A 71,307-nucleotide genomic window follows, 5' to 3' on the forward strand; every position below is an offset into this window, starting at 1 on the left:
ATGGAGACCCAGAAATGTGTGCTTCCATTTTATATGTAGTGTCCAGACTCAATACTGACTGAAAAATATTTTAAGTATGATATTTGAAGTGTGAAATACAGTGTAGTAATTTTGTTTGATGCTGCTTTCACAGAGTACTGTAATTCACACATAAATGGAATTATTTTTCAGGCCTACTCAGTTACTGAGTAAAACAATGTTCAGTCACTTCTGTGTTTTGGTGTAGGCTTTCTGTTTTGCCCTTACTGCTGCTTGTATTGCTGTATTATAATAAATAACTTGAACCACGATCTCAAAGAAAACTCAGATTAAACCATTCAAATGTAAATAAGATCCTTTTTAAAACCTGATTTATCCTTCCTTTTCATTTGTTTGTAAGCTTTGCATGTTTGTTACTACTACTACTTACTTGGCATAACAAGGAAAACCAATGATCTCCATACTTATGGGCACAATAAGCCTGTTTCAGGATGCATCTGGAACATGTCCTCTTGTTCTCTGTTATCCTGATCTCATTCTTATATGTAAAAATTCTACAGCACCCAGGAAAAGTTCATGTTTTGTGCAAAACAGAAATACATACACACTAAATTTTATGCATATAAGTTGCTTTTATTACTGGAACACCTTGTCTGATTTAATTTATCATGTTTCAGATTTTATACTGTAACTTCAAGTTTAGGACGCTGTGTTACATAATTGTGTACCTTACTAAATGGAGTTTAAAAAAATTAGAACAACAACCTTCAAGTAGGAGCACTCTATTCAGTTTTGGCACTTTAAATTCCATTTGGTCTTGGTGACATTATGGTTTCTAAACTAATGGGCCAAGGAGACTGAATAAAGTGTCACCAAAAATGCATATCCTCATATCCTTCAGTTATCTATTAAAGAAACTTCTAAGTGATCAAAAGAGAAATTTTGTCAATTTTTCATATGTGTAAAATTCAACTGGTCATGTATAATCATCCCTTTTTTTCCATTGTTGATAATGCATTTCTTCTATGGTGTTTCCACTTTGAGGCTTTCAAGTGTCTTATGCCACAGAGTAATTGCAGCAATACTGAATGGAACATTTTCTCAATGAGTGTTGTTTATGGCCACTACAGGGAGGAACAAGAAGCTGGACTTCCCTTTCATGTCACAAGAGGAAATTGAGGATGTTTTAAAGACCCGTATGCAGGATTGCCCTGAGGAACTTATAACAGACATTGCTGAACATCTAAGAAGGTAATTTCAATAATTCAGCTGGAGTTAGAAAATTTGTGATTCACTTCAGATTAATCTACACTTCAGTGTGTTTTCTTGCTTAGAAAAGAGTGCTTTGTTGATAGACATGAACCACAATATTCTTTTTCTGTACAGCTCCATGTTACACATCTTATGTGTACATACTATACATACTTACATACCATACATACTATAACCTTAGAGCATCTGCCATTAAGTATATTTTAATTTTCTTGTGGGGTTTTTTTCCTGATTTTTATGATTTGCTTTTTGTTTATCTCACCATTCTGTTCATATCCCCATCATTTACTACATAATGAGGTCATTTTCTCTACTACTGACATATTTGGGAAAACCTTGTACAGTTTCACACTTTACTCAATGTTTTCTCCTTTCTTCTTTCCTGTTCTAAGACCTTTGACAAAAACCTACCAGGAGGTTGTGCGTTCTGTTTTTACATCTTCAACTTCTTCCTCTGGAGCCAACAGAAGACAGGCTATGAAGGACTTGCAGGAGGAATTCTCAAATTTGTACAACAACATTCGGTTATTTGAAAAGGGAGCAAAGCATTTCACAGGTACAAAATGTATACTTTGAAAAATTAATATGCTCCTTCAAGGATGTTAAATTTATTCCAGAATTTAAATTACAGTTTAGACAGGAGCAAGAGTTTAAAAAAGGGAGTCTTAAAAGAGAAAACTAGAGATGTGTTTAGTATGCCTAATACTGCTTTTATGCTGGAGTGCATTGCTTTGCACAGGAATTGAAATACATTCTCTTTATTTCATATCCATGTTCTGTTATATCTTATATCAAGGTAACTGTGTTCTTGTCTTTCCTTCCCAAATGTTTGCATTCCTTCCAATTTTTCAGTGTCTAGGTGAAAAAAACATAAAAAGGAAAAGATTAGTAAGCTCACTTCATTCTGTCAGCTGTGCCACTAGTGAAAAAATTGAATACCATCTGATTCTAAGAAGTTGCTGTTTAAGCCTTATAGGTTTGATACTGAAACTAGCTGCTGCTTGAGGATAGTCTGTCAGATTCATTTTGCAGGGGGTTATTCTGTAAGGTGTGACAGAAAAGTTAGCATTAGGAGAATACTATAGACATATCTAAGATTCTCTGCTGTATTCATCTTTCTCCTGGAATTTTCCCTGTGAAAATCTTCTAGCAGAAGGGAACATCAGTGAAACAACCTGTTTTGGAATAGCCTTTTTTCTTGGACATGTATTCTGTTGCCTCTTTTTTTTTTTTTCCAAATTCCGGTATTTCAGTCTTAAATTCACGTGGCTGTTCTTTTATTTAATTGCTTGTCCTGCAGAATTTTCCTTTGCACGCTCTTGACTTGATCAATAGCAGTGGTTCAGAGGATTGTATAGGGACTAGTTTACTGCTTTTACAGATACATCTTTGAAATACTAGCAGTGCATTAAAATGTTCTTACAGACATGAAAGCTCACATTTTTCACGAATGATGTTCCTTAAGAATCTTGTCAGAGCAAGTGAGGGATGTTGTCTTCATGTATCCTGATAATTTCCTCATACTATTCATGCTTGATAGAGTCCACAGTTAGGAAGGTATGTGATAACATCATTACTTTAATCACTTATTTCTTTTCACAGATGATACTCTTGCCAAACACCTGTTGAAGACTCTGTGTACAGACATTACAAATCTGGTTTTTAACTTCTTGGCATCTGAGTCAATGATGACAACAGAAAATTACTCTACAATCACAAGTGAGGTACAGAAATAAAAGTTTCTTTCTAAAAGTTTCAAGTAGATCAATGATGTTTGTTCAATAAGTAATTGCTTCTCTTGACATATGCCTAAATCTAAAAAGATGATTCATATTACAGATTATATCCATTTGTGTCCCAAACAGGGCAGAATCAAGATTTTAGGTAAACTGCCAGAAGATACCAAAGGTCCTTTAACTAAACTACATACTTCTCTGAATGGCAAGGTAAAGTTCATCAAGTTCAGATACTCTGTTTTGCTGATACAGTGCTAATAAGTAGCTGATACACATAGTGTAGACCATTACCACTGCTGCTGTGAAGGATGAAGGCAAAATAATCTCTGCATTAAGACAGTGAGAGAAAGTGTGTTTTCCTATCTGTGAATTTTCAGAGATGAAAAGGTGATCTTAAATTTTGGTTCTGATAATCACCTTTGGCTCCTTGCTGCTATTGAAATCCTGTGTGCCTTTCATGGGCAGGTGAGAAGAGTGAAACTGAGCGAGAATCTCCAATGTGAAGTGTTTGATGTTTCTTGTGTTTTGTTCCCAGAGTTCTTGCCTGTTTTCCCGTGTATTTCTTAACTGGTAAAATTACGGATATTTAAAAAAAAACAAATATTCAGATTAAGGTAGTATAGGCACAAGGAGAGATATTTATGATGCAAAAGGCTGTATTGAGGTGTTTCATAGTAAAAAATATGTCTGTAAGTAATTGTAGAATATGTATTCATTTTTAATTTTATTTCCAAGAGTAATGAATTACAGTTTGGATTAGTATTTAAGTATATGAACTGTTGCAAGATGAACAAAGGCAATTTCTACTAAATACGTGTTACTTTCTCTGTTTTTCTATAGTTTATTTCAAGTGTATTCACAGTCATCTTTTGTGTGATTAATTGTGAACAGTAGTTTAAATTTTTTACAATCTGCAGACACAGATTAAGTATTTATATTATTTTTAATAGAGTATAGAAGATTTTCTTTCGTGCCTTGATTCTGCTGTGGATATTTGTGGTATTATGGTGAAAAAAGGAGACAAAAAGAAGGAAAGGTACCTTAATTTTATTATTCTATGAAATGTGGCTATATTGCTGCACAAATGCTGGATGGTTAGTATGGGAGCAGTCATACTCCATGTGTAAGAGTTCCAAACTGCTTAACTGAAAAATAGAAAGTCAAGCAGTTCTAAATCCATGGGAGAAGGAGAAGAGGAGAATTCACATTTAGCTCATTTTGTTGGCTCACTACTTTCTGCGGTATAGTGGATAAATTCCCTGGAGTTCTTTCAAAATCTGAGCTATGCCAGTGATTGTTTGGTTTTTTTATTATTAATGTTTTGGAATTCCACATAAATAAATGGTCAGAGAAGAAAATTTAAATTAATTGATGTCAAATAAGTTTTAGCATCTGTTATCAACTACTATATGATATAATCATAAAATCATGCTTTTGTTTAATATGTTCTTGTTCCTTAGGCAAGTCCTGTTTCAGCATAGACAAGCTCTGATTGAACAGCTCAAAGTCACAGAAGATCCAGCTCTTGTTCTGCACCTGACATCAGTATTGTTATTTCAGTTTGCAACTCACTGCATGCTTCATGCACCAGGAAGATCAGTACCACAGATCATTAATTTCCTAAGTGGCAAGATCCCAGAGGTATTATTTTCCAGCTTTTTAAGGGGAAATTACTTGTTTTCTACAACAGAACATGAAAGTTGTGCCTTACGATATTTTTGCTGCATAAACCCAGGACTGTTGGTTTTCATGTCTAAACATTACTTATGTACAGAAAATACAATTCCTCCTATCTGTACTGAATTGCAAGCCTATCTTTTCAGGGATCTGTCATCAAATTTTTTTTAAAAAATTTAAAAATCTATCTGTTATTAGTCCTTTGAATTAACCATAGTGACAGCTCTGTCTTGAGCAATGTTATGGTTTTTACAACTGAACATTTTTATGTCTTTCTTGTGAGCTAGAGCATGGTTGCTTTTTAATGCAGTTTTAAAGAAAGATGTACCTCTTCAAGAGCAAATACATTGAGATTCTGTATTTTATACTGCCAAAACTGGTGATGTTTACTAATTGCATTAATGCAGTCAGTGGTTAATTGTCCTGTTTTTGCAGCATGGATGCACTTTCAGTTTTCTGCTTCTTTGAATGTTTCTTGGAATTTAGGTTGTCAAATACTTCATTAGAAATGGTTTTTTGTATCACAAACTCTCTTTGCCCAAGAATGGGAGAATGCTTTTTAAAAAAAGTAATCTTTAATTATAGGTCTGTCTACCTTCTCTGTAACATTGACATCCCCTGGGTTTGTTCTCATTTTTTGCCCTCAGGATCAGCATTCACTGATTGTCAAATACCACGGATTAGTGGTGAAACAATTGACCAGCCAGACTAAGAAAACTGAACACGGAGACAGTGACTCAAAAGATAACATGGAAGAGGAGGAAGGAGCAGAAAGCATTCGAAAAGAGCTCCAGGAAATCACTACCTCTATCAAAGATCTTGTTCTCAGACCTAGGAAATGTTCTGTAACAGAGGAATAAAACTGTTACTCAGCACATCCATCTCCATGATAGAGTCAGGCTTCATTTTCTTTTATGCTGGAAAAAAGGGACAACAAAATGCTTGACAGACTTCAAATTCAGCCTATAGTAGTTTGCCAGTCACAGCTGGGGGACACAGTTGCTGGGTGATGGTGGCAAATGGAATTTTGTTACTTCTGCAGTGTACTTTTAACACATTGATGTAGATATGGCAGAACATAGTTGTGGATGCTTTGGGTATGAAACCAATGGGTTTTAATTGGCATCCTCATGTGAGACCTCAAGAAATTACTCTTCAAATAACAATGTATTTTGTTCCGTACACACACAGGCTGATAGTTCTGCTTTTCTAATTTGGAATAGTAGTGAGATAAGGATTGCATATAAATATCTATCTGAATTTCAAATACTGATTTTGAAACATACTCTGGTACCTAACAGCACACCAGCAAAGGCCGTCTTTACCGAGGTGTCATTAGTGAATGTTTTCAGTTTCTGTTCACTGGTCTGCAGCCATTTGTACATTTTGAGTACAAGTGGATATTGATAAACTTAAGGGAAGTGACCCACTACTGGTGTGAGTTTCAAAATGTACTGAATGTTCATGGACATGAGCACACTCATACTACTGATGTATTCTGCTAACATCTGAAATAGCTCTTCATTTAAAACTTGTAATTCAGAGAAGGTGACGCTCTTTGGCATTGGCATTTTGGGAGCAGATAAATCCTGTTATACTTGCCATATTGTACATGCCAGGTGTTAATTCAGCAGACTTGTAGAGTGTTTAGTCCAGTTCCCATGGCAGATAGAAGCATTTGTTTCATTCTGTCAGCCTTTGAGAGAACTGGTGTTCTGTTTATCCTGAGTTTCTTGAAAATAATTTAGTTAATTATCTTTCTACATAAACTTCATAGACAAAAATATTGCTTACCTCAAGTTTTTTTCCAGCATGAACAGTACTTTAAGTCTTCAGGAAAATGCAAAAATGTGAAAAATGGAGTTCTATCACTATTAATGCCATAATTCTTGTATGGCAAATATACTTCTAATTTATTTTTAAGAGAGGATAATTTTCAAACTAGAAATATCTAAGTTCTATTACTTCAGTAATAGCCATTGATTTCACGTATGTAATTTGAAGGGGTTTGATTAACCTCAAGGTTGAGTAACAAGAGATGAAAAGGTCTTTTCACTAAAAATGTCATTCACTGTCCTTGCCAAAATTGATGCTCAAAGAGGGTAAATTCTGTACAAATTCTGCTCCATTCAAATTTTTCTGCTTTCCAACAATTCTCATACTCTGTGAGCTTGATCATAAACATATCCAAGCCGGAAATCACAACAATTGATAGTTAAAGAGGCCAGGTATGGAACCCCAATAACAGAGTAACAAATGCTAAGGTAATTTTGGTGATGTAAACAATAGAATTTTACACATATTTAAAAGGCAGTAATGTTTAACAGTGTTCATGCCCATGCTGATCTTTTAGCAGCCGTAAGGCAAAAACATGTTGGAATTGTAAGGCACAAGCAAAGGTAGTTGCTTCTCTTTCCTTGGTGGGAGGTTAGAACAGCTGACAGTAAGACAGTGAGGAATAAAAGATGGAAAATATTCAGGTTGTTGAAGTTTGTATGCAGGGAATGGGTTTGATTTAGTGTTATTTAACCAGAATAATTAATAAGTTCCTATAATGAATGTAAACAATTTTATATTACATTGAGCTCTTTTGTAAATAATATGCCATATGAAATTCTGTATGCAAATAAGAAATTATTTTAATAACATTAAATGATGAAGTATTTGAAGAGCATTCTGTTGACTTCACCAGTGTTTGATTATCTTGCAGCTTTCAAACAGCAATAGGAAATATGAACTGTTAGACTTAACATAGTGTTCTGAGTGTCCCTGTATTTTTGGTAGATTTTTTGTGCTGGTATAATAATGAACTTACTACAGGATTTACTCTATCATATGTTCAACTTGCTATATTCCAGCCTATGTTATAAATAGGATTTAAAAAATGGATTCTTTGAAGTAGATACAATGGAAGCACTACAGTTCAGTGGTATCTTCTGGCTACTAACAGAATTCAAGGAGATTGAATTTTAAGTTTACCTGGGAAAACTGTCACAGGTATTTTTTCTTGATTTGGAAATTCAGTTTTTAGTTCATGATGCAGAAATATTTCTTCTGTAAGAGAAAGAAAAAGAATTTTGCTAATTCACAGGTTTTTTTCCTTCTCCCTAGGAGGAATATATGTGGGAGGAAGAGTAATCTTGTCTTACAAAATCAGAAGTACAGTTGACAAAACAAAAATGCCCTTTGGAATTCTAGGAAAATGAAAGGCACTACCAAGTACAGAAATTAACACTTTTACTCTGGTTTCAAGCATGTCAGCCCCTCACCTTCACTTGTGCTGTCTAAACACCACCATTGTGTCTTTAGTCTCATAAACTGACATGTATAGATGCAGTATGAGTCTATACACAACCACTTGACTAATGTTCTCACAATCTTGTTTGCTGCTACTCTCAGATTGGAGTGGATGCATTAGCCATAGGTAGAGTAATACCTGCCTCAGCAACAGCCTTTCCTTCTTAAGTGGCAAAAGATTAATTTTGCAGTTGGTTACTTGCAGATCTGCTGGAAATAAGCAAGTTGTTGCTCTGTTAGAACTTTCAACTGTCATTTCATAGCTTCTTAAAAAAAATGTGGCACAGATTTCTGGATAATATCACTGGGTTTTGTTGTCTGCATGAATCCATCTGAGAGCTGGTTCAGATAAAACTACAGTAGTCTGTTCTCTGTAGGCTCATGAGTAAGGCTAGTCAAGCAGTAGTTGCTCCTTGAATGCTTTTGGTAGTAACAGTAGGCCAAGAAAGTGGAAATTTCTACAAATCTGGATAGATGGGGTTTCTTGTTCAGTAGGAAGTTTAGTGCCCTTGCAGATGACAGAAGAGAGACTGTGGTGGATCAGACTGAAGGTCAGTGTAGCCCAGTGTTGTGTCTCCAGCAGAGGCCAAAAGTGGGTTCTTAGAGAGGAATATAAAAATAAGACATGCAGTATTTCTCCCTTGAGTGCTTTCTGAGCCTCCAAATCCATGCTGCCCAAACTTTTTGAACAATTCTACATCATTGTAGATACTCTCTGCTAGCCCAAATAACAAAACATACTCAGTAAATGCTAAAGATATTTTGTCAGGAAAACAAAGTATTTTTTTAGGCATTGTTGAGGAACGCCATCTCTTTGAGGTTTTGTTCTTTAAAAATGAGTATTCTAAATTGGAACAAATAACTTGAGCAGCTTAAGGAGAACCACCATTTGCTTGATGAGTTTCCCAAATCCTCAACATGAAGAGGAAGGTAGGTCAAGACAGGTCATGTTGGGAGACAGATAAAATAAGCTGGTTTGTATTTCAGGAGGTTCAGGAAGTGGTGTGGGAGCTGTAAGAGGCATCCTCTAACCAATAATCTGAAGAAACAGGATTCTTCTGACCTCCTCACTTGTACTTAATTTGTACCTGTTGGGAAAAACCTTGATTCTGTTTAAGGTGTTTCTCTGGGCATGTCTTTTGTTAATACAGTTGTTATCTCTATCTACAACTTAGGCAAATTTGAGGGTAGTCTTTGAAGTATAAGGAAAGTGATGTGCTGTAGGATGCCTGAATTTCTCATCCTTGACGGCAAGAACATACTGTGTTAGTATTTCTAAGTGTCATTAGCCCTCAACAGATCTGCTGAGAAATACTTCTGTCTGGATCTGATTTTTGAACTTGGAAAGGTACTTGGTTAAGAACTATACCATCAGGATTTTTTTTTCCTTCTGGGAGGAAAGACAAGAGAAAACTATTTACAATTCTGTCTTGAGACTCAAATTCGCACCTAACTCGTCCTCAATCTGCTAAAATCACAGGCTTGAAATGAAAGATTCTTGGTATAAACAAAGCTTATGGCACAAATTAAAATAGGAGGAAAGAGATCAATCTTGTTTAAGTAATGACTAGGTGTCTGGAAAGGTTTAACAAGATTCAGATCACTGAATCTTGGCAATAGTAGTCAGAGGATCAGTCTTAACAGTGAGACAATATCTAGACACAGATAAACTCCAGACCATGTCCAGATTTGGCAATTTTACCAAAGTACTCAGATAATGTAATGCATATTTAAACTATTGAAACATTTCCTTTTTTCTTCTATCTCTGGTACTGAACAGTTCCCACCCACTTGACATTATAGACCAAGTGATTCAGATCTATTGGCTCTTGGTTGTGGAAAAATCTGCCTTGAGGTCAGTTGTGGTTCATACCACAAGCAGCCATCCTTTCTTCACTCTGCCTAACTTCAGCCTGCTTTTTTAGATGGACACAGTGTCCTTACTTTCAGCTGCATTTGATTAAGGGTCTGCATAGAGTCATATGCAGAGTATAAGGGCCTCTGAGTGCTCTGTGCATGCAGGAGTCTGTCTGTGAAAGCTGGCCCCAGTTGAGTCCAAGCAGAAAGCAAAGGACGTGGCTGTGACTCAAAGGCCACAATGGGGGAATGCTGAGAGAGAGCCTAGAGGAGTCCATTGTTGCCACATGGATGGTAATCCTGTGTGAACACCTTCCCACCTGCTGGAAAGCAGCAAATTGTAACAGCCCAGAAAATGCTTATGACGTGTCAGAACTTCTGAGTTCTGCTATGTCCCTGAACATCTTCCCTGAAACAGGGAGATTTTTCCTGCCCCCCGCCCCCCCCATTTCCTGTACATAGCAATGAGACTTTAGTAATTGCAACTTTTCGTTTTCTTTTCTGATTTACAAGCCCACACGAGGCCTTTTGGATTCATTATACGTGAACCACTGTGTATCTGGCGATGAATAATGTTCTATCTTTCTTTTTTCCCTTGCTCTGAACATTTTTTTTTTTTTAACAGAAATTCCTTTTTCCTTTTGAGAACTCTCAGAAATATGTTCCTTTAAGAACCTCCTACATTATATGTATTTGCAATTTGTAAACACAGCATGTCAAAGAATGATTTGATTCAGTGGTGAGGCAGCCAGATATTTGCATGTCATGAGGTCTAAGGGAAACAAACTGACCCTCAGCCTTCCCCCACCCAGGCAAATTCTGATGGGACCCTCAAATAGCTCTGGCAAAGTGTTCTGTTTCTTTTGGACTTGATGAATGCTTGTTTCTGTGAAGACGTGTAATTATTTCTTCCTTTATTTTGCTACACAAGTTACCAAGAGAAGCAGCTTAAAACTAAATGTGAGTATTGAGGCTTTTTTTCCGTTATTCCTTTATGTGATAATCTTTAAACATGTTAGTATACAAAGTACTTAGTTTAATATTCTGAGCAAGTATGCAGGAAGTTTTTCCTCACAAAACTACTGAATAAATAAGATGCAGACTTCCACATATATATATATTATGGTTTTAATTTTGTGTACCTAAAGAGATACCACACTTAATAAATAATTAAAAATATTTTTTATTAATTCTTTTCATTGTACTAATTGGCTCATCCACTGATTTGTGAAAAGATTTTTTAGGATTTCCTTTGTAAAGAGATGAGGATAAGTTTTGTTTACTCCAAAGAAACATCCATCAAAAAATAACTATGCTGTTTCCCATTACATTTTTATCTCCTAGCAAGCTTTCATAGCTATTTGCTTTTGCAAGAAAAAATTCTAAATAGTGTCTTTTCTGTTAAGTCACTTGTTTCTAGCATAAGTAATTTTAACACCTAATGTGGATTATTCTTGATTTTGGAAGAAAAACAGTTTCCAAGCTGATTTTTATAAGAAGTCAAAATATTGCTGTAAACAACAAGTATCATCTCCACATTCTCCCTTCATAAGGCGTTTTGTGTTATTTTTATTTTTAGAATTATAATTTTATTTGGAATTTGCATTTAGAAATGAAGTTTCAGATGCCTTTCTTTTATGTTAATGTTTTTCTTCTCTTTGTGCAACAAGTAGTTGTTTGTACAGTTGCAGAAACAACTGTAGTGGATTTGATATATTAACATTATAACAGATTGCTGATGGTCATCCCATGTAATTTTACTGCAGGATCAGGAAAGTTACTTTTACTCAAGGGTGTTTAATTGATAGAATATTGAGATGGTACTAACTAACTTGGGTTTGAGAAAAATTAATTTAAAAGCTGCTTAAAAGATATTCTGCTGTATGGTGTCTCCAAATTATTTGACAGCAGTTGTAATTTAAAAAGCATTTATTTTTGGTTCACATGGTAGGACACATGTTCTGTCAGCTCTGTACCAATAATCCCAGTTTTTTCATTTATTTTCCCTAGCAGATTTTTATTTCTCAAAGTAACAGTTAAAAACTTTTAGTATTGCCTAACCATGGAGAGACAGAAATATTTTAACCAGTCCCAAAATCAGAGGGTGAAATTCTAAACCTGTTGGTTTAGCAGCCCTCTTGCCAAATCAATCTCTAGGTGCCATCAAGGCTTTTAGATCACCTGGAGAGTAAATGTGAGCTGAGTTTTACTCCACACTTCCCTGCCAATTTAGGGTAAATGATGCTTATAAATCAATGATTTCTAGTTCAACTGTTCTATTGAAATCCCTAGAGCCCCAAGTTTGGAAGCTGGCGTGGTGAAATGCTGCTGATGCTCCACTTGGGCTGCTGCAGCTGAATTCACTCTTCTGGGAAAGGGGCATGCAGCTGTTATGAGAAAGAAGGCTGTGAGCTCCTTGCTTCATACATTTGTGTTTTCCTGTAAAATGACAGAGGGATCAAGTAAGGACATTTTTGTGGAAATATGCAAACATGACTCCAAGAAAACAAGTTAATAAAACCCCATTACATAAATTCTGTAGCAGAGATAAAGTGAAGGACAAGACTCCAAAGAGAAGCTACATTGCCTTAGTTCCTTCATAATGATGGCTACCTTTAATTTCTGCTTGAAATCACCCTGGAGAGGAATTTATATCTTTCCCTTAGCTAAAAAACGTGCCTTGCTCATTAGCTGCAGCAGGTTTAAGCTATTTTCGTGAATATCCCCATTCTCTGTTGCCATGTAGTACATGCCAGCTATAATCTCTACCTGCTCCCCTTTCTTATACTTAAGAGTTTACTTTGATTCTACTTCATTCATGCTAGTATGCTACTTTTCTTCCCAGCTATGGTTGCTTTTGAATTTGTTCAAGGTCCATGTAAAAGGACTGGTTAATTCTTGCACATCTCAGCTTAGTGTGGGTGATGGGTCTGAAAAGGCTCTCCTAGCTGGCCTCTGGCCTCAGACTTAAGAGATTTTATCAGTCAGAAAAATATTAATCTTCCTGTGTCTTAGTGCATAGATAGCAGAATTAATAGCAAGAATGGCCAAGTGCCAGAGGACGGTGTAGTTATTGACAGAACATTTTGCTTAAGATTATTCACCATAACCTCAGAGTCATAAAGGACAATTGCAAAGGGCACAACTGGAACATTTTATTACTTCAGCTAAATTTGGGAGTGTTTTCTACCTCTAGCACTGGGAGCTGACCAGTTGGCAGGCTTTGTACCCTGCTTTAAACTGTCCCAGGGCAGTGCCATGGTCTGCCTGATGGACAGACCCATCTCATGGCAAAGGTGCACTGAACCTTTTGTTACCACTGTTACAGCAGGTTTGCTCTCTGACCTTGAGCAAGCCAATTGCTTTGCTTTGACAAATATTAACCTTTGCTGTAGACAAGTAACTTACAAATGTTTCAGGATTACTTTATTAGTGTTGTTAGAAAAGAACTGATACCTTTGAAAGGAAGGCTGTAAAATAACCCAGAGGTTTAGGTTTTAATTCTGTTTATCTGGCCCATAATAGCCCATAACATTAGGCTTAAACATGCTTATTGAGCTCACTCTTTCTCAAGTGAGCTCTTCAAATTTCAAATTCAACCACATCACTATTCATTTATGTACTAAAACATGCAAAACTGTGGCATAATTAGCATTCAAAAATCTAACTTGAATGGGAAGAAATGCTTAGAGTAAAAATTATTCCATGCTGGTCTTCTAATTGGCAATCTTTGTTTAGTTTGGTGCTTGAAAATTTGAAAGCATTGAGAAGTATTTAAAATTAAAAGCTCCAACAGTTTGGGTTTGTTGTCTTTCTTTACTGAAATACAGTAGCAGAATTCTTAATTTGTTTGATCATTTGCTTAGACTTTTTACTGAGAACTTTTAATAATTTTTCCATAAATTAGCAAAAAGTCTTTGGTTTGTATTTGTTCCTTAGTGCAGTTTCTGGCACTGTGTTCTACTCTCCCTCCCTCTGACCAACCTTTTTCACCACGGCTGATTAGAATTATGGTCTCTGAGCACCATCCTCTACCAAAACCAGTCAAATCCATTTGAGGTCTGCAAAGATGATTGTTGCTATATTCTCACATCATCACTGGAATAAGTCCACACCAACCAACTGGTATCAATGGACTCACTGTTCCATAATATCCTGGAGTTAAATTACGTGTTCTTAAAAAGTTCCTTAATGTTAGAAAGGGATTTCTTCAGTCTTAGCAGATTTCCTCCAGCATTGTAAGATTTAGTGATGGGTTTTATTTGTCTGAAGCAAATGTTGACTGTCTGGGGTGTTCAGATAAACTTTAGCCTTAATTTTCCTTCAATCAGATAAGGTCAACCCTACACTAGAAGTAATTTTTAGATAGCATGTATTTATAATCATAGAAAGAAATTCATGGTGCCAAAAACAAAACAACAACAACAACAAGGACTTTTTCATATATCAGGACATTACAAAAATCCCAGCAGGGCAGTTACTGAAGGGTTGGTAACCTCATATCATAATAAAGAAAGACAGAATACCAGTATACTAATTTTAAATCACAGCCACTTTTAGATTATTTTAAACAGAAAGAAAAAGTTTAATGTGTGGTGCAGAGACTTTAAGGCTTAAGGGAAATGTTGGGATACCCAGTCACATCATTGTTCTGCAGATTTTATCTCCAAGGTAGGCAGGCCAGGTAATGTAAGAGTCACAAAGGCTTCAAGTAGGAGCCCAGGGCTGAATCTCTGTAAGGACTGGTCATTGTTGCTGCCACAGGATATGAGGATTCAAGTTAAAACTGAATCAATGCCATGTTATCCCCTTGTTGTTTGACAGCACATCATCTACTCAACTGCTCAAGACTTCAGAGGTCTTTAATTAACATTTTTTGCCTGCTTAATGGATGATGCACAAAGTCACATATTTAAGGAGCAAAAAAATGGAAAACCACATTTTTTTTCTATATTTGTCCTAGTGACGCTGTTGCTTTTCCTCCCTGGTAGAGGACAAACTAAAAGCCAAAGATCTCCACTCCCTGCTCTTTTTTTCTACCAGCCCCATTCCTAAAAGGGTTCTAAAAGTGTTCACTGCCTTCAAATTTCCTGTTGTGAGACCATTTCTAAAACTGTCTTTACATTGGAAGTCCATATATATCCTTTGACATGCTTGAATGAAATGTGCTGGATAACTATCAACAGTGAATATAGGACATAATGTAAAAGAATGTGTATATCTGAATATTTAATATTTTTTTTTTGCCCCAGGTCAAAAGCCAGCAGGCTGTCCTTGATGCATCTACGTAGATAAACTAATAAGGTTTTCCTGTCCACAATGCGTTTAAAGCACCCAGGACAGGAAATAAAGGCAAAAAGCCACCCTGCTATAATTCCACATCATTGAGGATATGCACACACAGCTGAATTGCACTATTTTGTAACTGCAACCTTGGTGCAGATGCTGAGCCTTCATAACTGAATTGTGCATAGCACTGCCCAAAAGATAAGAGCACACCAACCCTAAACTGCAGAATTAAACCCTTATCCAGAAACTGTTGAATCACCTAATCTGACATCCTTAAATTGAGATAAATTATTCAGCTAAATTAATTTGCACACAGATGCCAGTGTTCTAAGTGATCTTCTTCTTCTTTTTAAGAGAAGACATAGCAGGTGGTCATGCAACACTTAGAGGGAAGCAGAAAAAAGGCAAATAATCTGTTGAAGAATACCCACAGCATATTTTCATGTTGGTTGTTTGTTGTGAGCTCTCCTAGATACCTTTCTCACCATCTGTCTCTGTTATATCATACAACCAGCTCATTACTGTAAAAATGGTAGAATACAAAGAGTGACACTTCTTTCAGGTTTTCTTTACCAGATTAAATGCTTCATGGTCTGTCTACCTAGCAGATGCAATATGTGCATATGTATTTTAATATGCTTCTGCTGTTATTATTATATCTCTGTATTCCAAAAACAGTTCAACTGCAGAGCATCATTAATGCTAAATATCATACCCATACCTACTATGTTAATTGTCATAAAAAAATCCAGAGTCCATAGGTAGGGATCAGGTTGTTCATAGCTCTCTCTAATGTTTCTGCTTACTCCTCTCCTTGTTGCCCAGAGAAGGTGTGGATGTTCCATCCCTGACAGTGTTTAAGGCCAGGCTGGATAGGGATCTGAGCAACCTGGTCTACTGGGAGGAGTCAAGAGGTTGGAAATAGGCAATCTTTAAGGTCCCTTCCAACCCAAACCATTCCATTATTACTTGATTGTGCCTCTTGGAATTGGAGAGTCACACAGCAGTGGTCACCCCAAATATCTCACATATAATGGGAAGACATTTGTAGTGGTCAGCATTGCTTAGACTGTGCAGCAGTGGCTTTACAAACAGTGATTTCTGTTGTAGTAGGCAGCCTAGGATTTGTCTGCAGAGCCACATCATCCCTATTCTCAGAGATGAGTTTGATAAGAAGGTGGCAGCCAAGCCTGATGGAGCACTGCAAGCAGCAAAACTGTCCTATGGAATATTTGGCCTACAAATCAAAATACCTAAGAACAAGGATAATTTAAGAAGAAATATTAAAGAAATATTAAATAACAGTATTACTGACAGTAGCCTTTGCTTTTCCTAAGCTGCAATGCCATTTAACTCATCACAATTTCTTAATAAGGCTGAGATTAGAAAATTTTAGATTTCATTCATTTTGATAAGGTGTCATCCTTTTAATAAAAGAGTGCTGTGTCTTGGTTTATATTTTCCTTATAAAATTAGGTCAGGTTGGCACAGCACAGCTGGAGATAAGAGGAAAAGCCACTGCAGCAGATGCTTGATTATCACTTGGGGTATTTACTTTTGGGTTTGGGGGAAGCAAGTCTTTCTTTTTTTAAACAGTGTAATGAAAATCCTTTCCAATTTTAGCTTGTTGCTAACAATGCTGCTGCTGCTGATCTTTATATTTTTACTCATTTCTTAAAGCAGTTCTAAATAGGTCACAAGTTTTTAAATAACCCTTCCAGAAAAAGTTGTGCTGCATGGTCAGATGTAGTTTTGGGGATTTTTTTAAAGGATTGTAATTCATGTGATGCACCCCTTCTCACACAATAGAGTAATCTTCATCCACCTTGCTATTCCTGAAATAAAATGTAGGGGTAAGAAAATCTGGTCTCTACAGCTATAACATCTGCATAGACAATAAATTACATATTTTTTCATTAAGACATTAAAGATTACTATCAGAATCAATATGCCCTATTGAAGTTCTTTTACTTCTTGTTAGTGACAAGACTGTTTTTTGGTGACCTCTGGTCACTTCACTCACCCTTGTATCACAGGTATAATTTCTTTTTACTGCTGTTTTCCCCAGGAAAGCTCTCAGTCCCAAAGGCAGGCTTGTGTCCCTTCCAGGGAGGTGTGCCCCTGCCTGGTGGTGTCAGTGTATGGCTGGGATGCTGCTGTTTCCTTGGGGCACTTCTGCCCAGCTGTGCAGGCATTTTGTGTGGGTGCTGTTCTTGCAGAAAGGGTTCCAAAGTGCTCCCTGCCAGTATCCAAAGGGGGCCTAGAGGGAAGCTGGAGAGGGAGTCTTCATCAGGCACTGCAGTGGTAGGACAAGGAGTAATGGGTACAAACTGAAAGATGGGTACTTAATCATAGATATCAGGAAGAAATTCTTAATTGTGAGGGTGGTGAGGCACTGGAACATGTTGCACAGAGAAATTATGGATGTCCCACCCCTGGAAGTTTTCACAGCCAGATTTGATAGTGCATTGAGCAACCTGGTCTAGTGGGAGGTGTCCCTGCCCATGGCATTTGGAGTTGGAACCAGATAATCCTAAAGATCCCTTCCCAACCATTAAATTCTGTAAGTCTATGATTTGCACAGTAGGGATGAACTCATTGGTGGAAGTCCCAGATCAGACTTCAGAGCATGTCTTCATTGTAACTTCCACTTTCTGATTATCTAAACACTTTTTGAAATACCATTCATTATTTCCTGGCCATGGATTGTAGGTGAGTGTCAAGGTAATGAAAAAACAGGCATCTATAAAAGACCTGTGCTGTTGTTGAGAATGCTCCCACTCCTGCTCAAACACACACAAAAGAGAATACTGAGGGTTTGTGGAGACTTTTACCCTCCCTCTTCTGCCATTCAACAGTGATAAATTTTCTGTGGTACATCACAGAATCACCTTGCAATTCCCCCTCCTGAACCTCATGAGCCTCCTTTCACCCCACTTCTCCAGTTACAGGGAGGTTCCTCTGGATTGCAATCCTCCATATGGTGTGCCAGCCCCTCCTCCCACTGGGTGTCATCTGCCACTTTGCTCTGGGTGCCACTCTGCCCCATCTAACTCACCAGTTAATCTGAGTGCTCCTTATCAGATGAGCCCTTTGCAACAGATGAAATCCTCAAACCTGTTTTATAGTTCAACATGGGAAGTACAACTAAGAATACTGACAGGATTTTACATTAAAAGTTACAACAGTGCACAGCTGAATTATTTCATTACTTCATTCTATTCCATAGATTTGCCAGTAGTCAGAAAGGAATGAGCTCTATAATGACACAGGAGAAAAGTCTGGCTCTACCAGACTGTGTGAAAACCTGTAAAAAAATGTGGTTAAGAATTATTTCAGTAAAAAAAAAAAAAAAAAGATAAGAATTTAGATGACTACACCATTTGAGTTTTTATGGTGTAAACAAAGCAGACAGCAATACCAATTAAGGAAAAAATTACAAAATTCCTGAGATGCTTGATTCCCTAGTTAAGCCACAGCTCTTGCCCTTTTTGCTTGTAGTCATGGGGTGTGTAAACACAGCACAATTCAGTACAAAATACCAGACCAACCTCTAAAATATCTGCTTTGCCTTGACACACCACCAAAACAGTGTCACCTGTGGATCATGAAGCAGGAAGGTTGGATTTTTAAACCTGTGTCCTGTTTGGCATGCGTTCTGGCTGGTTAAAGCAGAATTTCATCAGTGAGAGCTCTGCATTCACTCAGATGCTTCCAGGACCTGATGCTGTATTACTGTCCTGTGCCACAGAGATAAGATACTGCAGAGTTAATATCTGTGTCTTCTTTCCTGTAGGTTCTTGGTTTGACTTGATCCATAATATATGCCCCAAGTTCCTATTGCTGCTCTAACCATTTTTAGAAAAACAAATACTGCAGAACCCTTAACATCTGTAAAGGCATGAGAAAAATAGAAATAGGGAAAATGAAGTCAGCAAATTCATGCAAATAAGGGGGATCACATTAAAAGATAAAAACATGCTCTTGCCTGAAAATTAACAAATGCCCAGGCCAGCTTGCAGGGGTGTTCTCCTCTTAAGAGGTCAAATTGTTTCTCTTATCCTTCAGTGTTGTTCAAAGGATTTTCCCCCCATCTTTTTTCTTTCTTAATGCCTCTCTACAAAAGAGCCTTATTCCAATAATGGTATGTTCTTAAAGAAACAGATGATGAAGTTCAATGGCAGGTATATTTAGATCAGGAAATAGTCCATTAGAATTGCCATGAAGTGAAAGATAGAATATTTTTACCTATATGTACCTACTAATTCCTTTCTGAGTTTTATGAATGTTTCTGTGCTTTTTATTCCTGTATGATGTGAGGAAGATTAATGTATATTTATATTTATATTAATGTATTCAATAATGTATATTTATAGAAAACATCAAAAATTATTGAGAGGTATATGAATCGTCTAGCTCTGCTTTTTAGCTCGTGAGAAAACAAGCATTCTTTTCTGCATGATTCCATATTTATCAGGATCCACCACTTCACAACCATATTCTTACAGCTTTCTTCACTTGAAGTCTTCTAGTGCTCTGCATTTTTGAGGAAATCATTTGACCCTCCAAAAAGTCCCTGTCCTAATTTGTTGTGGCTAAATTCTATCTTAGTCTGCTTTAACAGCAGGCTGACTAGCCAGATCTGCTTTTTTTATTTTCATCTCTTTTATCATTCAGTCCATGAAACTGCTCAAATCTGACCCCAGGGACTCCAGTTACAATATCCTCACATCCTTGGCAACATCTCTTTGTACCTCCTTGGAATATTCATAACACTAAAAATATTACCATATATCCCTGCCTACCAGGTATATAAAAATCAACAGTATTTAGCCTCCAATTTAAAATGTTCCCATTTAAATAGTAAAATCAAGTTTTCCCAAGGAATGGCAGCATGGCAGTCTTTCCCTGTGCCTAGGACTTAAGTTAGCAGCTGGAATTCTGGAGTCAGCGTTTCATTCCATGAGAGTGAATAACATCAGATCTCCAGAGATTTCTAAACTGACCTTCAAAACACAGAGTCTAGCTTCCAGCAAACTTAAAGTAAACATATTTCTCTAGAGATTAGGATCAAAGCACAAGAAAAACATTCTACTTAACTGTGTGGCGCTGCTACTATTACTTATTTATTGGAGCAAGGATAAATGGTGCTGGGAGAAATGACATTCACCTTTTTTTGCTGCATTTTCTAATGGTAAAAGTAGTTCTCAAAGGTTACCTATGGCTTTGCCAGAAGTTTTGCAAAAATCTTCATTCTTTTGCATTCCATTTCTGCTTCATTCCCAAACATGGTCTTTTATCATAATTCATAGTCAAACTGAAGATTTTTTTGAAGAAAATTCTTGGACAACTTAAGCATTTTACTAGAGGAGCAGCACAAGAACACCTTCAGGCTTTGGCTCTGTTCTTGGGGTACTTTAAAAAGTTCTCAAGCAACAACTCTCGTCTGTAGAACAAGATTAATAGCACTTTGCTCCCATATCCATATAGGGATTCAGGAAGATAATTACATTACCAAATTCAGCAGTTCTGAAGTATTACAGTAATGGGTCTTGTGTGTGCATGCTATCTGGGCTTTCTGGAATAGACTACCTTCCTGGGGGGAAAAGCAAAATTCAGGAGAACTGTTTTTTAAAGAAAATTACTTTGTATGCAGAGTTTTTGATAACATAAAAAACCTGATTGACATTCATTAGAATGGAAAAGCAGAGATATTTCTACAGATATGGGAAGCTATTTGTTGGTGAGCTTTGTGCAACAAAAATGTGTTATGAGTAACAAAACTTTTCATGAATGCCCTGTTTGGATTTTGCTGTTGCCACTTTTAGGTTGTGATGAAACTCTGTCAGGAAGCAGGAGTACTGATCCAACAAGGAGGGGATCAGAAAGGTGGCTCGCTCAGGGTTATCCTATGAGGCAGTTCATAACTTTAATTACCACTAAAAGAAGAAAAGAAAATCCTCTGAAACCCAGTTTCAAGCCTGTCCTGTGACCTTCACTGTGGAGCACAGTTAACCCCAAGCACTCCTTGATTGTGTCCTTAGACACCAGCTTATGCTTCTCTCCCAACACAGAGCAAAATGCACAAAATTTAACCTTGACTTTGGTCATGACTGTGATTGTCCATTAAATGCACTGAGCTCTGCCTGGCTTTTATATGTCATGTTCTGTTAATGTACAAGCTGAGGATGTAATTTTCTCATATAAATGGGTTTGTTTGTTACACATTCAAATCTCTGGTTGATCTTAAGGAGATGGAAGTCCTGATTCAAGCCCTGTTGTAATATTTTTTGAAGGATATCACATAAAACACATTAGGAATATTTTTAAGAAAGCATGTTTCCCACTGATCTGAGTTCCAGATTATTTTATTTCCTTACTACACCCTGTCTTGGCTGACACAAATATTAAGGGCAGTAGGAAATACTGTATATCAATTCAACTCTGAAGATTTTCCACTTAAAGGAGCAACAAGTTTTCCAATCAAGCCATTACTTTTGGTCTGAATTAAGTATGACAGCCTCTCTCCCTGTCCCCTGTTTTACTGTTTTACTACTACACCTCCCAGAAGAGATTAATAAACACCTGACCTCATGCATTGGTACCAGTGGAAACCTGCAGTAACTGTTTTTTCCTCACAGCTCAAGCAACCATTTTGGTTTAGAGCTTACCTAAGCAGAAACCCAGAAAAATATTTTATACCTTTTTAAAACTGAACCATGGATATAAGACAGTCAGTGAATGTATAAAAACAAACTATGAGGGTCTAACTCTAAGTGGACTAGATGTAGGCTTTGTCATGGATAAGAACTCCCTGATCTTGCTTTCTCTATGTTCTTCCTTATTCTCACGCTCTGCATCTGGTCAAAAGAAACCAATTTGCCCTGTTATTCAATGTGCAAAAATTTCAGCTGCCCAAAGTCACTGACATGTAAATATTTTAGGAGACCTTCCAAGTTGTTTACAACTGCTCTAAAATTCATGATTGCTGGTGCTGGCTGCAGCTCCACCCATTGAGTTTAATGAAAACTGCAATCCAATGAGCCCAGCAGATGTTTTTGGGGTTGCTTCACTGTGAACTTTCTGGTTTCTTCTTTCTTCATTTCCAAGAATTAAGACCCAATTTTAGCAAAGTGATGATGATCCAAACAGCTATAAGAAGACTTGAAATAAGTCTTCATCTCTACAACCCTTAAAACATTCACTGTTGCAGATCTATAAGCAGCTGAGGTTTGGATGCTTGTTTAAGCCTCTTATCCCTGAAAAACTGAAGGATGGGAAATCCATACAACTGACTCTCAATAGATTTGTGGTATTTCCTGCACTTGTCTGGCACAAAAATACAATCTCACATAATTTTGATACTGCCAACAAAGGAACCCAACAATAAGGAAATATGTAAGAAAAAGCAATCTTTTCCAATAACAACAAGGGAAACTTTCTTTTAGTTCTGGTTTTGTTTGACTTATAAGTTAGTTTATTTTTCTTTATACTTTACTCTTCTGCTCTCCAGGGGTATTTGTGCGACCTTATAATGCCACCACCAAATACTAGCAGCACAGTTGGGACAATGCAAAAACCAGTCATATGTCCTGGAGTGCCTTGTCTTCCTTGTGTTGGGTCAGGGAGATGGTGGGGTATTTTGAGAAGAAAGGAATGAGCAGAAAGACAGGAGTAAAGAGAAAGTCAGCAACACACTACAAAGTGCCTCTTCTCTTTTGGCTTTTAACTCTGCAGTTGGTTTCATTTCTGAATTATTGCTTCTATCTCCATTACCTGATTTCTAGATGAGGCACATCCCAGAATCCAGTACATAATGCTTATAATGTCAGTAGTTGAACGTAGAGAATGCCAAGATGGCTTCATTTTCAGGTGTCTGACCTGAAACAGTGTTAGAATAAGCTGAAGCAGCCCTCTTGCTCCCCATCATGTAGGTAATACAATTCTCAGTATATGTTGTTAAAAGCTACCATTTTATTGTAGAACAACCCAGCATTAAGAAATCCAGGGTACTGCAAATGACCAGGAAATGCCTGGTCAAATAGCTTCCACAGGTAATGCAGAATTACTTGGTATTTGAGCAAGCAAATGGTCATGCACTGAATTACACAATTTTTGACTCTTTTGCAGAGCACGTGGAGGGCCCCAGCAGGATGACCAGCAGTCACACAGACTGTCATTTCTGCCTGCAGTCTCTCCGTGGCAGGAAATATGCACTGAGAGAAGAAAATGCTTACTGTGTTCCGTGCTATGACAGCCTGTATGCCAACCCCTGTGAGGAGTGCAAGCAACCCATTGAGTGCAACTCCAAGGTAAGGATGTAGCCTGCACCTTTTGTTCCTTGTTAAATTATGCACAAATCCAGTTTCTTTAATGGCAGATTTGATATCCACCCCTTTGCATATCCCTCTATAGCTGAAGAGACATAAGCATAGCTGTTGTACATCCACACACAGTGTGGAACAGGAATAGGAAACTGAATAGGAAACTGAATAGGAGAGCTCTGGGATCAAAGATGAGGAAATCTGCACATGCATATGCCTCAAGCATACAGCAAAGCTGTGGTACATGTGTGGACCTCAACTAGGCTCCATCCTTCCCCTACAGTCACTCACTGGCTGCAGAGGCTGCACAGTGTTGGAGGGGTGATAGGGTGGGTGGTGTAATTCAGTGTATCAGGTTGACTGACACCTTGGAAATTCTGAGAGATGTGCACTGAAAAAATATTTTGAGCACTGAATTAATTACTTTTACTGTAGGTGTTGACAAGCAGATGTCAAGCTGAGAAAACAAGTTTATAATTTGCATATTCTCTCTCTCTTTTGGAAATGAAGTGTTTTTTAATTTCTGCTTAATTCCATGCTGACTTGGTTCATCCCACAGATGGTGTATCAGTGGCAGTGTTTCTGACCTTGTCTTTCCTTTCACCTCTCCATTTTTTACAATATTAATTAATAATTCAAGTTCCTCTGTGGTCTTTGACAGGGTTTCTAGCAACCCATACTTCAATTTAGAGCATGTATACCTGACTTTGAATTTTAAGGTCAAATGAAACCTATCAAAAAGCATTTGTTCTGCCAAGTTCAGTGAGCATTGGTCACTGAATTGGTCACTTCTCCCCATGCTCTCTTTTCCTACGCTCTTTAGAAATTAAATGACAGAAAGTTATTAAAATAAATCTCTTGGAAGGCTTTCCCAGCACAGGCTCTTCAATGCACATTGTCTGAGTACATGAATCATCCAAGGAAAATGCTGATTTGGGTAAAGAAACTCCTCAAACTCTCATCAGCATTTTAGCCTTGACAACGTTGAACACGTAGCACCAGTCAGGCTCACCAGGAAAACACGCATGCTTTGAGTTCACTAAATTTCACCTTTAAAATCAAAAATTAAATAAGTGACAGGATTGCTATAGTTGAAGATCATAAACAAAAAGCCATGTTTTTGGACTGGTGGAAAGAAAAAATGGGAGAAAAAAGCAGACATGGTAAGAAAGGAAAGCATCTGGCTAGAGACATCTAGAAAAGAGGCACACAGAGATCTACAGCTGATTGTCTCACCTCTGCCAAGGGGCTAGAACTTGGTTTTATTCCTCTCCTCTTCGCCCAGTTTTGCCTTTGGCTGCTCAGGGCTGACAGCCTAGTTCCTGCAAGACTCAGAGTGCTAACTAAAGCAAATGAAAGTCATAAGTGTTTAGCACCTCCTGAAACAAAGCATAGTATTTCTTTCATGTTTAGTTCTTTAAAAGGCAGGGACATGATAAAGGAGAATGAGATTGGATTTGTGCCCTTTTATGTTTTAAATTATAAAAGAGCCTGGAACAGTTATTATTTTTTTTAAGCTGGGTTTTTTGAGGTGCATTTTTCCCTTGCCTTTCTAACTGGAAAAATTTAATCTGCGGTTTGGTCTTTCTTTGAATTTTTAGTCAGGATGCCACATATATGCTGTTTCTCTTTTATCCCTTAAACCCACTGAGAGTCTTAAATAAACATTTTTTCTGCCAAGTTTTTAGGGGGATTTATATCAGATGTAAACAAAAGCAATGATTTTTTTAAATCTTACCAATAATCATTTTGTTCTCAATGAGATTTTAATTGCTTGTTTTCTGACATAGCTGTCACATCAGCTGGAAGAAGTAGTAACATCAAAAATACATAAGGTTCACTTCAAATTCTATAGAATATGGGCTTCCTCTCCAATGGTATGTGCACATTAAAATCTTGTTCACTTGTTTCCCCTTGGAAGACAACTGTAATATATAACATGATTCTTCCAATAAAAACATAGCTCTGTGTTACATAAGGAAGGATATTCTGCCAAAGCAGCTTGTAATGGCCTCTGCAAGAGATCTGCACAGCAGTGTGACACTGAGTGCCTGCACCTTCCCTGAGTACACTTCTGGTTGGATCCACCAGTGCAGTGCTCTTCGCTTTTCATTTTAGTTCTGGAAGGAACTGAAGGATAAAAACCCTGTAAATAAATGTTTGCATTAACATGAGCTCACTTTCCCCTAGGATCTGGCCTACAAAGGCCGCCACTGGCATGAGGGGTGCTTCAGGTGTGCCAAGTGCAGTCGCTCACTCGTGGAGAAACCATTTGCTGCCAAGGACGAGGTCTTGCTGTGTACTGAGTGCTACTCTGATGAGTACTCATCCAAGTGTTTTCACTGCCAGAAGACCATTATGCCTGGTAAGACAACAGAGGCTCTTTGCTGAGAAATGGAACTGCATTTTTAATAATAACCATCTCCTGGAATAACCAAGCTACAAGGTCCTTGACTTTCAGAACAGCTTTGAGGTGACTATTCCTCCTTTGTGTGTAGCACCCTCCCAGGAGTGGGGAGAAGGCAGACAGATAATTCTGATCTGTCACTGACAGGTCTTATGAATCCTTATAAAAATATTAAGAGTTCAATGCAGGGTAAAATGTGTTCATGTGATGTCCTTGATTCTGTTGCAGTTCTTAGGAAGCATATCCTGCTGTGAGCATAGGTAGACAAACTGGGCTATTGTGAGCAGGAGTGACAGATTAGACAAGTCATCTGCATGTTTTCCACGTTGACCAGACCCTGTGCATGTATTCTTTACACTAGTGCTTTCACTCAGAAATATTTTTTGTTTAAACTGTCAAAATATTACAATCTGCCTTCAAATCATTAGCAGCATTTTAACTAAAATTAATACAAGTCCATTTTACAATATTGCCCATGTTTGCCACAGGCTTATTTCCTGCCATTAGCAACCTTGAAAGTTAAGCACTTTCCACTAAACTGCTTCTCCACGTTTGATTGTGTCTGTTCAGGACATGCTCTAGGCTTTTCATTGCTACCACATCAGTAAAGCTAATTCAGCAGAGTGATTACCCAAAAGCTGCCTCTTCACAGCCATCTGAGAGAACCCACAGCACTATTTGTTGCAAAAGGAAGCTACTTGCTTAGGAAACTGTGTCCCTAACTTTTGGAACAGAGAACATCAGTAAATTTGGCAGTGATGTTGGAATTTTATTTTTCAGTATTTCTTAATGCTGAGCAGTAAGATCCAGGCTGTGCAAAAATATAGTCTTACCATTGATACTAGATTACTGTTTTCTGCCTGTAACACTAGTTTTTATTTTTACAGTTTGTTTCCTTTTCATTGTAAGTAAAATCTGCATTAGTGGAAACAAATATTGTAGCAATATACTTGTGTTCGTTTTAAGGATTACAAATTACTTAAATTGCATATAGTTTACAAAAATGTTGCCAAATAGGCACACCTCACTAGATGTGATCAAAAAGGTGCCAGAATACAGTCAGGCATCTTATATTATCCATGCTGCTTGTTTTCTCACAGAGTCTAAATCCTTGCAGCAAGTGCCTGAAAGTGTGAGAAACAGTGCAACAGTGGCATGGGAATGCCAGCCAGTCTCTATATCATTAATTTTCTTCTCATCAGCTTGCTAGCTCTGTGTAGAAAAGACCTAGTGAAATACAGTGAAATTAACCTGGTCACCAGGATAAAGCTGCAAACCTTTTTTGTCTAAATACAATCAGTGGTTCCTCCACTGACCCCACAGCTGAGGAAACAAGTACAGTGGGATTAATCAGTTATAGCATCAATCCTCTTCTTCATGTGGAAAGGATGGTAAAGCACCTTGCACCTCTCTGATGCTACCTACAGTCTGATGCTACCTACAGGTGGGAAGTTATGGAGATCCACTGGAAAATTTCTCCCAGATATATGCTTATATCTTAGACTTATATTTCTAAATCAAGATAAGGCACCTGTACACAGAGATAAAAGCTCTGCAACTCCTCTGACAAACATTTGACTGAGCAACTTTCTGTCCTTGTGCTGTATCAAAAGCATCTTGTTAAAAGAATTATTGGTCTAAGGAAGAAATGGTGAGCTATAGTAGAAAGCAGCGTAATGTGCTGTACCACACAAAAAATATTGGCTTTTAGAAAGTTGCAGATTTAAGATGATTAAGATAAATAATGCATTTATGGGTGAAGGAGCCTTAGTTTAAGAAAGACAGAAGACAGGACAGAAATAAATGTTCTAAACATCCAAAAAATTAATCTCTAATATAAAAGTGTTTCATACCTGAACATTATCACTGAGTTGGCTAGAGAGAAACTGAGCAATTCAAGCTCAAGCATAATCACAAAGAAGAAACCCCAAAAGATTTGTTTAAGAACAGGCTAAAAATCACATCTTAGGAAATTCAGCAAATCTTGTGCCAGATGACTATATGACACTGAATTTCAAGTGCATTCTTAGAAGCTCTATTAAATTGAAGGTAACTTTTTCCTTGGGTAATCCGATGCTGAGGTAAAAAGTCCAAAACAAGAATATTCCCAACGTTCCCAACTTACAAGGCTATATCTGAGAGGATTGTTCACTTTGGTATTTTTCAGGTTCACGTAAAATGGAATTTAAGGGAAGTTCCTGGCATGAATCCTGTTTTGTGTGCCAGTATTGCCGGCAGCCTTTGGGAACAAAGCCATTAATCACCAAAGACAATGAGAATTTCTGTGTGCCCTGTTTTGAGAAGCAATTTGCTCACCATTGCTACGCTTGCAAAAAGGTAATTAAACACACAATGCAAAAAATGCCCTAATGAGACAATATTGCTCATGGGAGAAAGGGCTGGATCATGTGAAATGTGTGGTGAACTAAGAGTAAGATCAGAGTCTTCCCATTGTCACTGAACACTGCAAGCCAACTGCAACAGTGTCTGCTGTCCACTCTTGCTAGTCTGAGACTGATTATACCTGAAATAATCTGAAAAAAAAAAAGAAAAAAAAAAAAAAAGCTTTGGGTTTCTTTAGTTAGTGATTGTGATTTGAAGCAAATGTTTAATGGAATGTTATATAAAATGCTTCTCTCCTGAAAATCTCTGATTTTGCCTTGGTAAACATGCCTCTCTTTCCATCTTTTTTTCAGATGTATTTATACTCATAATTAGCCACCTGAACTGAGCAAATCATCCACAGTCTTATTTTTTCTTGAAATGTATCAGGCAATTAGCAGATCAAGTAACATTTAATTGTGATAACACTAGTCAGGAGTCCCATTGATGCAACACATTATGATACCCTTGTGGGTACCAGAAAGCTTGATTTGATTTCTTTTTTTCCCCAAGTACAGATGAATCAATTCTTCCCTCCCTCAGTTTCCCTATGTTTTAAGATTGTCTCTTGTTGATGAAAACACTCAAAGCATCATACTATTCAAGTGTGATACTTTTCTCTAGGGTAATGCTTTCAGCTGCTTTTTAAGACAGAATTTTACTTATTCTTTAGTACCTGCACACTCTAGAAGATTTTTTTTTCACTTCATCAAATAACTTATAATTTCCTGTGGTTATGTAATGATTACCTGTAAATTTCTACCTCTAATAAAAGCTTTTAATTTCAGGAAAATATGCTGCCTACTTTTTTCTTCACTAGTTAAACTTTAGAAAGTACTTTTATAAATTCCCATGTCCCTGCATATAGCCTTTAATTTGCATTAAATGAACACATGGTGATTATAGTAATTATGCTCAATGCTTATTATGGGCATTGATGTTAGCACCTTCTACATGAAATAATCAGGATTTGCTTCTTAAAAATTCTAGGAATGCAAATAGTCTCCCTACATAATAGCTAAAACCATTTTACTTCTGAAACTTGCATCAATTCCCATACATAAGAATTGAGCCCAAAGTGATTAAATTGCCAAAATGAATCTTCAATTTTTGTCAGCAATTTTTAGATTTTAATAGAAAAGCAAACATAATCACAAAATAGCCCAAAACTGGAATGTTAAAGTGATTGGAAACTATTTAAATTTCTTTATTGCTTGACATGATCCAACACTAATTTTTATTTTCCTGAAACTTTATTCCCCAGGGAAATTTGATGATACCACTATTTTTACTTAAGTTTCTTCAACTTTTCATCCTCCTGTTCCACCAGTATTCATTCATTCATTCATTCATTCATTCACTCCCTGTCATACATGTAACTTGATAGTAGAAACACAATCTTACATCTTTATCTTCACAGAAATTTCTCTGTACACTCTCACAGATTCTGTGAAACCAACTCTTTACCACACACATGGGAGACTAGAACAACTGGAAATTTCCCACTTCAGAAATAACTAGTGCAGAGCTGTGAGTGCATTGCTTTCAAAGAGAAGTTGATGACAGTGATAAACACAATTTTTTTTCTTCTTCTGTCCATGTAGATGTCCTTTCTATTTTACTTCTGTTTCTTTACTGTCTTGCTTCCTATTAAAAATACTGTTGCAGTTGAGAGACAGCAAAATACTGGTTGGAGAATAACTATTATCTCAACATCAGTTCTCTCACCCACTGCCTATCACTAAGAATTTCCCTTCTGAGAGCATGCCAGATTCTAAGCACCTTTGTACAGTATAATGGAAAAAATTCATTTAAAGATAACATAATTATTACAAATTTCAGGTTATTCAGTGATAGAAAATTGAGAATAATAAACCAGTAGCATGTGGAGTTCAACTGCAAATTAGTTAAATGGATAATCCAGATGAAAAACAAAAGTTGGTGTGACCACCCTCTCTTCTCTTGTGCATATTGGAAGAGAGAAAACAAGTGGAAGTAGTAATGAAGGATTGGACAATCCTTCATGATTCACAACTTTTTTTCTTTGCTCTGCCCTTGTTTGTCAATACATTAGGTTATAACTTCTGGAGGAGTGACCTATGATGACCAGCCTTGGCATAAAGAATGCTTTGTGTGTGCTGTGTGTAAAACTCAGCTGTCTAGCCAAAGATTCATTTCCAAAGATGAGTACCCATACTGTGTAGACTGTTTCAGCAAATTTTGTGCCAAGAAGTGTGCTGCATGCAAGAAACCTATTACAGGTGAGTCTCATCTTCTAGAGGGGACCAGATAGAAATGAATCATCAGTCTCCTCTCAAAGAAGACTTTCACTTCACAAAAAAAAAAATTAAAAAAAAAAAGAAAGAAAAAAAACCACTAAAAATACTCCCATGGTAATGAAAGACAGAAGGAGTTAACTATCAGAGAGATTCTGTGTCATATGTCTTCTATCTTGCTAGGACATATTGATGACATATATTCCCTAACTGATGAGGAGTTGTTTTATATGCCCAAAGGAGTTTTTGATGTAGTGTTTCCTATTGTAAAATTCCTCCTTAAGAATATTTTAAAAGGTGCTTTTTTGCTCTTCCCAGGACAGTACACACAAGCCCCTCTGTGATTTCTTCAGTTTTGCTTTTAAATGCAAATATGATGAAACTAAATACAGATTAACTGTCTGCTGGTAAAGCACACCTGTCAAATTAGCAAGCTTGCCAAATGCAGCAGGGCTCTATTTCATGCATCCTTGTATACTTGCAGATGATTTCTAATTAGACATGTATGTCACTAGTCTATGATAGCTGAAGTTTCCTGAGAGCATTTGCTGGTGTTCTGCATTTTACTCCTATTATTTGTGGAGTCAACTGTTGAAAAGCACTGCCTGATTCTCACAGGTGCTTGCTGCATATGTCATTGAACAAAGAATTCAGTACTCAGTCACATATGCATGATTTAAAAAAAAAAAAAAAAAAAACACTACTAAACAGCAACAAAAAAACCGACACCAGAACTATTCAAATTACCCCAATCCTCAAGATTTTATTTCAGATTATTCTTCAAGGAATCCCATTATCTGGTAATTTCCAAAAGAATCCATCTTGAAGAAACTTAATTATTAAAATTAATTCAGAGTTGTATAGAAACTATGTGTTTCAACATATTACAAGTAAGTTTCATGAGGGTTTGGTGGGAAGATCAGCAAACCTGAATGGACATTCTGATAAACCCATTGCATTCAGATCTCATAATGAGATATGTGACTTGTGTCTTTGCTTGAAATTTTTCCCACTGCTTAAATTTCAAAGTTATTTTTGAATCCATCTACTAAAAATATTTCACACTGTAAATTTTTCTTTCATTTACCCATTTCGTATATGAATGACAAGCTGAGCACACATCAGAAAATCATCTGTTGCATTGCTGAGCCATGTCCATAAATATTGGATTCAGATCTTTTTTTCCTCTTTCAGCTCTCGGAGGTGCCAAATACATCTCGTTTGAGGAGCGTCAGTGGCACGGGGAATGCTTTACCTGCTCCAAATGCTCTGTCTCCCTGGTGGGCCAGGAATTCCTCACTCAGCAGGATGACATCCTTTGCTACAAATGTGGCTCTGCTTTGTAGTTCTGTGGAAAGATGTACAGCTGCATTATTCTCACCCTGTAACAATGTAGTTCATTGGTCTGCTGTAAAAAAAAAACAGATTAAAGTTACTAGAGTTATTCAGTCATTCAAGTAACTTTCCAACAGCAGTTTAACATTGTCATAGTTCTCAACTCCTTATAAACAAAAATCAAATAACCGCCCCATACATCAATAAAAAGATGCAGAAATTATTTGCATGTATTTTAAGCCTAACTCCAGTATGTTTTGCTTGTAACACACTGCACTCTGCTGTTAGAAGCTTAAAAATTTGTCTTTTATCATGTCTAAACCAAAGAGGGCTGTGAAAATCTGCTTGGTATATGAATAATGATGAGTCATTAGTACTGATTCACAAATGCAGATCTTGGCATGGGTAGCTGGGCACAAGCATTTTTCTATTGGATCATAACATTGAAGAGAATACCTTGTAAGTATTATATTCTTGCATACTTTGTGCAAAAAAGATGCTGACAAAGCAGGCAGAAATTGTGAGTAGGAGAGGCTTTCACACTGAGAACCACAGAGTCAGAGAGGCCCATTCCAAGGGTCAAGCCAATGGAAAAAAAGTCATTTTCCTTCCCTTACTGGGATTACTTCCTAAAGAAGTCACCCAGAACACTACAGCACAGGTCCTTTCCCAAAAGTGAGTCACTGTACTTAATTTTTTAGGCATAGCTGCTCTAGAACATAAATAAACCCATATTTTCAGATACTGCTAGAGGTAAGGATTGCCCAAGATTGAACAGTGCTGATGCACACTTTCCATAACTAATATGTCTTAACACTCTGTTTCCACTGTCTTTGCTATACCTTCAAATACAGGCCTAAAATACATATTTTTTATTAGTTGACACAAGAGCCAACTCACACTAGTCCATTTTGCCTTGTGCTTTCTTTCATTCAAAACTGCTTTGCCAGCAGTTGAAGCCTTGTTAAGGGTTAATCTTACTTGCTTGGTCTTTGATTCACAGTTCCTTCCTCTGCTTGCAAATTCCTGCATATGGACAGCAGGCTATAAACTCTCCAGGATCAATTCCTTATTTGTTTCACTATTAGCCACGTGTGTTTTTTAACAGGATGTCAAAATTAGCAATTGTCACTACCAACCAGGCAGCTCTTACTTGCAGTGCAGGGCCTTAGTTTTTGGGTAGCCAGCCTTTATATCTGCTTGTTGAGTTCCAGCACTCAGATGTCTACTATTAGAGGTCATCTAGAGCTGAGTTACAAACATCTATCTTCTTCCTTCTTTCACAGTGTGTGTTGCAGTGGCCTGGTTTATGTACTGGGCCATTGGATGGAGCAGTGATGTCAGGAATGGCAGGTTCTGCACTCTCCAGCAGAGTTTGAGACTCATCTCCTGTGTCTTTAAGTCATCTTTCTTCAGACTCTGACCTTGAGTGCATAGAGTTATTTGGCTGACTTGAGTGGCCTTTATTCATATTGAAGACAGCCATTACTTTAGGCAGAAAAGTGAAAAAACAAAGATTATATGTGCATGGCTAAACCAGGGCTGAAGTGCAGTGGCATAAAATCAATATGAATAATGACTGACCAATGAGTACATAGCAGTCTGTCAATAAAATATTGAACTTTTGCTCTATGTGGTGTTAATTTTTGGTTTTCATTTTCTTCTTTCATGGCAGCTTTTACTGCATTCTTCAGTTTGATTAGTTTATGCTTTTCATCTTATCCCAGCTGCTTCCTTTTCTATTTACACATCTCCCATGGCTGACACAGGTTCTTGGTAAGGCTTAGATTCCCATAAATAGAAATATGTTTCATTGCCTTATATGTACAAATATATATATATATATATATACAAACACACAGACATAGTGGAACACAGTTATGTACGGTGTTGTAAAAATTGCACTGAGCTATCAGAAATTAGTAAATGTTAATGGTCTTAAATTTTTAAATTAAAATAATGAATCACCATATTCAGGTTTGTCTGTGGAGTGTACCTTTTGTTTGTTTGTGTGAAATAACATTGAGTATATTTCAAGAATGTGGTTTGGATCCTTTATTCAGTCTCCTCTGAAGAATCATACATCTTAATTACGAACTGAAGCAGGAATTACTAGGCAGCCTCCTAAGACAGAGTCACAGGTCAGACCCACTGATCATGATAATCCCAGTCTTCCAGCCTTAACATTTACAAAAATGAAATTCTGCTCTGACTCATCAACTAATTATATTTTTGGAAATACCAACTGAATTATTTATTTCTTCTGAAGTAAATACAGTACAGTCAAATCTGAAATGGATCATTTTCACTTTAGAATAACAGTAAGAAATGAATGTGATTGCTATAAATAGTCTGAATAAAAGTCATATTAGACAGCAAATTGCTGTTTCCTAGTCTGTGTCACCAGCTACCAATGCCTGAATATAAGTACAGTGATACTCTGGTGGGTGCCCACAAAAGCCCCTCTAGCACTCCCCTCTGCAGGGGAGAAGAAACACTACTCAAAGCTCATGGGTATAGATAAGGAGAGAGAGAGGCATGTGTCAGCAATTACTGTGACAGGAAAAGAGCCTTGACTTGGGGTAAAATAATTTATTACCAATCAAATTAGAGTGAATAACAAGAAATAAAACTACATGCTAAAAACACCTTTTCCCCACCCCTCCTTTCTTTTTGGGATTAACTATACTCCTGAATTCTCTACCTTCTTCCCCCTGAGTGATGCAGAGGGACAGGAAATGGGGGCTGTGGTCAGTTCATCACACATTGTCCCTGCTGTTCCTTCCTCCAGAGTGGGAGAACTCCTCACACCTTTCCCTGCTCCAGCACGGGATCCCTCCCATGGGAGACAGTCCTCCATGAACTGCTCCAGTCTGAGTGTCTCCCACAAGCTGTAGTTCTGCAAACACTGCTCCTGTGTGGGATACCTTTCATGGAGTGCATCCCTCCAGGAACAGGCTGTTCCAGTGAGTCCCATGAGGTCACAAGTCCTGCCAGGAAACCTGTTCCAGTGTGGGCTCCTCTTTCCATGGGTTCATGGGTCCTGCCAGGACCTGCTCCAGCACAGGCTCCCTGCAGGTCACAGTCTTCTTCAGGCACCATGTCTCTGGCATGGGATTCTCCACAGGCAGAAAGCTGATATCAGTTCCTCCATGGACCTCCATGTGCTGCAGGGGAATCTGCTCTGGCACCTGGAGCATCTCTTTCCTCTCCATCTTCACTGACCTTGGTGCCTGCAGAGCTGTTTCTCTCACATATTCTCACTCTGCTCTTTGGCTGCTGTTTCCACAGCCATTCTCCTTCCTCCCCTCCCCACCCTTCTCCAGTCTGTTATCCCAGAGGCTCTACCACCATCCCTGGTGAGCACAGCTATGGCCAGCAGTGGGTCCAGCCTGCAATCAGCTGGCATTGGCTCTGTCAGACACAGGGAAAGTTTCTGCCAGCTTCTCACAGAAGGCTCTCCTGGAGCCCCTTGCTACCAAAACCTGGTCACACAAACCCAAGAGAACCCTGCACAGTTTTTATACTTTTTGTAGATGAGAACAACTTGAATAGGTGCAGAGAAGGGCAGCAGGAGAAGCAGTGTGTCTCTGTGGAGGACTGCAGGTCATGAAGGGGGTAGGTGGCTACCATAAGCGAAGAGACTACATTTGGTTCAAGAATAAAGGCAACTGAACTCCTCAGCACTGGAAACTGGAAATTATAAGATGATGTCTGCCGCTGAGCATTGATGCTTCAGGAGAGCCTCTTTCCAGAACAAAAAAGGAAAAAGCCATGTGGGCAGTTTTAAAGTGATGCCTGATCTGTGTGTTAAATGCCATATAGAATATGATTGTATAGAAAAACAATGAGGAAAAAAATCAGTCTGATGATCAGCTTCAGTCTGTGTTGCTAACACTGGATTTACTGCAGGATGAGCAGGATACAGACTCCAGCACAATTCAATTTTCTTTAATAAACTTTGGAGGATGGAAAATTTGAGATTTATTTTTAGGGAAATTTTTAAATGCCATATGTTTTTCTATAACATTGTACTGTTTAATTTTAAAATATATCTAGTTCTTCCCTGTGTATGTAGCAGCCCAGCTCTAAGGTAATCACATTGCTTTTGTTACAATCAAGCTAAATTGCTGAGATGAAGTGATGTCTCTAATGCCCTGGTGACATCTCTGCTGTACTCATAGTTATCCCAGGGGACCAGAAGGGAGGCTGCCCTTTGGGGCTAACTAAGAGTGAATAGGTGCCCTATTACCTCCCTCAATATTTCAGGCCAAAGTTTCAGCTACTCAAGCATTGACTAATTATCAGAGAATTCCCTGAGACAAACATGCTTAAAATACAGAGACACGACCTGAGACATTGTTATCTAGTGAACGTTCTCCACCCATATTTCTGAATGCCACATTTTTTACTTTGAGGCAAGGTCGTATTATGAGAGCAAGGTACCAGCCTTTCCCTGGACATTTGTTCTAAAATCCAGGCAAGTTTTTGGTAGATTTTGTGGCAGGCAACACAGAGCAGTAGTGTTGTAACCTAGGACCATTCCTGCATTTCCCAAAGACAGGCATGCACTCCAGTCATGGCTTGTGTGTGTGATGAAACCCAGACATTTTTCATTCTTTATCCTTGTGCCCTAGGTCTCCAGAGAGAAAATCTGTGAGCCTGGACTGGGGAAGAGCTGAGACATAGACTGGCCAAGTCACTTGAAGGGGATGCCACACCTCAGTGTTTCTGCAGTATCTCAGCACACACAAGTTCTGCTGGTTCTTGTACTTTACCACTGAACAGGTGCCAAGTTTTCTTCATGCTGACCATGGCTCAGTGCTACCAGAGGAGATTTATGAAGGGGGTGGTAATGTTTTGCAGGAATTGTAAACTTGTGGTTTCAAACACTTCCTGGGCCAGGCCTGTCACAAGAAGGGCTGATGGGGGGTGTCTGTGGGTGTGTGTATGTTCAACCCCAGTGAACTGATCAGCAATTTCAGCACCTGCTCCCAGGTTTTATGAATCTCACTTTATTCCATAGAATGGAATAGCAGTGCATTGTACTTTAGGAAGTAAAAATGGTGATTTTTATACAGTGACAGGTAACAATAGGTGAAGGAAAGTAATGTTAAATGACCACCTAAATGGAAACTGAGATGTCATTTCTGTAAACAAAAAAGCTGGATGGGATCCAAATGTATAGCCAGAACAAACTTGCTTACCAATCAAGCAGGAAAGCTGCAATAAATCCTCTACATTCTTTTTAATAATATCTCAAAGAAAATGTGTGCATGTGCATGCATGCTTGTCCACCCTGGAACTGCCAAAGCTTGAATGAACTGAGTCATGGGAAACTTGGCAATTTAAACCAAGTACAAAACACCTAGCAAGGTTATAGACTACTACAACCACAAAGTTTCAGTTCATCATATTCAAAAGTACCATTATCTTGATGAGAAGTACCAGGTACAAGTAGTGCAATACAAGAGATAAAAGTTCCAGGTATGAGTTGTTCAATACAAGAGATAAGTGGTTTGGAGAACAGACATGCTTGCACCTAGAGACACAGGTATGTTATCCAAATGGGAATCCACAGCTGTAGTGGAGGATCTAGAGATAGCAGCCTTGACCTGGATCATTAGGCTTCTCTTAGCAAGAACATAGCATCCACTTAAACATTTCTGTAGACTGCATTTTTCACCCAAATCCTTCCTGGAGCTTCTTGAAGATGAGGCCAGACGTAACACAGTCACACAGACCTGCACAATGTCCATAAGAACCTAGATTTTCTCTGTGAAAACTAATTCCGTGTCAGAAGAACCATTGCCCAACATGATATCCAAGCTAATAAACCTTATCTCTGTCTTGAATACAATTCAATATCTGGTTTTATTAACTTGAGCCTCAGGTGTACATCTTTTACTGTTCTCTCCAGTAACATATTCAAAACTGTAGGCACTCATCTGATTCACTGCAGATTTTTCATAGCACCAACTGAATTACAAGTTATTTAGGATAAGAAGCTGCACTACCACCAAATATCTGAAAAACAGGAGCCATGAGTCCCTTTCATGCATAACGTGTGTGAGGCTTTGAGAATAAATCACATTAAAACAAACAAAAAACCCACTGTGCTTCTTTCTGTAGCCTGGGCACAGATACAAAGGCAAAAAAATTGATCACTTATAGAGCAAGCAAAGGAGCATGGCCTCAGATGTTTCAGGAACTGTCAGGCAGAAGACTACGTAGCAAAATCAGGAAACAACAGAGCAAGTTTTTGGGGGTTGAGATGTTTCAATCCATTATCTCAGCTCTTTTTCAAGCCTCTTCTAGCTCACACCCAGCACCTCACATCCTAACTGTCCTCAAGGGCACTCTCATCATTTCCACTCGTGACCAGGAGGACAGGCCACTGCAAAAGGATCTGAGTCTGGCACAATGACTCAGCCTCAGGAATCTCATGGGTGACTTATTGAATAGAGGATAGGCCCATCTGGAAGTAAGAAAAGTCCCACCAGCCTTAGATTATTGCTCACATTTAAATGCCAGTGCTCATCTGGAGAATACCTTCATAGCAAAGATATACTTGAAGTAGGTATATCCACATTCTTCCTGGATAAAAATCCTCATTTAACTTTTCTATTTTCACATTGGATTTTGGAAGAGCTTTTGCTAGACTTAATATTAAATAAATAAATGAAATCTCTTCCATCCAGGCTCAACTTGCCTGGATTAAAAAAAATAAAAGCACAGTGTAAAGCAATGCAAACAGTTTATCTAGTTCTGCTGAGTTACATTTTTTTGTTGTTTTTTTCCCAAAGGAAAAATAAAAAAGACGACTTATTTCTTGAGAACAAGATCTTTACTTATAAAAAAAGCAAATCAAGGTCTTAGTCAAACATTTTCATTGGAAGGACAGCAATATGAGTAGAAATTTATGGCTATGAATGCAGATGACCATAAAAGGCCATTAATATGAAGAATTTCTCACAATAGTCATCTTATTCCCTGTAAGCTTGATTAGTTTTTAAGTATTCTTATTGTAATCAGAAAGTAACCCCCCCAGGCTGACTGGGGGGTGAAATGTCTATTATTGGTTACCAAGATCTTTGATTCAGGCTATGTTTCCACTTGCCCATAAAACACTGTCAAAGTTAAATACTTTGTGCTGAGCCCCGTGCCAAACTTTCTCAGGCCAGTTCCTGCTTTCTTCTTCACATTTTTGCTTTTCATCCCCAGAATATTTCAGTCAAAACCATCTTACCTTTCACAAAAATAGGAAAAAAACATGCAATGTTTTCCCCACAGTAAAGAAGCCCAAACCTTTTCTTTGAAGAGTTCAGGTGCTTCACTTGATTTTGGCTCAGGAACCTAATTTACAACATAAAGGAAAAATTTATTTCATGGAGATATCTCCTGCCAAAAAATCCAGTTGTCCCAATTGCATCTCTTCTGCATTAAGACCTGCATTTGCCCATTTTCCAGGGCAAGCACATGGTCCAGTTACTATGTGCTCAGTGTCAGTTACTTGTGAGCATTTGAGGCTGGCTGCATGTCTCAGCTCCTATCTTTAAGAAATTTAGCATGTGAGACATGGTCCATCTAAAGCACCAACTCAGCAGGCTGCTGGTGACCAATGTGATGAGGTCAGCCTCTAACTGAGCTTCCAGCTGTGTCATTGAAATATTGCTCATCATGACAGTAGGCAGAGCTGAGAGCATGGCCAACACAAATGTGGAAAACCTCTTCTTTGTCCATTTAGAATTAAGGATTTGAACTGAAAAAACTGTCCTGTCCTGAACACTGGTTATTTGTGCTTTCTGGAATCAAGACAAGCACATTTCTTGCTGAAGAAAATTTAATAGTTTAATTTAAAATTCTACCATACACAGTGTGAGAAGACCTCTACCATACATAATCATGTTGCTCAGCTGGGAAATGTGGAGTATCCAATTCCAGCTGCAGCAGATGACAATTCTCTGTGTGACTGTATCTACCACTGTATCTACCATGGATTAGTTGGGATGCAGTTTTCCAGAGGAAAGGCTGCTTCTGCAGACATTCATACACTATGGTGAAGGCATTTTTAGCTTCTCTCCTCTCAAGGCTGCACTATGGACATCATTGTATGGATTTAGTTGAGAAATCCTCTCCAAAAAGAACATAGACATTTCAGCACGGGTGTTCCCAGCCATGGTTTTCCAGTACTGTTTGCTGCAATACTCTGAGTAATTTACTTTATTTTCTCAGAACAGTAAAACATGGGAAGCAAGAAATTTAGCTCATTTATAGATACTATCAACAACACCATGATTTCAAATACTGGTCCTGCTGGGAACTGTCTCTCTCCTGAGCAGCAGCAGAGAAGAGGGTTTGCAGAGATGCTGCTGGACTCCCAGAGGCTGGGGGAATGGCAAGGCAAGGGGTGGTGGGTCCCTTGAAAGGGATAGAAAGTTGTCATGATCCACCTGTGACAAAAGGACCTGAGTGTTCCTTTTGGACCAAGTTCCCATGTGCACTTGGAGGTGGAGAATCATAAATTTTATCAGGCAACTGGGAAACATTTCAAACATATGTACTTTCTGCTTCTCGTTCTATGCAGCCAGATGGGAATTTTAAAATTACATAGAATTAAAACTCTCAAGGTAACTCTCAATAGGCCTGTTTCAAGATGAATTGATGGGGTAAAAAGAATTATTTTTGCTCTGTTGAATGATTGGATAGGAGAGATTTTCTTTGCTAAAGTCCCTGATGGATGGGGATAGAATTAGTAATATCTGGATGAAAACTTCACAAATACAAGGGTGTGGTGTAAGCAACAAAAGGAGGGTGTATTAATGAAAAAATAAATGCAGCAATAACTATCAGAATGAGTAAGAAAATAAATAAATAGGTCTCTGGCAGCTAGCTACAGGTTTATTTATGAGAATAATGATTTTAAGTACTGAACCGAAAGCATATGTGCAATTCCTCTGAATATAGAATATTAAACATGCAGAACACAGTCTACGAGTGACAAGCATAGAAAGAGAAAAGTGAAAAGATGCAAATGAAATATAGGAAAATAATAGTAATGCATTAATCAGTATTGACAGCAGAACTTTCTTATTTAAAAATTATGTAGCAATTTAGTCATGGAAAGATGATGCCAAATCTAAAGACTTTCCACATGAATCAGTAATCTTGAGCAAAAAACTCAAACAAAACAAACAAACAAAAACATTTAAAATACAAGAAAAGTCTATTGCATGGTTAATAAAGTGCCATGACAATTTTAAATGCATTTCTCCTTATAAATAATTTATGTATTTTCAGCATACTTAGTATTTTCTCCATTAGGCCACATATAGTTGAGTCTGTGTAAAAGCCTATTACTATAATCCATGTTAGCTGAAATTATTTTTACTTGATGAAAACATTTTGTGTTACCACACAGATTTCCTTATCTCATTAACTGGAGAAACAGTAAATGTGTGTGCATATTTATTTCTCACTTGTCCCATAGCCTTCATAAACAAAAAATGGAGTTTTCTTTGTTCAAGAGAATGTATGAAAAGCAAATTCTTCAATTATTTTTAGTGCTGTCCAGCACAAATAGGACATTTTAAAGACAGTTTGACTACCCTACCTTATAGCCACTCTCACAGTGACAAACTCAGTCCAGTATGACATAGAAAAGAGCAGAAAAGTTGGTTTTGCACCCACATAGTTTAGAAGAGCTGGTTTCTTCATTCCCATATGGAAGATCTCAGACAGATAACAATAAGCCTGCCTTACCTCACTGCACATAAGAAAGGCTCATCAGGACACAAGCAGCTGGAACAGCTTCTCTGCTGTTACACAGCACCCAGAGAAGCATGAAAGTATTAGGACAGCTACTTTTATTCCACCTTTGCAATCCATCCTCTACTGTGCTCAAACGAGTGTGTGATAAATTATTTACCACTGCAGTGACAGTCTGTCTCACAGCATGTGCCAGCCACATGAGATGGCTCAGAGACAAGCACACCCACCCTGACCTGCTCAGATGAGCCTCACAGGGCAGCCCCCCACTGTCCTGCACATCAGACTGGTGCTCAACAAGCCTTCCAGAGTGCATTCTCCAGTGAACTCAAAACCCTGAGCTGTCAGGTCATGAAAGAGAGGTGGCAGTTCTGACAGGTTTAATGCAAATCCAGGGCAAGTGCCTTTTACGCTCAGCCCTCTGGAATGACCAGAAACTCAACTTTCAGCACGAAGGAGCAGAAATGCAGCTCATTTGCCATTATTCCTTATAAATGCAAAACTTTCTAAAGAAAGTTGTTGAAAGGATGGTCTATCAGAATGGGTTAAACATCACCTGCAGTGCATATCTTTTCTTTCCCACCACAGGAATCTGTCATTCACGTGTCAGTCAAGGTATTTCTGACAAAGGACTTTTCATAGAGCCCATCATTTAAGCCCAGACAACTGCAAGAACCTCTCACTAGGTTCATCATAAAACACACTCAACTTCCTTGGAAAGAAGTTCAGTGGGACATATTTTTGTCATTTCTACTTTTGGTCAAAAGTCATCCCTCTCAAAGCACAGTCACTTAGTTTTGCTTCAAGTTCCTTGGCAAAAAGCCTGTTAGAGAAAGTTCATCACTTCAAGAGCATTTGTGATTAGTCAGTATAATGCCATGGCAGGTTTACTGCATGACATTGTGTGAAGGAGAAAAACTACAGTATTTCTCACTTCCCTACCAACTGCCAATGAAGCCAGTGGTTCATCACAGGTATAAATAACACTTGGTAATGTTCACCATCTGTAGTGACAAAATCAAAGATAAATCTATCCTGAGTCAGGAGCTCTGGCTTTGCCTGGAGGTAAGGTCTTGCTAATGCTGACTAGGAGTACATTTCTTCAAGGATGAGCTCTCACTGACAGCCTGTCAGCACACCTGAGATCTAGTTGTGTGTTCTGCTTGTAAAGGAAAAAATACAGTTGGAGACTGTCTTCAAAAGCTGCAGATTTGTGGCCGTGTGATGACAACTACTCAAGATCAAGAGAATTTCTACATTAGGCCTGTCAGTACTGGCTAGATGGTCTGGGGTTGTCTCTGAAGATCATCAGCAGCAAATGCTCATGGATCAGTTTAACACCAGGGATAGGAGAGAAAGTGCTTTATTAGGACCATCGTAAGAGGGAAGATGAAGGCTTTTATGACATTGATGCATTTAGAATTGGAGTTATACTCTTAAAATTATTTAACTCTGATTTTTCTTTTTTTCATATCTGAAACATTAGGCTTTTATTTTTGAATTCCAGAAGCATTAGGCTTTTATTTTTAAATTCCAGAGGCACAAATCTTTATTTAATGATATTTGGCAGTTTTTCACCACAGCACTTCAGAGTGCTTTAGAAATGTTAACTGCATTTTAAAGGTACAGAATAGAAGCTAAATAAAATGATTGATGTATTTATAGTCATGGGCAGTTGGGAAGCAGGGGAAAATAGGCAGGTAACTGCAGTTCTTTGTTCTGTGGTGAAACAGAAATCTCACCTACATAAAAACCTCAACAAGCAAGATAAACAAAACCAAAAGCTTTAGAAGCACAGTGGGAATAAAGCAACGTAAAAATACAGTTCATTTAACCATGTAGACACATTTTGAGGCACTTACTGGTATTGCTTAACTTTGTTAATGACCCAAGTTACAAGAGAAAAAGTACCCAGGAAACTCTGGACCACATGCAGTTGGAGGGAGTAATGCTAGAGGGCTGGATTGCCATTCAGAGATCCCATAGGAGCTGGGGACAGGGCCCAACAGGAACCTGATGAAATCAAACAGTGGAAATGCAAAACAGGCCAGAACAATTGCAAGCACCAGTGCAGGCTGGACTCCAAACTGTGGTTTGTAGAAAAAGATCTGGGTGCCTGGCAGACATCGAGCTGAACATGAGCCATGAATCCACGCCTGCAGAATAGGAGACCAAACATATCTTGGCCTGCATTAGCAAGACTATTGCTAGCAGGTCATGGAGTGTGATGTTTGTCCTCACTTCAGCACTGGTGATGCTGCATCTACAGTTCTGTGCCCAGTTTTGGGCTTCCCAGTCTGAGACCAGAGTCCAGGTGCTGATCTGAAATGAATGGATCTCTGCCCCATTCTTATTTCTGAAATAGACATTAGAAATGAAGATACTTGAAACAGCATGGAAAGATTCCTTCAATACATTCCCTCTACATAAAGAAAAAAATTAGTATGTCACATAATGGAATTAATAGCCCAAGGGAGAAAGTATAGAAGAAAATGTAATTTTAACCAGGGTTTCCAGAACCTTCTCTTTATGTCCTCTGCTGTTTCTCAAACTCAAGTTGCTACAGAAAATCTTTGACAAGCCAGCAACTGTCACCCAACATTCTGCTTTCAGACAGGATTAATCATTTCCTCCAGTAGTTCATTCCAGATACATCTCAGAGGCAGCAGCCTCCCACCGCTGACATTTAATTAGGTCAGCTTGGGGCTGATTCCTTCATGAGAATGCACTGAGAGAGGCAGGAGCAGTACATGGCTCCCAACAAGCTGAGAGCCAGGCCCACGTTTAGAGAAATGGCTTGTGTGCTGTCAGCCCTGCTGCATGCAGCTTGCTGCCAGACAGGCTGACTCTGACCCACATTAATCACTGTACATGTGCATGTGGCACACATCCACAGCAAGTGTGAATATGCACCAGATGTCTCATGACCCTCTTTGGCAGGTGGTATTAGCCCTCACAAGCTGATGAATCACATTCCTGTATTTTTTGACTTGTATTGCTCCCACAGATGTTGGTGAAGCTTGTCAGGTGCCATTCAGTAGAGGAATACATTGAAATTCACAGGGTTAAATTCCTTGTATATCTATTGCTTCTAAATAAAACCATAAAACCTGCTGCTGCACTAAACATAATCTGCAGTTACTCATTACAAAATACTTCAATGTAGAGTTCCTGTGTTTGCAAGAGCCACTGCTGCAAAGCTAAACCAGTCAACATCATCTATCACCATATTTGCACCCTTTTATAATAAAAATTTTCCTTAACAACATTGATAAAGCTGAAGCAATGCCATTTGGTGCTCATGAACATGGACATTCCTTTCTCCCATGATTAAAATTACTTAGTTAATTTCTACTGGTGTATAAGGCTTATCCTTGCCATTCATCCATGCAGTGAAAATTTTACCCTGAATGGGACCTCAAGCTTGTGTTCCAACATCTTTAAAATAACCTTTCAGACAGTGATTCAGCAAGTCAATGTAAATTTCTGGATTTATTTGATCTGTATCTTTGGAGCAAACAGTTAAGCTGCCTGTCTCAGAAAGAAAATAAAGCACTTGAACTCTTGCCTTGGTCCTATTTTAGAGTTCTGTTTGCATGTTTGTTTTAGCATCTTCTGGGAACATTCTGTCTCCTTGAGGGCTATTCTACCAACATAGAAACACAATTTGATTTGAGGTTTTTTTTCATCAGCTTTGTCAACTTGATTTTGTGTTAAATATGCAAAATGCAAGGATATAAATTATTCTTGGCAGGATAAACATATATGGCCATAAATAGAAAATCACAGCAACAGTTATACTGCCACTATTTGTGAATACAGTATTTGGCTGTGAAATAGAATAGCAGCTAGAGATTTATTTTTTTTTTAGAAAACCTGAAAGATGACCAATTTCTGCCTCACAAATAATTTTCTCCAAACTACCTAAATACCTGTGAGACATAATAACTAAGTGCAAGTTAATATTTTTATGGACTTCTCACTTCTGTGTGTTTGTGTTAATCATGTCTCATTGAACTTAATGGTATTTTGCCTTCTTAAATTACTGCTACAGTAAAGCAAAGGGAGTAGCTGTTTGGGTTTTGATAATCTGATTGGTAGGCTAAAAGTCAATTTAAAGCTATTTCAGTAAGCTGTAGCATTACAGTCATATCAGAGTACTTTGGAGCATGAAAAAATTTGTCTTTATGGACATGAGCACAGCAAATGTCTGCCAGAATTAGAATCATTGTTCTGTATACATTTACACATTTGTCACATTGCAGAATAATGTAAAACCTCACTGTAGAGTGAGTCAGTTGCACAAACACGTAGGAGAAACCAATTTATTACCAAAGGCTTAAACTTCAGTCAAGAGGATGCTTGTGACAATCAAAATGGGACAGAAGCACAATAGGATTGACTGAAGAATGGGGCCAGCCACAAAGTAAATAATTTTGGACCACAGTAGCCTGCTTACTTTGGGTGTTCTCAGCTGCCCTCCTCAGGATAATCTCAGTCACAGTCGTCTCTGTCAATATGAGACATTTGCTTTGCAGCTATGCCACCCCCAGAGGCTGCTGGTCTGCACCAGCCCAGAATGTCAAAACTGCACTGACACTACTGCATCAGAAATTATGGAGTTGTAACCACTTGTTTTCTCATTGCTGAACAGCACTTACTGATGGTAATTCTGGAGTAATAAAAGAAAAATAAAACAGTTAATAGAATCATAGAATCACAGAATCACATCCTAAATTTGAAGGGACTCATCGGGATTATCAAAGTCCAGCTCTTGGTCCAGCACAGGAGAGCCACAAGAGTCACACCATGTGCCTGAGAGCATTGCCCAAATGCTTCTTGAACTCTGCCAGGCTTGGTGCAGTGACCACTTTCCTTGGGAGCCTGTTCCAGTGCTCGACCACCCTCTGAGTGAAGAAGATTTTCCTTGTATCCTACCTAAACCTCCACTGACACAGCTTCAGGCCATTCCCTCAGGTCCTGTTACTGGTAACCACAGAGAAGAGATGAGTGCCTGCCCCTCCTCTTTTCCTCATGAGGATTTTGAAAACTGCAGTGAGCTCTCCCCTCTTCTCCAGGCTGGACAGTCTGAGTGACCTCAGCTGCTCTCCATGCAGCTTCTCCCCAGTTTAGCCACTCCCTCTGTGAAGGAACTGGCTGAAGCAAACTCAGCATACAACCTCTTCCCTTGGGTGACAAAGAATACTCATGGCTGAGGTAATGGTAAATTAGGATGGGACAGAAAGCTGTAGTATTTCACAGGTGACAAATTGCCTTTGAGACAAAGCCCAGCTGGTGATCCTCTGGCTCACACAACATCACAAACCTGGTCAGTATGACACACCAGGAGCCAAATGACAGCTGTCCATGGCAGTAACAATGGGTGGGGTGGCAGTAAAAATGTGTACCCACAGGAAAAAAAACAAGTCAGAGTAGCAACTGCCATTTTAAATTTTGGGGAAGAAGAGGACAGGGAGGTTTGAAACATAAACAGTTCTTTTAAACAGACATCAAGATCTAAATACAGTAAAAATATGTAAAGTAAAAGTAGCAAAAAATGAGCACCCCAGAATACAACACATCTTACAACAATAACAACAACACTCAATAAAAACCTATTCAGTAAATACATTTGTGTTAAGACATTTTATTCTAAAAATAAGTGTGCTAGACATAGAAGAAATACGTGGTAAGAAATCTACTAATATAATAACATTGCAAGGGATTTAGATCCAGCATATGAGCTTCAATTTGTCTTGCCAGCAAGTAGGCTTGTCTTCCCTCCTGTTTTGCTAGATAAGACACCATGAGTGAAAGACCCATGCCTGCTCACCTACTTACTCTCTTGGTGGAAATAAGCCAGTCACACTTCTCTTACCTTGGTAGGTCTGAGGACTGAAGCAGATGACAAAAACAGCTGTTCTCCATTCCTCTATTCTCATAGTTTTTTCCTGGCAGAATATCTAATTAAGTTTTGCTTGGTTGCAGTTTATGTGGTATTGAGTAAACAAACCCATGTATTTACTAAAGCAAAAGAAAATTCCCATTATCTGGCTGGAATCCTGCTGCTTGAACCACAGCCTGGAGCCACTGCTGTATCCCATGTAAAATTGCAGGGAAATAAACATCTGGGGCCTGGTGGATGATGGAACTAACACTAAGAAGTACCTATACTTAGCCAAAAAAACACAATATACTGGAAAAGTAGATAAGAAAAATGGATTCTCATTGGACCCGAGTACTCACTAGAGGGAAGGCGACTAAATCATCACCAAAATAAGTGTCCTGTAGTTAATCCTGTGTATATTAGGACAGTTAAGTGCAGTATCTTTCTCATTAAACCAATAGCCCAGGTATTTTGAAAAAAAGCAATAGAATATGCTCTAACTGAAAGCTAGCTGTCAGTTTATTGCTAATACAGTGGAAAAGGCTTTTTCTAGAGCCCATACAACCATTCCACAATTTGGTATCTAGAAATCTGACACTCTCATCAAGAAGAAAAAAGATTCACTAAAGAAAAAAATAAAACAAAAAAACCCCCCAAAAAACAAACTGTTGCAACTCAATAGTTTCATCTTAAAATCCGAGGTCTATATTTTCCCCCTTCAAAATCTCATGCAATTAAGTCTTTTCCAGCATAAAAAAAAAAAAAAAAATCCCCAAAATATCAGATAACTGTTACAATAAAACCATGACTGAAATATGGTGACTACGCTCTGAAAATTGTTAAATAAGTTTAATAAAATCAAGGAGAAAAAGGTGTAAGACAAGAATAACCAAGCTCCAGGCAAGACTCTCAGAGGCAATTGATGTTCAGTTCACACCAAAATTAATCAAAACTGTTTTAAAGCCATTTAATCAAAGAATTTTACCTTTTAACCTACAATGACATTTCTCCTAATTTAATAAAGGAGTTCTATTATGAAGTTCCTAATAAAAGATGCAACAAAATGCCATAATAAAAAGATACTTGAAATCTGCCTGAAGTAAAATGAAAAATAATTCTTCATGTTCTTCTCTATATGAGAACATTTGTTCCTATGAGTAAGTGTTTCCTAGTTTCTTAACAGGATTCTAATTCTGGAGTGGAGACAGTATCATTACAGCCTATTTCCAAACACTTATTAGTTTGGGACAAAAAAATGAGGCATTTGCTGTCACCACTTTTCTAGGAAGACATCTAAATAGAACATAAAACCTCATTTCAGTCAAACAAGATATTCTGTACCTCATTCAGCTCTACTGAACAAATGCACACCCTTCCAGAATGTAGAGGCTTCCTAAAACATTCAGAAAAATTGAAGAGCAAAACAGCTGAATTGCACCAAGTGCAGCAGACTATGCTGGATACTTTCATCCTAAAGCCTTGACAGCTCTGATTATCCACCAAAGTCCCCTGTCCCTCCTCCTGCATCCTCCTCCAGCCTCAACTGAATTGCTCCCAGCTGTTCTCAAGCTTTCTATATCTTTCCATATCTAACCATCCCTCTTTCCTCCTGCATTCTCTTGCAATGCTCTCCAAGCCATGTAGAACCCAGCTTCCAAACTGGTGTTAAGAATCTTCAGAGTCAGCTGAATCCAGAAATTGCCAAATGGGTTTCTCTTTTAAACAGGCAACAAGAGATGATGCTTTAGAAGTTGCTTTGTAAAGGTGCATTGGTTTTCAAGGTCAGAGTTGTGAGTGACTGAGTGATTAATAATTGTGTCTGATTATGGAATTTTACTTCCCCACACTTCAGCTTTTCTCAAGAAATTTGCCAGGGCCCTGGGCATATTTGTGTACATATAGTAATTTTAAAAACAGATGAAAGTTTTTAGGGAAAGGAGCGAACTGCAGCCAGCTCTGACAGCAGAGGTTTCAAAATGCCTTTTTCTTTCACTGATCTGCCTGTCAGTTTGCAAAGGAGCTTTTAAAAAGATAAATCTATAAAAAAAGGTCAATGTCAGAGATCCAAAGTTGTAAGACCTCAGTCATGAGATTAAAAAGAGTTAAAAACAACAGGAAGAACTAAAAAAATCTTTTTATTACTACTGTAGCTTTTGTTAGTGTTCAGCTTTCAAAGTCTCCAGTAGTTTGATTCCAGTTGGGAGGACAGTCCTTTATAGCACAGAGAAACTGAAATGTGTCTTATCTTTTGTAAAATGTCTGATATTCTCACTTGAATGAACAAAAAAATTGGTTAATAAGGAAAAAATATACACCACGGGCCAGGTAGAAAAATGGAGAATTGTGGTAGTACTGATGCCATTTCTCCCACCCTTCCCAGAAAGGCATGGAAACACTGACAGTTTAGTTGACATGAAAAGTCAAAAGGAAAGGACCAAAAGCTGCAAAGAGCTGCTCCCTTTTGTTTCCTCTGCAAGTTTTGCTTGTCAGAGCAAAAATGTCCCAAAGACTTGATTTGGTACCAAAGTGCAACCTTTTGGTACTAATGTTTTATGTTGTCCTCTGGGTATCAGGGCATCCTCCCTGAAGTTGTAGGAGGCTTTGAGCTGGTTTGCCTGGGTTCACAAATGAGCAGCTATTATTAGGGTGTCAGCTTCAGCAGAGTCACCCCCCAGCCTTAAACTATCAGTCTGGAATTCTGAGATCCAATATCCAGGCTGGGTGGCCTCATTAAAATCATCCTGGGATTCCTCTCCATGTTTGTGTGCTGACTACCTGTGCCAGCATTAGGTATTGTGTGTCCAATCCTCAAAACTAATGAGGTCTATCTCCAGATCCAAGGCAGGCTCATCATTCTCAGTCTTCCTGAAATGAAAAATCTCCCAGGGACATAGCATGCTGGAATAACTAACTAAGGTGCTAAACATTACTATAGCAACTAGGGAAAACAGAGGCTCAGAATATAACTCTGCTGTATTTTCTCCTTCTTTTATCATTCATGCTCAATCTTTACACAGCTATAACACAGTCCTTTGGCATTATAAACCTTCCTATTTATTAGAAATAGAGCAAACCAGTGTTACTCAGCATGATTGCATTTGCTTCCCTGGAGATTCACCTTGCACATTCATTGACAGGCTAGCTCCCTTTTTGTGTCAACAGAGAAAATTAAACCTTTCTGGCCTAAAGTGAACTGAAGAAGAGTAGGAAGCAGCATGACAGAATGTATAATGAAAACATTCTTTCAATGTAAATCATATAGCTGCTTTTTTTTTTAAGTGTTTTATATTTTTTTACTGTAACTCTTACCAATTTTAAGAGACATGAAGGAGATCTGAATGCCAATTTTTTCTGGTTCTTCATCCTTTGTATTTCCCTGGTAGGTATTTGAAGGAGCACATGATATGGAGTTTTACTTGACAGCATGACCATTTTTGTATGTTAAAGCCCCAATAATTTTTTTCTTCTTTCATTCTTTTATCCATTTAAATATACAATGTTCAATGAAGAGAATGTAGTCTGTCAAAGAGTGTGCTAAAGGATACTCCAAAACCTGGATTCCAAAACTGCCTGGGACTAGGGACTGGATTCTAGATTTCTCCTTTATGGGACAAGATTATGACAAAAAACCAGCACTACCTATCTGAAGAAAAACATCTCCCTTTTCTCCATTATTACTGTGTGGGTTTCAGGGTTGGATTCCACACAGTGTTCTGGCAATTCCCTCTAGCTTCATAACACTCTGCTGAACTTTGCCATAAAAAAGCCAGAAAGAAAATTAATTTGCTTTCCAGAAATATGAGTTACAGCCTTTATTTTTTCTGTTGGCCTTCAGATCTCAGTAGAAGATGGTGATGTAAGTTCTACTTGTGTGCCCTGCAATGACTTCTTCTTGTGTAAAAAAAAACCCTTTTAAGGTCGTTATTATTATTCTAAATATAGAGAATGTTTCATAGAGGTGGGTGTATTTATCTCAGATGGTCTTTGATGAAATAACTCCCTTTTTTATCATGCACTTTATCTGAGTTTTGGGATTGGTCTAATAATTTTTGGACACTTCAGATTAGGTGCATATTCTAAAGAGATTTTGAAAATTTGTCTTTGAAATTAATTATCTTGTACTCTCATATTTGAAGTAACCAGCATTTGCTCCACTGCACAGATTTTTTTTTCCACTTTTGTTTAAGGTGGTTCTTTTAATATTAATCCTAATAATGTCCTGCCCTGGTAATAGTTCTTATATTTGAGTAACTGATTTGTTAAGCTGAGTCAAACACAATGAAAGCTTTGGTTTGCATAAATTTTGATTACTTTTAATTAATGGTTGGCAAGATATGACTAATTTATTTAATAAAAACATAATTCATATTCATTGGCTACAGTATAAATCTGGAAAAATAACATAATGGTTTCAGAAAAATTTTGAAAAAATCTTTGCAACTGGAAATGGGTCATAAAAACTAATTTTTATCTTCACTATTTGTAAAAGACTTCAGAATTTTTCTATTTTAAAGGCTTGTGTGTGGTATATGTCAGCTAAAACTAATTCATATAGCATTAAGGATAACTGTAATATTACTTAGAAAAACTCTGAGCCTGCCTTCATAATCAAGTAGTTGCTTCATCATCTGCATTTTTGAGAGTAAAGTTACATTTTATATCATTGAAAACATTCACTGTTTATAAGTAAATACAATATAATCAGCAAGAGAGAAAATTTATGACAGCAATTTCTGAAGCAATAACAAAAGAAAATGCTGCATGAACAGAGAGTTACAAGAGGCCTGGAGATATCAATCTGTACTGTGTCTCTTCTCCCTGTCCTGCTTCTCACCCCAGCTCATCCACATTCTCTGAAACAGATATCAGTTCATATGACTCATCTGGAGCAAGGTCCATGTGGATAGGCCAACCTGTTAGTGCAAGCCTTATTAGCCAGGAGGTTGCTATGAAATAGGAATACAATGACTGAGCTGTGCCTTCCTCAGAAGAGTCACAAATTTCTCCTTTATCCTGATATTTGTTTCCATCAGACTAGTAGGAAAACATCTTTGAATACTCCACCATTTTTCAAAGCCGGTTAAAACAATCCAACATCAAAAATAATGGGGGCAAGGGACTTGGCAAAGGGATCAATGTGAAAATTGTATAAAAGTCATTATTTTATGGGGTTTTTTAAAGAATTCAGGTCTAAAATGATTATGTGATCATAAATGACCATGCTATGTGTTATTATGATTGGTATTTTACCCATGCCAAATGCAGAAAAAGAGATGTTGATTAATTTCTAAAGTAAACAAGTTTTTCACAGCTCATACCTTGAACCCTGACTTGCAGTGAGTGCTGAGTCTGTTACAAGCCCCACGGGACTCAGTGGGGTTGAAACATCTTGAATAGAAATGTGGAGCTGCTACCTAGGTTGTTTTACTGACAATATTTACTCAGTCAATATTTCTTTGGTAGCTCAGCACCTCATAAACTGCAAGTTCTTTATTTTCATCTCTGTGAAGCATGGAGGCTCCTAGTTTACACATAAGACACTTGTTAAAGTTACCTCCACCAAGGGAGATGACTGAAAAATCTTTTACTGTTGCACTAAATTTTCAGATGCCAGGTGCCTAAAGAGACATGATTCCTCATCAGGTCCTTGATTTCTTTGTTCTGCAAAGCTGAGCAATTAAAGTGCCCCTATGAGACAGTGTGCATTTCAATGTGTTAGGGTACCCCACCTTGTCCCCAGGTGCCCCTCCAGGAGGACACACCTCCAAACCTACTGTGCTGAACTGTCTGCTCCACACTGACATCTTGGTAACCACAGCCACCTCCACAGGCACTGGGCATCTCCCTTTATGTATCTCTGTCCCACCACAGATGGCGAATTCACAAGAACCAGGAATCTCTGCATGGATCAGATTGACATCTTTAAAAAAAAATTAAGTCCAGGAGCATTATAAAAAGTGATGAAGGACCCCAAATTTGTGAAATTTTTAGGGTTTGAGCATGAAGTGGGCATGTTTCACCCAGCATTCACCAGGAAGATCCTGCCCACACTGAGGGCTCTAGACAAGAAGAATTTTATGAGACTTAGATTTATCACTGACAAGCTAAGGAAGATCTGTATACTTGAGCCAAAATAATTTTATTTTTCATAAGAACATGTGGAGGAAAGGAAGAAATTGGACCTCTCTCTCCCATCACCTGACCCATCTAACTTTAGAGCACACTAACCTGAAAAAAGTATCATAACAACCAATCCCTACTTGTTCCATTCTTTATTTTGACAGTATATTTTCTGTCTTGGAAATGATTCTCAGAGAAGTCTAACATTATATTAAAGTGGTTTAAAGATAAGAAAAGGGGTACAGACTTTTTGTGAAGTGAAAGACAAAGCTTGAAAAGAAGACTGGAGGAGGTTAAATGGGAGTCATTTGTGCAGTTGGGAAGTGCCACTCAAGAAAGATCTTACTTCCTTTATTTCTAGTACCAGGACTGATGGGTGTTAAATGCACTGGCACTGCAGTATGATTGGTAAAATAATTGAAAAGTAAAATAAATGGCAGCCCTTATTTTCCCTAATTAAAACAATTAACTTACAGCAAATTACTGTCACGATTAATACAGCAGCAGTCAGGCAGATGTGATCTATTAAATAGTTCTGCTTTTGTCAAAAGGAATTAATTCAATACAACTGGATTTTATAAAACCTTCATTGCATTTAAACAGCTGCATCTAGATCTTCACAACTTTATGGCATTTTTTACATTCTTTTTTCTAAATGTTTTATTACCAGAGCATATTCTATTCTTTAAGGCATTTACAAATATGCAATCCTTTATCTGTGTCCTCTACTGAGAACACAGTTACACTGTAAGGCTTTGCCTAAATTACAGAGGCAATTATTTCAATCTCACCAAGAGGAGGAAAATTCAAGAAAGCTATGGTTTAAATGGCACTGGACCTCCATCTAGTGAGAAGAAGAATAGTGCAATTTTTATTTTTAAAAGATTTTCATAAGGGGAATTGTGCTTAACTGCCAGAAGAGGTGTGGATTTATTTGCATAAAATACAAAGGATAATGTTGTATTTTATGCTAAAGACTTCACAAAACCCATAATTTCAGTTTAAGTGTCAATGATTGCTCACAGATCTTAGTAAAGGAAACAGACATTGATAAAACCCTGCTGCAGTCAGGCACATGTGAGAGCTGATCTTGTATTGCAATGCCATTCTCCAGTTTAAGGACTGAAAAGGCCTCTCAAGCCCCACTTCTGAGTTGGGGAGGTGTTACCCCCATATTGCACAGATATGGGTGAAACACACCTAGCAAGGGTTGGATTTTAAGGGTTTGAAGATAGGCACCTGCTGATCTTTCCAGATATGCCTAAGTCTGTGTTTTCAAGCTAAGATATGAAGTCCCTGGCTCCTCCTCAGCATCCTGGCAGATGGCTGTCTGCACCTATTGCCTCATAAACACCTGTAAAACCTGTCCTGAGGTGCCAGACTGATGCCCTGCTCCTCCCCATCTGGAGGGGAACAGAACTGCAGAGTTAGTGTCTGCTCACTGGTGCACCTGCAATAGTGACAGTCCAGTATTCCACAGGGGGCTGCATCAAGGAAAGCTTCCAAGCATGCCTCATGACATCACTGTAAAAATTTCACCATTTGATTCCATAGCCTGGACCTCACTTCACTTTAAAAATTTGGGTATCATCATAAAATCTAAGGCAAGACACGAGCCCATGTTCAAAGCAATGCTCTGTTCTTGTTATAAAGGGGATCCCAGCCACACAAACAGGAGCTCTGCAGAAAGCCAAAGTAAACCCCAGGTAAAGTCTATATAGATCACTGAGATATGTTTATCCAGACTGAAACTCTCCAAATAAAAGATAAAGACACCAGGCATTCAGTGAATTACATCTAGACATCTAGACAGTTACCAAGGCAGCTTAAAATACCCTCTAATGAGCTGTTAAATTGCAGGATCTGTATTTGGCACACAATCTAAGTTTAGCTCACACAGATGCTTATTAAAAAAGTCCTGTGTAATAACTATGTCCCTTTTTTTCTGCATTGGCAAATAAGAGTCTGACAGGTTACACATTGGTTCTGTGAATTAAGATGCTCTAGACTGTTTTTAAGAGGACTGGGAAATTAATTTTCCTTTTTCTGTGGAATTACCTCAGGGTACCAAGGCAGTATTGGCATTCTATTGATCCTGTCTTATAACCTTACTGCAGAATAAATGTAGCTGTCCAAAGATAATGTACACCAGCTATTTAAATCCATGTTTTAAACAATGTAAAGATTGGTTTAAACAGCAAAGAAGACTATGTCTGGGAGCTATGCCCAAGAATGTTAGAGAAGTAGATAAAAATTCAGACAGACTGAAATGGTTTCTCTTTAGCTGTAATTATAAACATACCATAATGAACTCAAATAAACTACTATTGCTAATCAGAGAAATCCATCAGTTATTTGAGATATGTTGCTCAAACAATGCAACATTCTGGAAATAGAAGATGAGGAATTATTGAAGAAATAATTGAGAAGAAAAGGAGGAAAATCTCTTAAATTCCTCCTAAACACTGCATATAGTTTTTGTCACTTCATCTTGAAGATAACAGACAAGGGCAGAGGAAAGGATGACCAAAACGATGAAGATAGAAAATCGTTTCCTAAGAGCTTTGGAATAGATTCCTGACAAGGAAATACTGACTAAATTAGGATAATTTGGTTGAAAGGACACAACTGAGAGAGGACACAAATGACTCTAGCTAACACAGTGCCAATAGAAAAAGGGAAACACCATTCAGAATCATGAAACTTGGCCTTGCCTTTGGTCCCTCCTCTTCTTGTGCCATTGTTGTGTGGGAGGAAACCCTTCCTGTGTGCTTGGGGGGTCACAGGTGCCTGGGCTGAGGGGGTTCTTCTTATGAGAGCCTTACAACAACAGCCAATGCCTTTGACAACAGGATGAACCTTTAACTGGAGGGATGTTGGACAAAATCTACATTTCAGGCTGGGTACCAGTGGGCAAGGCTTTAATGGGGCTTGGCCAGACCCACCACAACCCCAAACTATAGCTGGATTTCCTCCACTATGCTCTCACCATACTGCCACCTGTGTGCTCATTTTATAAGCCCTGAAAGTACTTTTCCAGGGCAATGGTATTTGTTCTGCCTCACCCTCATCCTCCTGATGTAGAAATAAAGTCCAGGTGCAATTCATTAACTCCTATTTATTATCATTTTTCCATTTTGAAGACCACTCTTACAGGCAAAATATGTAAAATCTTAATTTTGAAGGAAAACATGGTGGCACTTTTCCTTCTGACTCCCTAAAGTTTCCTTGCTCATCTTGGGACTTCAAGAGCTTTTGCAACCCTGCTGAAGTTCAGGAGTAAAACACAAACACACAGGATAAAGAGAACAGCTTCAGCCAGCTTTATTCAATTCCTTTAAATGTCAAAATTTCAAGAATTTATAATCATGTCAGAGAAGTCAGTTACATGTTTATGTAATTTCCTCATGTACAATAAAAAGATATGTGTATGTATATGTCATTAAAATTGCTTCTGATGAAATAGTGACAGTAAGATGAAGAGCTATTTAATTGAGCTTTGTTGCATGCAAAATGCATACGAATGAATAAGCAAATGTCAGAGGCATCATTAATGACATGGCATTTTTTCTTCCTCTGTCTTAACTCACTGAATACTCTGAAGCCCACATAAGCCCTAAGAAACTTCCTGTATTATTGTCAGCCACAGACTTGGCACCTCACTCAGAATAAAAATATCAAAGCAGTTTCCTTCTTTCAGTTGAAAAGATTCTCTTTATTAGCAGGAGATTTGTGCCACCAGATGACATTTATACCTTCCCTCCTTCCCTATCCTAATTTAAAACATTACTTTCCAAGGCTGCACAGAGGTAATGGATCAAGAACAGCTTATTAACTGGCAAAACACAAAAGAAATCCAGGACTAGAAATGAAACAGAAAGGTTGCCAGAACACAAAAATTGTGTGCATGAAACCAGTGATTTCCTGAGGCTCATTGCACCTTATTGTCATTCCTTTTTAAGTGCCTTAGCTTGTCTGCAACCACCACTACTTGCACATAAAAATATTCTTGTATACTTAATAGAAGGAAAATGTGCTAAATTCTGAGGCCTTCACATCAAGAAAATTCAGCCAAACTTTCTCTTGAGACTCTAAAGCCTATGACTGCAAAGAATCACTTCACCTGGATAAGGTATCTGAAATATAGCCATAAGATTAGAAGGTTCTACTGCCACATGTACAGTTATATTCTGCCTTCCTCTAGGTACTTTTGGTACTCAAAGTTACCTCATTGCTTTGTTATCTTGTGAGGAAGAAAAGGAGGGTTTGCATTCATACACACACATAAATCCTCATACAGAAACATATCATTGTTGTATATATATCCTAGTTATTCTCTGGTGTTCACCCAATTTTAGTACAGCTGTCATACTTCATTACTTCTTAAATTCAAAATAAAGTAAATTATTATTCCTTTCTTCTGTTGCATATTTATTTTTTTAATTTATTTTATGTGAATAAACACTCTGCAGCTGTCACTTACATTTCTAATTTAAATTCCCCAAATATTATGCATATGCAGTTAATAGATAAGAAATGAGGGCAGGGCCTGAGTATGCTATTACTTTGTTCCCAGCATATGCAGTAACCTTTTGTCATTTTAATTTCTTGTGCTTTTAAAGTCCTCACTACATTTCCTTTTGTCCAGTTCAGAAAAGCCACTCTTACACACAGCAGGCTCGGGTGTGATTCTTCACAACTATTTTTAGGATGCACTTGCACTAAGATTTATACCATTCTCTGGAGGCGTCTGTCTCTCCACACTGATTAAATTGGCAGGCTGTGTGATTAAGCTTCTAATTTGGTCTTCTCAATGCTGGGTTTAGGCACAGGATGTTCTCAAGGGTCCTGGCCACATCACCTGCATATATGGCATCATTAAGAAAAGCACTTTTATTCTCACAAAAAATCTTCAGTGCACAGACAGTGACAATTTATTAAGTCCTTAGCCATGGGAACAGCAAGATTCAGCAATGCCTGACCCTCATGAGGAGACTTTGGCCACTTCAAATGGATACCTCTAACCAGCTGCCTGTGATTTCCTAAGCCTCAGATGAGTATCTCAACACACACCTTGAGTTGAGCTGATGAAGACTGCCTATGTGAAGAGTGAACATGTACAAAGCTCACCAGGCAACACAAGGCTCCTGTTCAGGCATCATGAGTCAAGAGGGTGCTACTGTCAGTACTGCCGGGAGCTAGTCTGCTCCTGGTCTCTCTTTTTATCCCACATCTTGCCATTAGAGCCATCCATCCTTTTCCTCAGTTTTATTGTTCATAACTGAAATATGTCGTGCATTTTCATCCTGAATATCCTAGATGACTGTCAAATACCACAGAACTTTATAATTCAGATAGGGATGGAGAATTTAAAATATTTTCCTGTTTCAAACATGAAAACAAAAACATTTATGACCACTTGATTCTTAACCATCCATTGATAGAATCACTTAATTTTTTAGGTTTGAAAAAACCTCTTAGATTCTTGAATCTAACATTAACCCAGCACTGTCACATCCACCGCTAAACAATGTCCCTAAGTGCCACATCTTTTTAATATCTCCAGGGATGGTGACTCAACCATTTCTCTGAGCAGCCTGTTCCAGGGCTTGACAACCCCCTTTTATGAAGAAATTTTACCTAATACCCAATCTACACCTCCCCTGGAGCAGCCTGAGACTGTTTCCTCTTGCTTGCTACCTGAACAATAGCATCTCTCCTGAGCCTCCTTTTCCCCTCAGCTGCTCCTCAACAGGCTTTTGCTCCAGACCCTTCACCAGCTTTGTTGCCTTTCTCTGGATATGCTCCAGCACATCAAGGTCTTTCTCATAGTGAGTGGCCCAAAACTGAACAGAGGATTCAAGCTGTGTCCCAGCTCAGAGGGACTGGATATGCAGAGAACAGCTGGTCTTATTGTTAAAGACTGAGGTAAAGAAAACATCAAGTACCTCAGTATCTTCATTATCCTTTGACAATGTATTTCCCCCCACACCCAATAAAGGTTTGTTAGCCCCTTCATATGTTAGCTCTCTCAGGATCTGATGGGTGCATCTCATCAGTCCTATGGACTGTTGCACCTACAGGATCCTTAGATGATCTCAAATCTTATCTTCCCCTACAACAGGCAGTTCATTCTCCCAGCCCCTGCCTTTGCCTTCTGTGACTCAGGTGGTGTGGCTGAAGCACTTGTTGCTGAAGACTGAGACAAAAATATTGTTGAGTACCTCAGCCTTCTCTATGTCCCAGGTAACCAGTTCTTCTCTTTCCTTACAGAGAGGGCTCAAATTTCCCCCAGTCTTCCTTTTATCATTGGCATACCTATGGAAGCTTTCTTTGTTGCCCTCGATGGCTCTGGCCAGAGTTAATTCTATGACAGTTTTAGCTTTCCTGACCTGATCCCTATCTGCTCAGAGAATTTCTCTATATTCCTCCCAAGTTACTTTCCTTGCTGTGGGCTTCCTTTTAGTATTTGAGTTTGTCAGAAGCTCCTTGTTCTTTTCTTTGGGATGCATCAATCCTGAACTTGGAGGAGGTGACCCTTATACTTCACCAGCTTTCTTAGGCCCTTCTTCCATGGTTTTGTCCCATAGTCTACCAAGCAGAACCTTGAAGAGGCCAAAGTCTGCACATATTATAAGTGAAAATGAGGCCACTGCATGCTTATCCTCTTTTAAAAAGTATGAATCCAGGAGATAAGATGTTGTTTAGAGAGAAAGGCAACAATATTTTTCTTCCAAGTGGCTCTCTTTAAGTGTATCTTTGTTTGGTGTGTGGGATGGGGTTGTGCTGGAACAATTACACAGTAAGAAATGAGAAGAGAAAGTTCATTAAATGAGCAGAGAAAATAAACATCAGTCAGACCTTCTTGATCTATTTCAATTTAGTATTAGAGGTCGACAGAAATGAGTGCCTCAGAAAAGTAAATACGTGGATTTCTTTGACAGAAAGAACAGTTGCAAACTGTAATGAGGATAATAAGAAAAAAAATGTGTCACATGGTGAGTTTGAATGAATCACACACAACTGTACATGGTGTGTTCATAGCCAGAAAAGGCATTTTTCTTAATAAAGCCCTTGCTGACTTCTTCAAATACTGTTATTATTTCTGCAACTCAAAGGTACAAAAAACTAGCACAAATTGAAAATGGCTATATCGTTCTCCTTCCCCATCAGAGTTTAAAGTTGTCTAAATTCTAATTCCTTACATTTACATTATGTTCTATTAAAGCATATTTTGGAAACTAAAGCCTTAGGATAAAACCAATGGCTGTGCAGGCTAGAAAAGCCTTGAAATAATAAACCTAGCTCCTGCTGGAACACAGATTCAGCACTGCAACAGTGAGAAAGCAAATCAAATAATCACTTTGGATTGCCAGAAGAGCAGGACTCCCCAGCAGCTGCCTTTTTAGTTTCTTAATGGACACTAACAGATGGAAAAAAAGATGAAGAGAGCAGGCTTGTTTTCTCTCTCTGCTGAATTATTTTCTTCTTATGCCTTTTTGTCTATCTATAGCTTACAGCTCTATTTACCCAAAATGATTAGAGCTTTCTGTGAAACAGAAACTTGGAGGAGCACAGAAGGTCATGTATATTCTTGCTGATACAGCCACCTGTTTTCTTGCCACATTCTCCATTTTTTTACTACTGACTTACTCAACCTTCTTCCACAAGCCCAGTGATGTCAAAGGGGACCTTGATTTCTTCTTTTCACTTTTGTTGTAGCAAGGTAACAAAATGACAAAAACTGTCTGCCCAATTTTGTAACCTTTCTCCAGTGACATTTGTCCTGCCTTTAACAAAAATCATCACGGTCTTACCCTCTGACACTCAGCCATACAAGGGAGGTGATGGTGCCATGGGTTTCCAGACAAAGGAAATAGTTTTGATTCAAGTACACAGTCAGAAAGGCATGGCAGAGGAGCAAGGCAGATTATTCATACTGAAGTCACTTCACAATGGCAAATCAACTAAGCCCCTGGCTCATTTTCGGAAGCAACTTGGCTCTCCTATAGATTATTTTCTCTGCAGGACTTTTGACAATGTTGTTATAGCCTGCTGAGACACTCTGGGCTGCCAAAATCCACACTGCTAAGGGTTTTCAATATGCTGTCATTTCTAGGTCAAGCTGGTTCAGAGATAAGATTTTTGTAGAATATATCACAAGGCATTTCAAAAAATGAAACAACTACATTTTTTATAGGCTCTTCTCTGCAAAATAGGCATTGTCTAGTTATGTTGAAACATCCCCAGAAAAAATGTGCCTCTGGCCACAGCTCTACTCTAACCTGGCAATTTTAGGTGGAAAATACTTTAAAAAAAGAGCAACAAGAAAAGGGGTAATCATTTGTTGATTGGATCAAGATGAAGCAGCCAGAATTAGAACAGAAGGCAATTCCCATTTTATCTCTGGATTTACTGGATTTACAGCATCTGTAATTTCACCTGTTCTCATTTTGCAGGAAGACAAGGAGCAGAAAAAAAGACAGGGCTGAAGGTAAGTTGAAGGAGGGCCATGGGCACATGTCTCTGACTTGCAGGAACACCCAGGGGAAATTCATATAACTACTTTGGTGGTCTTTTGTCACAATCAGTCTTCTGCTTCTCTGAGAAGCTGGATGAACTGAGGCACATATTTAAGAAATTTTCCCAATTGTTTTCAAACTTTAATTGACTAACCCTCTAGACATGTCTATCTGTCTGTCTACCTACCTACCTACCTATCTGACTTCTTCCATGAAGAAGAAATGTTAGATTTTTATTTTCAATCACAAAGGTGTTAGTTCAGAGTTTCTAAAGGGTTTTGGGAAGATCTGAGACCCTTTTATTTCTAATAAAAACATTTAATGGTGTGGACTGAAAGAGCAGCTGGACAAGCACCCTTTTTTGCGGGTAAACCTTGCTAATAATACTTGCACTGGGAAGTATTAGGCTGGCTTAGTCAGCATCAACATTTTATTTCAGAAATTCTGCTACATGATCTGTTAGATTGTATTTACTGTTTGAGGATTTTTAGGAAGAAGCACTCAAATTAGACTTGGAAATGTTGCAAAGCAATGAGATATTCTAGAGAGAAATGCTGGGGGAAAAAAGACCTCACTGAAAAGAGAATGAGAAGAGGTCAGATGTGGTGTGTTATATGGGCAGGTAGCCACCTGCCCAAAGAGCACATGCACAGCTCTAGGTTACTCAAAGTCTGTTCTGGTCCTCATTTGATTCTAAGGAGAGGCTTCAGCACCCAAAGAGCTTGAGGTGACTCCAGCAACCTTCATAGTCCCCACATACTTGGTTTCAGCTCCCTGCTACTTGGGAAGAGACATTTCATCTCCAGTACTATACCAGTTGCCAAGAGGAAATCCATCAAGAATGCTTTTTTTTTTTTCTTACTCAGAAAGTGTCTGGAAAGGAGTATAAAGTTACATCTTGGATAAATTGAAGTAGGGCACACTAGGACAAATTTAACTAGTAAAACACAACAGGTCCCATCTCAAAGGGCTAGGATTACATGTCCCATTCTGAGTTTTGACACTGTATCCTACTCTCCCAGTGAAAACACCCAAGAAGTCTGACAGGAAATCTGCCTAAGTCACATGATCATAAAATCTTAAGGATTGTAAGGGGCATTAAAGGTCACCTTGTTCAAACCTGCATTAGAACAGGTTGCTCAAGGTCTTATCCAACTTGTCCATCCATCCACCAGAGGAGACTGGTTTGTGGCTCTTGGTTCTCCAGAGAAACCCTGATCAGCTCTTTCCCTTGCCCTGATGGGATAGACACGGAGCTCCAGATAATGAGGGCAGGCTGCTAGAAGTTTGAATGGATGTCCCAAGTTTAGGCACAGCTTTTTTCCATTGCAGGTGGGTGCCCACCCCTTGAGCAGTGAGTCAAAGAAAGGTTCTTGAACCCTTTCCATTAAAAGTAGGCTTCTTGAACCCTTTCCATTAAAAGTAGGCAGAATGACACAAGTGATGCTGGAGAGGTGATGCAGACAAGCTGAGGAGAAGTGTGGGTAGAGAAACCAGTGCTAGGGAGACATGACAAGTCCATGAAACAGTGAGATGGGATTTACTTCTGCCAAGCTTTGCATGCAACTGAAGCAAAATGGAGATAAATGGCTGTGTCTAAATCAAGTGAAGACCAGAGCAAAAGCCAGACAACCTGTAGTGCTCCCTTCAAGGAAAGAAGGCTTTTTAAGGTTTATGTCTAATTCCACTGCTAGAATAGCAAAGCACTCAGGCTTCCCAGAAGACAGAGAAAGGAAATTGAAGAATTCAAGCTGTAGTGTAATGAAATGCGCTTTCCACCCACTTCGATTTAAGACTGTGATTCAGGACTGCATTTATGCAGTTTCTGGAATGGAAGGGCATTGTAATGCATCGAAATAAGATTTCTGAGCCAGTGGTAGCAGATGGACCTCAAGAAAAAAACCCCACACAGTCAGATAGCTAAAATAAGGAGGTATTTTTCACCACTGCTATTTCAGTGATGGTGTCACCCTCTGTCATTGCCAATTCCAACAAAACTAATAACCTCTATAAGAACTGAAACACATGGGAGATAAAAATATCATAAGCAGAGATTAGTCAATTTAGTAACCTCACCATTTTATGCACTATTTGCATCATCTTTATCATGTGTCTGACACTTTGACAAACAGTTACACACAGAGCCTTTACTGGCAATCCAGGACATCAACCATTAAAGATTATTCCATCAATATTACTGTAAAAAAATACATTAATAGACCTCTTGAGAAACTGATGGCAACCATACTTGATAATTAACTCAATTTTAAGGAAAAATCATAACAGACTGTAAATTTGTGGCTTTATTTTATCATCAACTTGCTTTATTAAAATACAACTCTAAAATTAAATAAACCAATGAGGCATTGAAAGTCTTTTATGCCTAGTGTTTATATTAACAGAGAAAAGTTCCTTCTACTTTAAAGTTGCACAGCCATTCTGCAGATTTTACTTAGTGTTTGTTTCCCTACCAAAGCAGCATTTGCATTTCTTATTCCTGCATTGGGAAGTCCTGCAGTCTCACTTGCTGTTTAAAAGTACTCAGCAAAACAAAAAATAGAAGGTCAACCAACCAACTAAAAAAAACTAAACAACACAATCCCCCACCAAATTTGGACAATCCAGTGTTCACCCAAAATATTCTGCTTAATCTAAGGGAGATAAATCACTCCAGCATAATGCCAAACATTGCCTGTGGTTTCAAGCAGAGGAATAATTATTGCTTTCCAAGTCTAACCTATTAAAAACATAAGGATATTAAAAACAAGTAAAGTTAGACTAGTATGTAAAGCAGAAAAGTTCAGTCATCCTGAGGCAGACCAGAATAGATTATAAATTAGGAAGACATATGTACTGATTTAACATTTTTTTGCTTCTGAGACTTCCAGTTACAGAAATTGCCGTACTGAAATACGTCATTACCATTTCATTCACTGCTCAAGATAAAATGTGGCCAAAAGCATCCATCTGTTCATCTTTAGCACCCACCCAGACAGAATCTATAGTGCCAATTTCTACTCAGAAGTACACTGAGGTAAACCAGTAATAACCACTTTGACAGTAATGTATTCAGGTTTAATATAGAATGAAATTTGTTTCCTGTTTGGCAGCTCTCTAAAGACTAGAAAATCTCCTTTGAGCCCTACCTAATATTTCTTCTGAAAAAATCTCCCTTGAGACCTACCTAATACTTCTGGGAAAAATAATGCCTGTCTACAATAGTATTTAAGTCATTGTTTGGCATATCAGTGTAAACACTCTGACCATTTTTTAACTGCTGGGCAATCTGCATTAAGGCATCATATTTTAGAAAAGAATCATATAATACCACAGGATATTGAATAAGTAGGAAAAAACTCCAAACAATATTCCTTCTTCAATACCAGGTTCTCTAATTAGAAAATAAGATATCTATGGGATATTATAGGAAGCTTTGAATGCTTTTCAAACATCCAGTTTTACCCTGCATGAGGCAAAGCTACAGAGGGTTAACATTATCACAATCTTCAAATCAATCCACTCTATGTCTTAAATGGCTTCATAAGCATATGAAATCTCACATCAGATTCTGCACTCTCATGCTCAATGGAGATCACAAGTGAAATAAAGTTGAAATACCTTAGATTACAGCTAAAGAACCTGTGATCATTCTCCCTCTCCAGCAAAAGCCTGTGATATGTATGTTTCTTAGTAGAAAGACATTAAAGGGTGGAAACCAGATGAGTTGATTCTGTTGCCCATATCAAGGTCTGGGAAAAACCCTATGAAAATTCCATTTTAGGATTTTTTCTAAAAAATTTTACGTGTAGTTGGAACTCACTATCAATTTCTGAGAACACTAGTTGTTGCTGAAAGCTCTCCTAATCTTGGTCTTTGATGCCTCTAATCTAAATTATTCATATGGGTTCAAATCTATAATCCTAATTAGGGTTTTCTTACACTTTCAAGCTCTCTCAAAGGCATTGGCATTTCTAAATGCTAAAAAATAAAATGTTTGTAGTAAATGAGTGCATTTCAAGTTCACTGCTATACTTTCTATATATGAAATCAGTATTGAAAATAAATTGATGTTCCCTTTGGAAGTACCACCTGTTATTTGATAGCTTCAGAAATCTACTTTGAAATCATGAAACATATATAATCCAATTCATTAAAAATTTATTAAACTCTCTTCAGCTTGAGTATTAGAAACATAGTCACCATTCCCTGATGAGACTGTGACCAATGGAAATGTATGTCATGACACAGTGTAATAAGTGAGATTAAAATGGCAGTGCCTGGAATTTAGAAACTTTCCGCCCTGCATGCCTGCAGTGGGGGTATGAATTCAGCTGTCTGACTTTGTTGGCTTTAGAGGGAACCCTGCAGCAATATCTGGTAAATGGGTTTGTCTACATATCCCCATGGCTGGTGTTCACGAATAGGATTGTGCCCACAGAAACACTGATTATCCTATTTTGTTATGGTTCTCCCATATAGCAGGGTAACCACAATATAATCTATATTTCTGTCCATTTTCACATTTACCTTTGCTCAGACTGGAAAGCTACATTGACAGATCAGAAACTGCCTCCTTGTGCACAAGTTTCAAAAAAATGACTTTTTGCAGCCTCCACACTTTTCAAATAAATGTACCATTTCTTGCAAGTGCTTAAACCAGTTAGGCCTTCAACATATCTAGCAAGGAAGAAGTTCCTGTCTAGTTACTGACCCCCATTTTGACCTCTAATCCACAGATGGTGAACTATTCAGCTCCCTGGACAGATCTTGCAGGAAACCCTTCTGATTTGTCTGCAAACGTGTTGATAGCTTGTTAAAGTTTAGAAAGAGTTCTTGGAAACTCATCTTGCTTACCCCACACATTTGCTGGGAATAACACTGCCTGCTATGACACTGGACAGTCTTTCTTATTCCTCTTTAAGGCAATACTAGGTTAAAGCAACCTGGACTGTGCACCACAGTCCCAGGGAACATTACAGTAACTATTATGGTACTCTTGTACCACAGTACACCACAAGCTGTGTTGTAGCTATATTTAGATCCTGCATTGTGAGGACAATTCTCTGTAGGTGGAATTGAAAGACTGATTTGCTGAAGATATCAAAAATACCATATGAGATGGTAGATGAGAGAAATTTTGCTGGACACAGCTTGGAGCTAAGAGTGAAACTTTTAGACAAGTTTTCCTCTGTATTGTATTTTATATATATATTTTTTTTTAACAATATCATATAACTGTACAATAACAGTTGTATAAAGCAACTTAACTAAATGTCAATAAAAATACAGTTATGACAGTAGCAACAACTTTATTATTATTATAATGCTGAAATATCTACCATAATAGAAGCTTCAAGTTATTTTTTTAGCAATGGAAATTCAAAATCTTAAGGTAATGATGCAAAGATACAGTAAGTTAGCTACAGGTAAAATGAATAGATTGAGTCACCATAAAAAAGTAAAATATGATGAGTCATGAAAAAAGGGTGAAGGTGAGTGCAAGGCCTGTCATAAGAATCATAATGAAGTCTGAGAACTCTCACCTAAAAATTTGAGGAGTCATTTGCAACCTTTAAGTAACGTCATACAGGAGAAAAACAAAGTGCTCATTATTTCTGCTGCTGACAAAGAAACAAGAAAAAAACAACAATGACACAACACTGGCCAGTCAAATTTTGAATTAAAGCAATCTACTGCCTCTTTATACTTCTGAGTAGAGGAGATTATTGTATATATTCCAAATACAGTGGGAGTGCCACACCAGGTACCTCATCTGCCTGCTCACGTGGGACTTGATTAAGTAAAACCATTAAATAAGTACCATGGGATAACCACAGTGTAATTCTGTGCTTCTCTTTTTGAAGCAAACATGAACATGCAAGTCACAGATGACAAGAAGCAAACTCTCAACTTCATCTTACCACATGCTGGAGATGCAAAAGTTAACCCCCCCTTCCAGTTTGAACTTACCCTCCTCAAGAGTCACTGGAAGCAGGTGGGCATTTCTGAATAATGATTCATCCTCCTAAAATAAATTTCTTGGATAGAAGGGATGATTCACCACCTGAAGATACCTAGAGAGCATACGGGATGCCTAATCTTTTAGTGGTGAAAGTTAGGTGAAGTAAATCTGTAATACAATAACTATCTGATATTTCCCAGAATCCAGAAATGAAAAAAATTAAATTTTAAAAAATACAACACAAAAAGAAGATGCATTAATTTGCCTCACTCTCCTAGACTTACATTGCCTTTCAGAGCTGGCAGTAGTTAGTTTATTCTTAACAAAATTCAAAGCAATGCCTTTAAAAGACATATACCAAGCAGGTAAATGCAGTAACAAAACACCATTTTACTGTCTCTTTTATTTCTCACATACCTATTATGGAAAGGAGACACACAGTTCAGGAAACCATAATGAGTCCCATTATTAACGTTCAAATACAAACCTCTTAAGCAATGTGCATTTCACTGTAAGACATAAAAACCAGCACAAAATCATGCTGGTCCGAGACACTGGTACCAAGGACTTCAAGAAACATCCAGCCTGCCTGTAAATCCCACCTACATTGGCTGAAGAAAAAAATCCCAATTCAATTCACTGCCTTGTCAAATGAATGCTTCAAAGTGGTAAAACTGGAAATATACTCCCTGCAGGTTTAACAATAGTGGATGTTTCCCAGCTTCTAATCCCTACTGGAGCTAGAGGGCCTTTGTTAAATAAAATATCTCAGTCTATAATATACATAAACTGGAAGTAATAGGCCCTTATTCTCAAAATAAAACATCCTCTGTATTAGTTTCACATGAGGATATTTCACAGCAATGTATGTCTTGAATTATTTCTTCAGCAGGAAGAGGTTTCACTCCACATGCATCTCTTTTCATGGGACAGGAGTGAACTGGCACTGAGAGACTGCCACAGTCCTTGTGTTATACTAGTTCTGGTGGCATGAAAAGATCAGAGACATTAAAAAAGCCACTTGTTATTTTTAATATTCCCTTGAAAGACAATAATCCCAGTTTCTGGCAAACATGTTAAAGCTAATTCCTCGGATGCAGAGGAATACCAAGGAACAGCAGGAAACTCTGGGCAGCAGCATGTTCTGATAAGCATATCTAGAAAAAAATTTCTTTTGCCAGAAGTTCAAACACTTAAGCCATAATTGCACTTCCTCTGCATTTGTCAGGAATGGTTGCATTATTAGTATTGAATGAAAGGGTCAGAAAAGCAATAAAAGTGCAGATTTTACTATCTGTATTTTACTATTTTACACACTTGTAAGCCGAAGTTTTCTATTGCACTCTGAGCTCAGCAGGGTATCTTATTGTTTGAGTACTTCATATAGAAGCCTATGATTAAGTGTCTCTGACTGAAAATTAGTTAATTAAAATATCACTGGCTAGACAAATTCATTGGATGAAAAAGTTAAAATTTGATTTCTTGAGGCGTTTTCACTAAAAAGTTTTTATGAAGTTTGGATAAGAAAAGTCATATAAGTCATATGACCATATATAAGCCATCAATGCATTACAAATACCAGGGGTTTTTTGCTGTGCAAGAGCATTATACTTCCATGTCAGAAATATTTACTCAGGTTTGTATTTTCAGCATGCTTGCTTTCAGTCCCTCTCTCTAGGGCAGGCCTCAATCAGAAACTTGCTCTAGAGAGTCAAAGCACAGTACCTGTATTATGATATTATGTGATAGAAATTGATTTGATATGATGATTCAGGCTCTTTACCTTCCATCCCAAAATAACTTAAGTTTTGCAAACCAGGTCATTTGAAAATGGTACCACCTCCCTTGGGCAAGACATGCATTTCACATCACCATGAATGACAGCTTTGTCATTTTCCTCTCCAACTGGGAAGAAGCCCAGTACAAAGGACAATAGAAATCTCAATATTTTAGCATGTTCAAAATGCAATAAGAAATGTGTAGCAGTAGAGTCTTTCCTTTTCCACTGTGGCCATATATATCTTTGAGGACCAATTCTAAAGTATAGGATTCATTTTGTGGAGCTTAGTGGGGATAAGTCTGTGAACATAAACGACAGTGATGGCATTGAGGAAAACAATATGTAAGTACACATACACACACAGTCATAGATCACAGAATATTATGATTTGAAAGAGATCCACAAGGATCATCAAGTCCAACTCTTAAGTGAGTGGCTGATAGAAGGATTGAGCCCACAAGTTGGGTGCTATTAGCACCATGCTCTAAGCACACTCATACAAAAAATTATTTAGTTCTGGAGAGTGTCATGCCTTTTATACTTGTGTCTGCCTAAGTCCAGAACACTAGGACCTACTGCAGAAACATAACCCAAAATTTTCTGTACCAAATTATTCTTGAGAATAATTACTGCACCAGCAGCAGAACTAAGGACTTCTGCTTTCCCAATTTACAGATTATATGTACTTATGCACTTTCCCTTACATCAACTACATATTTCTCTTTGTTCCTTATAATTTTGGCTATAACACAATGTACTGAAGCCAGTACAAACAAAAACTGCTCTATGTCACTCTCACCAATTTTAAAGCAGTGCTAGCATAAAAATTTTGAAAACCATTAATTTTCTCAACATTTTTATGAAATGTGAATATTGTTCCAGATATGCAATTGACTCGTGGAAACACTGCAAAATCTTTACTGCTGTAAAATTGAAAGCTATATTTATTGTAATCAATTAATCACACTTCTCACATCTTATTTATTCCAAACCCTTGCTTAAATGATTTCCAGCCTACAACATAAAATGAAGATACAATTAAAGAAGAGAACCCTTTCCAGCCTACCACATAAAATGAAGACACAATTAAAGAAGAGAACCTATTTCTAATTTCATATTCATTTTTAAATGCTATCCAGTCACTTGATATACATAATAGAAGCAGAAACAGTGGTGATCTTTAAACTGAGTGGCAAAATTTCCACATAGATCAGGGTGGGAGAGATATAATGAGTTCAGATTTCCAGGCATTTTGTCCCTGATTATTACTCTCACAGAGAAGTCATGGGGAAACAGATTGCCCTTCCTAAAATCTTGATTCCTTTAAATTAGGTAAGGTTTAACATTTAGAATCAGTCATCTGGAAAAAAATCCATCACACAAAAATTATGTACAAGATATAGAACAGTCTGGAAAAGATGTGAGCCATTTCAGGTC

At 38.0% G+C, this 71,307-nt stretch overlaps 2 protein-coding genes across 3 annotated transcripts in view; both read left to right on the forward strand.

Moving 5' to 3' along the window:
- Positions 1 to 6,041, forward strand: part of UFL1 (UFM1 specific ligase 1) — a 19,713-nt gene extending 13,672 nt beyond the window's left edge. The window contains exons 13-19 of the mRNA XM_079298785.1: positions 1,110 to 1,230; positions 1,644 to 1,807; positions 2,854 to 2,975; positions 3,117 to 3,197; positions 3,938 to 4,023; positions 4,448 to 4,628; positions 5,312 to 6,041. Of these exons, the coding sequence (XP_079154911.1) occupies positions 1,110 to 1,230; positions 1,644 to 1,807; positions 2,854 to 2,975; positions 3,117 to 3,197; positions 3,938 to 4,023; positions 4,448 to 4,628; positions 5,312 to 5,524 (968 nt within the window). The 3' untranslated portion in view covers positions 5,525 to 6,041. The remainder of the gene's footprint in view (positions 1 to 1,109; positions 1,231 to 1,643; positions 1,808 to 2,853; positions 2,976 to 3,116; positions 3,198 to 3,937; positions 4,024 to 4,447; positions 4,629 to 5,311) is intronic.
- Positions 6,042 to 10,562: 4,521 nt separating this feature from the next.
- On the forward strand, positions 10,563 to 32,576 carry FHL5 (four and a half LIM domains 5). Of its 2 annotated transcripts, none has more exons than XM_079298798.1 (6): positions 10,563 to 10,778; positions 23,238 to 23,419; positions 25,622 to 25,796; positions 28,006 to 28,175; positions 30,295 to 30,481; positions 31,691 to 32,576. In XM_079298798.1, exons 2-6 carry the CDS (start codon positions 23,261 to 23,263, stop codon positions 31,840 to 31,842), a joined length of 843 nt encoding a protein of 280 aa, XP_079154924.1. In that variant the 5' UTR covers positions 10,563 to 10,778; positions 23,238 to 23,260; the 3' UTR covers positions 31,843 to 32,576. The 2 variants fall into 2 exon arrangements, with proteins under 2 accessions (XP_079154924.1, XP_079154925.1); XM_079298799.1 differs by lacking the exon at positions 10,563 to 10,778 and adding an exon at positions 11,904 to 12,012.
- Positions 32,577 to 71,307: the final 38,731 nt, after the last annotated feature.

Source organism: Erithacus rubecula (assembly GCF_903797595.1).
Source record: "Erithacus rubecula genome assembly, chromosome: 2".
NCBI lineage: Eukaryota > Metazoa > Chordata > Aves > Passeriformes > Muscicapidae > Erithacus > Erithacus rubecula.

Excerpts from the sequence above, each read along its gene's own strand:
- FHL5 (XM_079298798.1), top strand. The coding sequence starts at position 23,261 with ATGACCAGCAGTCACACAGACTGTCATTTCTGCCTGCAGTCTCTCCGT. Across the intron at positions 25,797-28,005 it reads CCAGAAGACCATTATGCCTG|GTTCACGTAAAATGGAATTT; the intron begins GTAAGACAACAG and ends GGTATTTTTCAG. Across the intron at positions 30,482-31,690 it reads ATGCAAGAAACCTATTACAG|CTCTCGGAGGTGCCAAATAC; the intron begins GTGAGTCTCATC and ends TTCCTCTTTCAG.